General features: G+C 31.3%; 2 protein-coding genes across 2 annotated transcripts; one reads left to right on the forward strand and one right to left on the reverse strand.

Annotated features, from left to right (window-relative positions):
• Positions 1-250: 250 nt before the first annotated feature.
• LOC145327732 (uncharacterized) lies at positions 251-38,200 on the reverse strand. The gene is made up of 12 exons (XM_080171287.1): positions 38,062-38,200; positions 30,708-30,761; positions 23,298-23,377; positions 22,730-22,803; positions 20,293-20,386; positions 19,535-19,591; positions 19,008-19,086; positions 8,182-8,267; positions 7,817-7,864; positions 2,962-3,087; positions 2,123-2,234; positions 251-1,253 (listed from the first exon to the last, which is right to left on the reverse strand). Exons 1-12 carry the CDS (start codon positions 38,129-38,131, stop codon positions 1,177-1,179), a joined length of 957 nt encoding a protein of 318 aa, XP_080027413.1. The 5' UTR covers positions 38,132-38,200; the 3' UTR covers positions 251-1,176.
• Positions 38,201-59,693: 21,493 nt separating this feature from the next.
• Positions 59,694-60,884, forward strand: LOC145328591 (uncharacterized). The gene has a single exon (XM_080172334.1). It carries the CDS (start codon positions 59,694-59,696, stop codon positions 60,882-60,884), a length of 1,191 nt encoding a protein of 396 aa, XP_080028460.1.
• Positions 60,885-72,089: the final 11,205 nt, after the last annotated feature.

Consider the following 72,089-nt stretch of genomic DNA (forward strand, 5'->3'; position numbering starts at 1 on the left):
TATACATCCATTATTATTGCACTTTGGATGCTCAAATCCTCAAGAAAATTGCACAATAAAATCGGCGTTACAATTTCGTGCTTTATTGTTCTTAATGTCAGATACGCGAAATTATATATATATAATGATAGCCTTGGTCCAAAAAAGGTGCAAGTAATTAACTTTCACAGTCAGAACCTTCATTTAGATGCTATCCAGATTAAGGGCTGATTTATGACAATTGAATTATAGACAAAAAAAATAAAACATATTTGTTAAAATATTTATTTATTACAATCAGAATAAAGATATTACATAAATTACTGACAACATTACTTTTTAATATAATGTAATACAAATATATTCAAGTTAAAATGAAAATCCTACCACTTAATTCATATACTCTATAATTTCTAAAAATTTATCTTAAAAAATATAATTTAAAACATTAAAGAAAGTAAACTTACGTTCATAAGCAGCACAGTATTTTGTTAAATTATCTTGATTGTGTTACATAGTAAAAATATATTAGTTAAGTAATTGTTAGGAATAACAGGAGCTTTAAGGGATAAGACAATGGACGATAAATTGGTGTACCTCCTTAATGTTGATAAACGAAATTAAACTTTGAAATTATTGCTAGAACAGTTTGAACGCCACCAGTTTGTAACCAACCAATCACAATTCAATATAAGTTTTTAAGCCAATAAACAATATAAAACGTGATTTTAAAACTTTGGGTACAAGTGCAATTTACAGTCCAATGTCCCCTCCCTCCTTGTAGGGATAGTCAATAAATCACTAAATATTTTTCCCCTAAGAATTGATTGAATTTGAAGCAACTTTTGGTCTTCGTCTTATATTCTTTTAAATAACCATCGTGTTAAAATTTTTTAGGCCGAGGGACGAATATACCATAATTATAAAGTAGCAGAACTACTGAAAAAAATATTTTTTTTGCATTGAGGGGGAAAAATTAAATTTAGAAAATAATGAAATCTTCAAAACTAGAAAAAGGTGATTTTTATTTTCACATTGTATATTATAGATAGCTTTCCACGATTTATAAAAAATTAAAATTATAAGATTAATACCTGTTTTGTTAGACCCTACGGGCCGAATGCTCTTAATTTTATGATTTTTACATTACTATTCGTGGAAAATTGTCTGTAATACGATGCCATACTGGAAAATAACTTAAGTATTAACAATGAAAATTGATAGAAATATTAGATTTAATAAACATAGTCCACTTTTCTTCCATTCTACTCCTCCTGAAAAAAAATATATATATATTATTGAAATGATTTATTTACAATACCTGCTAAAAATGCAAGTTGTCTCTTTATGTTGCAATATAAATAATTTAAACATTGCAATTTAAAATAAACTTTGCTCAAAGTTTTAACACCATTTTTCTGATTTATTGGCTCAATAACTTTGGGTACTTTTATTAAATCTTTGACTGGTAGTGTCCAAACTAGTGTTTACTCTACACAAGTGTTGATTTTGTTTATCATCATATGTACTTAATTTTGTACTTACATTGTCATATCGCTTAAGATGCCAAAAAAAAAACAAATAAAAGGGAGAGACCTTATGCTTTATAGAACACATAGTGTGTGAGTCTTTATTTTTCTTTATTGATGAAGAAGTGAGAAGAAGCATGTTGTAAATTGTTTTTACTCTCCTTTTAATTATTTTTAATTACCCGGCTGCAGTTTTGGAAATGAAGGCTTACTTAGAAATTTACAAGTAACTAGAAAGTACAAATAAACTTTATAAAACATCATCAAAATAAAATCACTGAAAAAAATCCCAAAAGAATTAATTTAAAACTGAAGAAAATATTTTTCAGCTTCAAAACCAATTAATATCCACTGGATTAGCACCGGTCCTCAGCCATACTGAAAATCAGTTTTGTTAGCCAGGACTTTTGGCTCCACGGGGCTAACATTACTGTTTTTTTATCTATTATTTTTCATTGTAATATCAGCGGAAAGCTGTCTTTGATATGATGCGATAAATAACTTATAATACCTTAAAAATATATTTGATTGTTAAAAATAAAGTTTAAAATTTAAATCAATACACTTTGTCTCAATAATAATCATTTGGACTGCACTGAAATTTAAAGTTTTACCTGAATTAATGTGAATGATTGGCTGAGTGTTGAGAGATTGATTAGCTTTCACAGAGGCCATGGCAGGGTCTTGAACTAGCAGCACATAGTCTTTACTTTGGTAGTGATATGTCTAAATAAATATATGATATTCTATAGTAGTGTTCGAAATTACTATAAGCAATGAAAACTAACTGATTTAATCTGCACATAGTCTAAAATATAATTAGTATTACTTTAGTCTACTACTAGCGGCTACGCCCCTAGAAGCCTCTAGTGGCACTAAATGTTTTTGTTTGTTAAAGTTAATTTTTTATGTACGATACCACCTTATTTGACGTTGAAGTCTCCCAGATTTTAAGAAAATTTTCAATTTTTTTGTCATTTCTTTTGGGAGGGTGGTAGTACCCTCCCCCAAAATAGTTAAAAACCTTCCCAGGACATATGAGAAGCTACCCTGTTAAGGAGAACCCGATCGGTTAAGCGGTTAGCGAGATCCTTCGGTACACACAGACAGACAGACAGACAAACATCCTGTTACTTTAGTATGAGGATAAAGCATACTTTGGTAGTGATATGTCTATAAATAAAAGCTCTTTATAGTGCCCATTAGAGAAGGGGATAAATTTAAAAGCTTTTTGCCGAAGCTTTGTCTAAATAAACATATAACTACTTTATATTTTACTTAAACATTCTACAGCCATGGAAATTCTTAGTTTTAATTTCTTGGAAAATATATACACCTGAATTCACCTCTGTTTATTTTAAATTTGTATGCAAATTGGAGCGTCTATTACTGACACAATAACCTTTAAAGTAAGTTATAGAATAACATTTTGTTAACATATTAAACTCCTTACCCATAGTGAAGCCAGGCATTTGACTACAATCAGTTTAGAATTAGTTGTTATCACAGTGTGGAGAGTTGAGACCCGAGTTAGTAATCCAGATTCCTCCGTCTCTATATCCTCAGAGTTTGATGTAGCCTGCAATAGTAATTATCATTAAAAATGGCATTTAAAGCAATATTTTGATTAAAAAGAAAATAAATTGTAATACAGTATGCAAAGCACGTGAATTTGTCTGTGAGCATGAAAAAAACAGTTGTGCCGTCGATTTGATATTAAAAAATGTATCTTTTGAGGGAAAAATAGACTGGAAATAAATTTAAAGTACATAGTGGATGGCTAGTTTGATATCTATTAGCTGATTTAAAATAATGCATAAGTTTTAACTTCATTTATATTGTAAATGTAAAATATCCTTAAAAAATATTTCTGTACACTCCTTATACTATTCATATAACGCAGTTAGAAGGATGAAATTATCTTTATTTACTTCATTTTCTCACAAAATATTTTCTATATGAAAGAGGGAAGAATACTAGCCCTGAATAGCATAAAACCCTTAGAGGAGCTATGTGAAGATGTAAAGAAAATGGAAAACTGAATCAGCCCAGTTAATTTAAAATATCTTAATGGTAGACAAAAAAAAACATATTTTACATCATAACATTAGGTAGATTTTTCTTATCTCAGAGTTAGTTATATTATTAAAGGTGTTATAATTTTCCTTTAAAGCAAAAACAAAAAGTCGCATAAAAATCAATGTGTGTTTCTTATGACCAAATGTTAACCCTATAAAAATATAGTTCTTGGAAGAATATATTATCAAAATTTATTATTATTCCACCACTAAACCTGTATTATGTTGATCTCTGTGTAACACTTCTATAGAAATAGTGATGATAAGCTTCAATTATGATAATCCCCCAGCTACACAAGCTTTTCTATTCAACTGGGAAATTAAATCAAAATATTCTACACCACCTCTACCAGGAACAAGCAAATTTGTTAAAAAACTGGATTGGTGTTTTTTTTATTAGCTATAATGAGTGGGACTTTTAGGAAATAGAAGGAGAATATAGTTTATCGACAAAGACCAAATTGCTGCAAAATTGTGTAAAAAAAAATGAGGGAGATAAGGGGAGAAGTAGGATTGAAATTTGAAAACCCCAAAAAAGAGATGGATAATCTTATTCATGGAAAATCAAATGATTTTGACTAAAAATTCTAATTATAGTTGTTTATTGCATCGAATTATAGACAGCTTTACATAATACAATGCTATACATGATTTTTTAGTTTAGCTAAGAACCAGTTTTAATCCAGTGGATATTAGTTGGGTTCAAAATCATACTGGAATAAAAATTTTACTTCCACACATATTTTCATAAATTAATATCTTAGTCTTTTGTTATTATAATATCTAAAAATCATTGCTTTCATTAATAAAATTTGTAGTCTTTAAATTTTTCCTTTGATCCTACATGTGAGCTAGTGCGTATATGTAAACAAATATCTTTTCATATAATACTATGATGCAGATATTATCTAAAAATTTTCTGTCAAAATGCAACTTTTGACAAACTTTGAATGCAGTTTTATATAAAAAAATTACTAGAATAAAGTTTTAAAGATTAATAAAAAAGAAACAAAGCAAGTTTACGGACTAAAACAATAAAATTGAATTTAATTATAAAATGTTTAAATCCCCCATACCCTTTTATTTTCCAATAAGTTATTGATTTTAATTGTCTCTAATTATAATTTGATTGGTTTTGATTGATTGTAAAAAGAATATGCCAATTGATATGTTTTGCTTAAAGTAAATAGCCTTTTTATTTAAATTTTCCTACTAAAATGTTTTGCTCGACTTTTTATGTCAATAAAAAAATGTATCTAGACCTGCAAAGTTTGAAATTCACAGTTAGCAAAGGGAATGTGTTTTAATTCATGAACAAGAATAACTTATTACCACAAATTATTGACAAATGACATATACAAATGAAAAAAAGGTTCTTTGTCTTATTAGTACCTGGATGTTGCACCAGATTTTCATGTTAAAGTGATGCTTGCAGCAGGCTAAAATAACTATAACCCCTATCAACCCCCTTTACCCAATCCACTCACCTCTATTGGATGAACTAACTAGCCAATAAATGAGGTCCTGACTAACAAGCTAAATTGAAGATTAATTTTCCCAGTCAATAATTCTTGTCTGGTCAAAACGTTGTTGGTTTTGATTAATTGATAAAAGGATAACTCAAGGAGATAAAAAACAACACAACCTCCCAACTATTTATGTTGTTGCTTAGTGTAAATTAACATTCTAGCATCTCGTAAATTTGTGCTTAAACATATAGGGTTCTTTTTAAAACTACCAATATTTCTTTTCCTTTAGATTTTTAAAATTTATTCAAATATATTGGGATAGTTATAATTTTCTATGGCTACTTCTTTTGGAAGTTGATCTAATACCATCCAAGCAACAATATATACTAAAATATACAAAGCATTATAAAAAATTGGTGATCTTTCAGTTTTGCCGTTTATGAGGTCGTGAAAGGAAACAAGTTAATCTAATTCTAACTATTCACTTTTTCTATTTTCTTTATTCATTTATCAATCTATCTATTTTCCTTACAGCAAAGCTTTCCTATTATCTATCGTACTTAATTTATATCCTTTATCTTCCTCCTTCCTTTCTTCTCTTTCCTTCTTTATACTCTGTTGAGTCTTTATTACCTGCAGTCCGATACTTAAAACATTCAAAATTTAGATTATTGACAATTTTTATATTTTGTATTTAATGGTTGATTTGGTTTCATGTGATATCAACATTTTAAAAACCCATGCACATTAGACTTTTTAGTGTCTAACTTTTAACATATTCAGGTCCAAAATTATAACATAAACAAAACCCATCTAAATCTCTTAAACAAATTATAATTTGTTTTGATGTGTATTTTTATAAAATTTAACCAATAAAATGCTTTCATATCATGAAAATTAAAAATAGAGCTTTTCACTGTATAGTGACAGTTTTTAAATATTGGACTAAGGAGTGAAACTGCAAATTGCAAATTTAATCCACAAGAAAGAGAAAGGGAGAGAGAATATGCAAATCTTCCAATTTTCGATGAACTTAGTTGGCAAATATTGTGCAAAATTGTTGCAAATTCGCGTCATTATTGTAAAGATATCATTGTCCCTTAAAGAATGAAATTGCCTTTTATACAGGGTGCCTAGCTTATTTATTTACAATTAGAATGAACAAAAGGTTAAATTACATTTTGCTAAATCTAAGACCTTTTTAATCAAAGAAAACAATCTTGATTACTAATTTGATAAACATGTACCATGATATTGACTTTTTCCCCTTAAAATTGTTTGAATCATACAGAATGTTGGAACAAGCTGTTTATTTTAGCAATTTACCATATCTGCAAAAGTAAGAAACCCGAACTTCACTCATTTGTTCTAATTTATACAATGTACTGTTTATTTCAAATATGTAAATTTGTATACAATGTTCTTTTCATCAATAAGGGAAAAAATGCATTTGTTGATTATGGATTAAAAGCATTGTACACTATTGTATAATTGTATATATTTGATGCTGCTAAACTGCGGTTTAAGGGTGCACTAAATAAATGGTAGTTTGATAAAACAAAATATTCCTTTTTTAAAACTCAATTGGCAAAACTATTAAATGGTTTTCTAACTTTACAGAAGTAAAAGATTTTTTTTAAGTTAGTGGTAGCTTCATAATTATTTGACCTTTTTATCAGAATAATTTTATTATAATTAGTTCAGTAGTTTCAGTTATAAGGCACCCTATTTTGAGTGCATACATTAGTGTTGCAGTGAATCAAATGCCTTAGCCAAATCTAATTACCACAAATGAAATTATTCTTACACAATTGTAGTATTTAACGAGTAATTCTTTGGAACTCTTACTTGTTAGAAGTGAAACTACTCTACAATTAAATGTATGTGTATATTCATATTTCAGATAAAAAAAATGACAAACTTGAAGCAACTGATAGTGCTTAGTAAAAAATGACGTAATACAATACAAATGGCCAATAATAGGCCATTTATATTGAACAATGTCAAAATGTATTCTGGCCATTTGTATTGTATGACGTCATTCCCAGGGGCGTCCAAGCTTTTTATTTTGGGGGGGGGGGTAAAAATTTTTTTCAGGGGGGGGTAATTTGTTTTGGGGGGGGGGGGTAAAATGGCGCGCGAAGTTCGCCGCAAATTTTTTTACCCCATCCAAAATTTTTACCCCGGGGGTAAAATTTACTTGGGGGGTAATTACCCCCCCCTGAAATCTGTTGGCAGGGGTAAATTTAGTTTACCCCCCCAAAATTTTTTGGGGGGGTAATTTAAATTTTATTAAATATATAGTGTTAAAAATGCGCGCGAAGCGCGCAAAAATTTTTTTTATTAGAGATTTTTTATTTTGGGGGGGTATTTACCCCCCCAAAATTGTTTGGGGGGGGTAAATACCCCCTCCTAAATGGTTGGGGGTGCCTACGGCACCCCCATGGTAGGGGTAAATTTTAAATGGGGGGGGTAAAATGAAAAATTTTGTAGGGGTGCCTACGGCACACCCAAAAACCGTTTGGGGGGGGGGGGGGTAATCGCCCCATTACCCCCCCCCCTTGGACGCCTATGGTCATTCCTTATTAGGTACTAAGCTGCTTCGACAAATTCAATTATGAACAAAAAAATACCTTTATTTTTCATTATTTTCTTAAATAAATTAAACGTGTAGAACAGGATCCTTAACATGTCTCTACCAGGGATGACAAAGGATGAAACCTGCAAGTATTCCAAGAAGCCATATTGGAAAAAATCTTACCTTTTTGCCATCAAAATACCAAGTGACATTAGCGGCTGGATATGTATTCTGGAATTGAAATAATAATTATTCAAAGAAATATCAATTAAGAATAGATTAATGAATTAATTGAAAGAGCTTTTTGTAACCAAATTATTTTTTCCTAAAATATTGATAAAATTCTAATATTTGGTATACCCAAGCCAAGGCACCGATTTAAATGACTTCTTGCTCCAAGAAAACAACCAACCATTGCAGACTTTTGTCTTAAAGTTCCAAAAGAGCTTTACAGAAATATGAATTTATAAAGATAAAATTAACATCATGCATATAAGATAAATGTTCAACATCTTTAGTATGACGCTATTGAGAAATATTAACCCTACCTTAACTGTACAGGTGAGCTTCGTATTGTCTCCTATACTATAGATGGGAGATATACCACTAATCACTGGCTGTCCTCCGGGTTCAACTAGATAGATAGATATAGAATGGATGGATGAAAATTGTTATAAAAATAAGAATTTAACAGGGAAACTTGCCAAGAATTAGAAGCATATAAAATAAATATTAAATGTTGTCTGTAATGCCAAATTGTTTAAAGCGAAGCTTTCCTACATATTGACTGTTTCTACAGTCGTATAGGGTTTTCCATTTGATTCAAATTTTTTTAATGTGTAGCTTCTCTTTTTTTGAAACATTATTTTACAAATATATCAGTTCTCATACTGAAAAATTATGTATAGCATCGCATATTTATATCCAGTTTTCATTTTCATATCATAAGATTAAATCCTTTTTAGCCCATGCCTTTGGCATCTGGGGACTAAAAAATATGGTTTTTATTTTATAATTGTTCATTTTTATACCCGTGGAAAGCTGTTATAATACGATGCGATAAATAACTATTATATGATATTAAAATGTTTTTAACATTTTAAGAATTGATATTTGTTGGCAAAGTTTTTTGTTGAGCTTAGCCATAATGGATATGATTCTTGATACAGAGACAATGCCAAAATATTATAAATTTACAACATTGTCGTTTCCCGTATTCTTGATTTATGTTATGACCAGAGGATTTTTTTAGGAATCATGTCTTCTGATCTTATATATGTAACTATATTTTCATTTAAGGCACCATGGTTTCGAATTTGTTTTAAAAGATTTTTTTAGAAACTGTAATCCTAGATACTATACAATTGATTGGTTTGTGCGATTTTTTAGGGCTCTAGGGATGAGGGAAGTCGACTCTCCACTTTTTAGTTATTTCCTGGACCGATAAGAAGCTGTACTTTAAATGAAAGCCAAATCGGGGTTGCGGTTAGTGAGAGCTTATTCTATAGAACCATAAACATATTTGAAATAACTAACGGGGGTGGGTCATTGATTCACTAAAATGTCTCCTCTTTCCTTTTTGATAAGGTAGTTAAGGTTCTTCGTTAAGCTTTTTTACTAGCCTTTATCTACCGAGCCCCAAATACTGGGTACGCAGCCACTAGTAAATATATGTAGATACTGTAATAAAAATTTATTAGAAGAAAGATATTAAACATTATTAATGTTCTTTGAAATTTTTGCACATATTCCAGCCAGACACTTTTTTTTAGCTAAAATTGAAAGTCAGAGTTAAAAGTTTAAATCAAGTCTGAATTACGAAGAAAGCTCTTTTTTCAACAGTTTTAGAAGATGTTAGTTACCTGCAGACAAACTTTTAACAATGGATTGAATATAGATAATACGTTGATATAATGCAAGGGGAAAATTTATCATCAATGTAGGACATCTTTTATTGGTTAGGGGAGGAGGGGATGGGGCAAAGGGGATCATTATTTTAGCCAGCTACAAATTTCACTTTTTCAGTATAGCTGAGAACCATTATTAATATACCGGTTATTAATCGGTTTCGAAGCCATACTGGAATATTATTTCTCGTATTAATTCGAATCCGGTGGATAGGATCCGGTTCTCATCCATGTGAAAAAACTATGTCTAACATCGTATTATATCCAGCTTTCTACGAATATAAAAATGTACAATCATAAGATTAAAACCAGTTTTTTAGCCGGTGCCTTCGGCACCTCGGGGCAAAAAAACTGGTTTTAATCTTATAATTGCACATTCTATATCCGCAGAAAGCTGTTTATAATACGATGCGAGAAATAACTATTCTTTAGTTTTCAAATTGGTAAAATTCATCTTTTGTAAACCCGACATGATTAAAACTTTTGTTGAAGAAATTTCAATGATCAAGTTCAATATGAAAATATATGAAAAATTTCAAAAAGTTACTTTTTATTGTTTCCTGTAAACTTTGAAAAAAGTCCTATAAAACTAGAGTCAGTTCGTACGTCTCTTCTTTCCAAAACTATTTTTCTAATGTATCAAATTTTATATCAAGAATTGCATCATACATTAAAGCAATGCTCGAATAATAGAGTTGATAAACTTTCTAAATTGTACTTAATTGTAATAGAAATCATTTAAAATTAGTTGTTCATTGATTACTACTCTGTTTTAGCACGAATAAAAATTGTACAGTATGGTTTCGAAACCGATTAAAATCCGTTTGATTAAACCTAGTTTTTAGCCATACATAAAATTCAGGTATAACATTGTATTACAGACAATCTTTCACGAAAGTTCGTTGTCATAATTTGAAATTTGCCCAGACAAAGAATATAAAACCTGTCTTTTATATTCATAACCTAAAATGATTTTATAAAATTTTGCCATTAAAAGCACCCATAGATAAAACGTGTCTTTTTAATATGATGTTTTATATTGCCCCCATCCGAAGTATTTCTGTACAAGTTAATAAATTCCACTGTCTAACAGATAGGTCTAACAAAAAAAAACTTTTGGATATTTACCGTTTAAGTCATGTGTTTTTCTGTGCTTTTCCCCTTTTATCTTTGAAAAAAGTTATTCTTTTTAACATCAGTTTTAGGGAGATGTATTGCACCCCTTTCCTTTTCAAGATTTTTTTAGGGGGGGGGGGGAGAAGTTTTCATCCTGGGCTGTGGGTGTTTTACCCTAACCCTCCTCCACACACTAGCCTCCACGTACTAATGTAAAACTTCTATAAAAACATTCTACATACATACAGATAGGCATCCTGCTACTTTTACTATGTAGTATTCAAAAGTATGGACAATCCTCATGAATTATTTTGATCAATTGGGTCTAACTAAAATCCAAATAGTAGAAATGTTGCCAAATGGGTCTGAGATCAAGGATCTAAAGGGAAAAGACAGTGGTAGATAAATTGACGTACAACTCCAATGATGATACACAAAATTAACCCTTATGTAAATTAAAATTTGTGGTTAAAACGTTTAGACACTCATCTTAATGAAGCAACCAATTAAAATTCAATAAAAGTCCCCAAAGTTGTTAAGTAAATGAAAGAGGAAATGCTAATATATATAACATCGGGGACTAATGTAATAAAATGTATCCATTTTTCCTGGATGGAGGAAAATGTTTAATTTTTATTGTCCTATCCTGTATCCGTGGTTTTTGTTGATCATATAAATTTAGCATACATGGTAGATATAATATTATTTTTATATAAAAGAACTGGATGTCCTTATGTGTATGTCTATCTGTCGCGAAGAATCTCGATGCAAGCTGAACCGATATGGTTTTCCTTTACAATGAAGCTATATATATATACAGAACCCTACCAAGAAAAATTTCACTAGAAAAAATTATCCCCATAATTTTTTCTTTCTTTTTAAATCTAAAATTTTAATTGACCAGGGCTGACTAGGGGCGTAGTTGCTAGTATTAAGGTTTAATTGCCTGAAGCTTAAGATTTTAATAAGTATTGACTTTATTAATTGTGAGTTAAAGTTTATATTAATTTTTTATGAACTGATTTTCCATTCTTTTCATTTCTATTGAATAATCGTACACTTTTCAAAACACATAAATCGTATTTTGTACAGTATTCTAAATGGATTTTCATTCATGCAAGGCAAAAATTGTATTGAGTTGAATGTTATTTATCATTTTTGTAGTGTGATGAGCAAAGCTTTTCTATAAATGATTCTTATCAGATAATTCTCTAAAGTAAAAATCACAATTACTTCATACATTACTGGCAGCTAAGCCCCTAGAGGCCTCTAGGTGAAATTAAGGCGGTAGGGTGGTGAAAGTAATTTCCGCCCCCCATTTCCTTACCACAGAAAAAAAGTTATATTATAGATGGCAATTAAAATTTTTCCTCAATTATAAGTTTTTGTTTTTTGACCCGAAAGTTGTAATTGTCTCCTAGTTGACTTTTTACTGAAAAACTTAGAGAATCACCAAATGTCATATCAGATAAATGTTTTGTCCTTGTCAAATGTCATGTTTAAGCCCATAGCTTATCTAGTACAAAGTTCAACCTGGGAGACCTTTGATTTCTAGGGAAAAACAAGGATGAAAACATCCATAAAAGCGAAGCTCTAAAAAAGGACAAAAGAACAATAAATCTTGAAAAGTGTCAGAACTTAATAAGCAGAACTTTAATTTGATTATAGAGATGCCTTGCTTAAAATATTGTACCTTGTTGTTATAAAAATCATTAGTTAAAAAATCAGATAAATAGGATAATTATATCATAAAAAATTTAGTTGTCAAAAGTAAAAAATCTGCATTTTTTATGGATATATGTACTTTCTAATAACGGTTATAGAGTTCCTACGCTTCCTTAATCGTACCTAACTGTTAAAGGGATCATCATGTTTGAAATCAATACGGCAATTTTAACATGTATAAATTGAAATAAACTAACAGTAACCGCCCCTAATTATAAAAAAGTAATGGTTTTAAAAATATTGAAAATACTCAGACTTTTTGCTGTGTACAAACAAAGCTTTTTATTTATAAATATTGCATTGTTAACAATGAATAGTATGGGAAAAGTCATTGGTTATTGTCAGAGCTATTCTATAGTTAAAATTTGCCTGTTCGTCCATCCATCTATGCATTAAATATTAATCAAGCCTAAAGGCATAATTTAGTAAGTGTACAAACTCTATAAACAGTTCTTTTATTCTTTTATTTTTAAAACTTTATTTTTAAAAGGGAAATCGATTTAACTCCTTCCTCATTTTCTTAATTACCCTTAGAGACCTCTGGGGCACATGAAGTGGGGAAAGGGGCGTATGTCATTGTCAATCCCACCTTCTATTTTCAATTTTAGTTTTAAGAAAAAGAAAAAGAATTTTTTTCATTGGGAGGGGACATTTTTTTCTGGGGGCGATTTCTCTTGGTAGGGTTGTGGTACCCTATCTAAAATAATTATAAACCTGCCCAGGACCTATGAGAAGAAGCATTGCAATGGAATTCCTATCTGTTCAGTGGTTTGCGAGATCCTTCGGTACAGACATCCTGTTACTTTATTTAAGACAAGCGACTTCGCCCCTAGCCTCTAGGGGCTTTGCCCAAAGAGGTTTGATCAAACTAATTTTTGTATTTAAGATTTAAAAGAAAAATAAAATTTTTTTTTTGGGGGGTGGAATTTTTTTTTTTTTTTTGGGGGGGGGTTATTCGACCCCATTATTTTAATTTTAGTTTTAAAAAGAAATTTTTTTTTTTGAGGGGGGGTATTTTTCATTTTTTGGGGGGGGTTGAGGGTGTCCCACCCCCCAAGAAAATAGTTATAAACCTTCCCGGGACCTATGAGAAGCTACTCTGTAAAGGAGAACCCGATCGGTTCAGTGGTTAGCGAGATCATTCGCTACAAACAAACAGACACAGACAAACAAACAGATATGAATAAAACACAAAAGATGGCCGTAATTTGTACAGAAAACCAATATTAAGGTCAAATAGTTTTTTTTGTTTGTGTATGTACTTGAGACTATAAAGAATTAATGTGCAACCCATAATGCTTCTAAATGTCCACACTGCCTTACAAATTGTATATAGAGTAGACCAGTTCATTTTTTTATGTTTTATCTGTTTTCCTGACACGCTAGACATAAACACATACACACATGCAATAACTTTTTGCGAGAGGTCTCTAGAGCCATTCAAATGACGAGACAGCATTATTATTTTTATAAAAATGGTGGTAGAAGTAAAAACTATACACCAATAAAAAAATGTGATAAAAAAAAGGTTGAATGGGAGGGGGGGGGGGTTGTTAATTCAGCTACAAGTTTCACTTTATTAGAATACATGATAATCTGGTGTAAAATCCAAAATAATAAATCAATTTATACACCATAAACCATCAAACTAACATAAAACTCTTTAGAAAACGAACAAATTGACATGTCTAACATACTGTTTCCTAGTTTTTTTTAATACTCTATAATGACATTACATCACTACAGGACTAGCTTTATATCGTGTTGTGACACATGCTGGTGTAATAACCCTAGAAATATCCTATAATGTAGAGTATTGCAGACATATTATATTGTAAGTAAGTGTGTTAGGTGTGTTTGTATGTTTATCCAGGGACAAAGGATTAGAGTTTAGATTTGGTCCGTTAAGATCCTGCAAACCACTAAACTGATTCAGTTCTCAAATTATGGGAAGTAAAAACTTGGGGATGGTTTTCGTCTATTTTACTAAGCTCCCTACGCTTAGTGTTAGAGGTACAATCGCTAGCTAAGAGTTAATAAGTTTTATTTTAAAAAATTATTGATTTCGATTGAATGTATTAAAGTTGTTATTATTGACATATAATTAGTATATTATTTCAACGACTATATGCATTTTTAAAGATTGCCATAGGTTATATAATAAATTTATAAATGTATGTTTACGTTTACGTATATATAATCACATACTTTTATGACTATAAGCCACAACAATGGATTTAGTATTACTTGGATCTGGTGCCAGATTTTCATATACTCTAATAAATTGAAACTTAATGCTTGCTTTAATCCCTGGCCACAACCCACCCACACTCTGTTCCTTGTAATTAATGAAGCCTTCGAGCAATATGTCACACTACACAAGAATTTATATTAGTCACTCATGGATAACAGGAATATGTCACACTACACAAGAATTTATATTAGTCACTCAGGGATAACAGGAATATGTCACATTACACAAGAATTTATATTAGTCACTCAGGGATAACAGGAATATGTCACACTACACAAGAATTTATATTAGTCACTCAGGGATAACAGGAATATGTCACACCACACAAGAATTTGTATTAGTCACTCAGGGATAACAGGAATATGTCACATCACACAAGAATTTATATTAGTCACTCAGGGATAACAGGAATATGTCACACTACACAAGAATTATATTAGTCACTCAGGGATAACAGGAATATGTCACACCACACAAGAATTTGTATTAGTCACTCAGGGATAACAGGAATATGTCACACCACACAAGAATTTATATTAGTCACTCAGGGATAACAGGAATATGTCACACTACACAAGAATTTATATTAGTCACTCAGGGATAACAGGAATATGTCACACTACACAAGAATTTATATTAGTCACTCAGGGATAACAGGAATATGTCACACTACACAAGAATTTGTGTTAGTCACTCAGGGATAACAGGAATATGTCACACCACACAAGAATTTATATTAGTAACTCAGGGATAACAGGAATATGTCACACTACACAAGAATTTATATTAGTCACTCAGGGATAACAGGAATATGTCACACCACACAAGAATTTATATTAGTCACTCAGGGATAACAGGAATATGTCACACTACACAAGAATTTATATTAGTCACTCAGGGATAACAGGAATATGTCACACCACACAAGAATTTGTATTAGTCACTCAGGGATAACAGGAATATGTCACACCACACAAGAATTTATATTAGTCACTCAGGGATAACAGGAATATGTCACACTACACAAGAATTTATATTAGTCACTCAGGGATAACAGGAATATGTCACACTACACAAGAATTTATATTAGTCACTCAGGGATAACAGGAATATGTCACACCACACAAGAATTTATATTAGTCACTCAGGGATAACAGGAATATGTCACACTACACAAGAATTTATATTAGTCACTCAGGGATAACAGGAATATGTCACACCACACAAGAATTTGTATTAGTCACTCAGGGATAACAGGAATATGTCAAACCACACAAGAATTTATATTAGTCACTCAGGGATAACAGGAATATGTCACACTACACAAGAATTTGTATTAGTCACTCAGGGATAACAGGAATATGTCACACCACACAAGAATTTATATTAGTCACTCAGGGATAACAGGAATATGTCACACTACACAAGAATTTATATTAGTCACTCAGGGATAACAGGAATATGTCACACCACACAAGAATTTATATTAGTCACTCAGGGATAACAGGAATATGTCACACCACACAAGAATTTATATTAGTCACTCAGGGATAACATGAATATGTTACACTACACAAGAATTTATATTAGTCACTCAGGGATAATAGGAATATGTCACACAACACAAGAATTTATATTTGTCACTCAGGGATAACAGGAATATGTCACACAACACAAGAACACAGTGGGATCTTTTGCCAAAAAACGGGACATTAAGGGTAGACAAAAGTAAACATCAATAAAAAAGCTTGTGTTTGACGAAATGATGTAATTTCTTTTGCTTTAACTCAAAAATAACATAAATTTTGCTCCTGTTAACTTCTAATGTGCATTTGGTATGTACGTCTTGCTGTTTTGGAGGAGCGAAGCTACCCTATTTTTAAAAAATCTATAAAACTTCATAACTTTAGTTAAGATAGGAATATTTTAACAAAATCAACGTCTATGTAAATTTTTCTTCAATGCAAACAATGTTTGTGAACATGAATATAGCGTCAGGTGCACCCAGTTCGAGTCCCGGCATTTTTAGGTAGGTCCAGTATAAGTAAAATAGGACACTTAAGAGGCATGTATTCAAATGTTTTTTTTACAGATATAAACAACAATAACATAATTTTCAAAATACTTTTGATTTTGTGTTAATACCTTTATTCTAAGTCTAGCTATCTTCATTTAAAGTTTGTATAAGAATATAAACATAATTACTAATATTATATTCTCTCTCAAACGTAAATTTCTCTCTCTCTCTCTGATGCATATATAATGTTTTTGCAATATTGTAATTAATTCGCACATTTGAATTTCTGCTGGACCAAAACCAGTTAGAAATACAAATTTTTTTAGAACACATGAAATTTAGCAAATTTAATTGCTAAAATAAAAGTATTTATAAGTCATTTTTATTTAACGACTCCTTTAACCCTTAAATGTCCATTAAAACCGCGAGAACGGCAAAAATCGTTAAAAATCTCGCCAACGGCGGCAAATAACGGGGTAACATTTGGCCGGAGGCAAATAATGCAGAAGTAAAGAAAGTTCCGCCTCAAAAAGTTAGAAAACATTGCAGAGATGACTTTGGGCTCTAAAATGACTCCTTCCCCCTCTAACAGGGGAAAATTTGAAATTAACAAGAACAAAATTGTTCAAACCATGCAATGTAAAATGCTCAATTACTCAAAAACGGACAAGAGGCCCCAGGTTGTGAAAACTGATTAATACACAATACATGTTTTATATTGATATTATTATTGCAAAACCCGGGGCCTCCTGTCCGTTTTTGTGTAAAATGGAGAAAACTGATTTTTTGGGGTTAAAAATCTTAATATTTTTGGTGAAATTTTCTCACAAAATGTCAATTTACACCACCGAAAAAATATTTTTTAAAAATTTTTCTTTAATTAGACATTGGTACAGGTATTTGAAAAGTACCTCAATCAAAAATTATTTTCATAAGATGAACATAAATGTATTTTTTGTTGCTTTGAAAAAATTGTGTAAAAAAATCTGGAAAATCATCAAAACTGAAAAGAAATTTTTCACTACCTTTTTTAAAAATGGCATAAATCCGCCAAAAATGAATATTTTTTAAAAATTTCTTTTCTAGCTGTCTACTTACAGCCTTTATTAATTCCTAGGATAGATAAAAAGTCAATTTTAAATTTTTTGGATGTCCCGATTTTTTTCAAAAGATCCCACTGTGAAGAACTTATATTAGTCACTCAGGGATATAGCCATATCTTAATAAATAATAAAAGCATTATCAAACGGTTATATACACAGAAATAAACACAAAAATTTAACTCATTTTAGAATAAGCAGAATATGTTAAAATGAATAGAGCTATAGTTGGAATAGAAAATTTTATTATAATCTTAATTATTAACAGTTTAATTTTTTGAAAAATCAATTTTTACCATAAAGTTTTTATACTCCTCTCTCTTTATCCCTTCTTAAAAACATATACCTTGTCCCCTTTCCAAACAATTTAAGGTTGCCACATTCATTTGTATTACTTGATGCTTTTTGTTGAAAATAGTTCCCGGATTTTTATAATATTTTTGTCAAACTTATAATTTAATAACTAGGTCTCTAGTCTTAATTACAACCTATGAAAAGGTTTTTTTATTATAAAACAAACAAAATTAAATCTGTTTTTGCCAACCCTTAACAAGTTTTGAACAAAAAGCTTGCTGGCGTTAATCATTCTTGGTGTTTTATTTTTACTTTTAGTTTTACCTCTTCGACAAGATTATAAATTGTACAAAATACAAAATAATATTCAATCAAGTTTGTAAGCTAAAAATTAGAAAGCTACTGAAAAGCAATGCAAAACTAATTTTTAAATTATCATTGATAAAAGATATTGATTTTGATAAATAATAAACGGACATACTACCACAAGCAAACCAAAAATCAGGGCTCGGCAGCCGTGCTTCAGCCGCACATATGCCTCAAATTTAAACCTGCTTGTGTGAAGGAAAAAAAATTCTGAAAATATGGATTGTCTGTTTAGGAAAAGGTTTAGACATCCAGCTGAATTTTAAAGTTATGATTTGACGATTTCAGCTGGGCATACACGCGGCTGAGGTTCAGCTGCCGAGCAATGCCAAGAGTATTTAACAAAACAAGGCAAATAAAAACTTTTTAATTTGTACATTTAATAAATAAAACTTTTAAAGTGTTTGTAAATTTTACACAAAATATTTAAGTACCAAATGGTAACATACCTTTACTTTGGTTTTAACAAAAAACTATTTGATGTAGGAGCTCTGTAGATAAACTTTACTTTTTACTGATAGTCGACTAGTCGGAATGTACGGTAGACTATTATCCAAATTGTAGAGTAAGTGCGCTTCTTATAAAAAATGTATACCTAAAACGTGAAGCTTTTTTCTAACAATTTGAGTGTCCCAGGATGGATAGTCGGCAGATACTTCACACCCATACAGACCCTACAAAAATAGGTTTTAAATGAGGTTAAAGAATCTCGAAGATAAAATCAAAATGTAAATATATTGGTTTCCCCCATGACGAATATGGAACACAAACAAAATAATTTTGAAGGTTAAAACTATTTTTTATAATATTTTCAGGCTTGGTTAGAAAAGTACTGCAGGATAATTATCACAAAAAATTAATGCCCCCCCCCCCCTAAACAGCAATATTATTAAAAATAAGATTGGTGGTTTCAGTGGCCCATTTAAAAGTTTACATGAAAGCCCCCAAAACAAACTGAGAGTAAAAGAAATATAGACCTGTATAGAGTGTATAGATTCTATTTAACAAACCTTTTATAGCTTGAAGTGCTGATAATAAAAGTAGTATGGACATACGAACATACCCAAGTTATAGAGTAGCTACGCTGCTAGCAATCATTTCCTCAAGAAAATAGAAACTTACCTGTGTAAAAAGATCAACATTATACAGTGTAAGACGAATACCTCCACCTCCTTCATCCTATTAAGAAAATATCATTTATATACGATTTACAAAAATTTGGGGGGAGGGGTTAAACAAAATTTTACCCCCTTCAAAAACAAACTACCACTCCCTTAAAAAAATTTCACCCCCCAAATTAAAAACTTGGACGTGGCCACTTCCATCCCCTTTACCCCATCTCCTACTGGATGAACAATAAATGAGTTGCATGTTAGGCTGTTAGCACGCTTAATTGACAACAATTTTCCCCTATAATATAATATCCACGTATATATATACTCTGTTGATGTGCAATGAAAATTCTGCGGATCCAGATTAGTAGAGTAATATAATTTCCTTTTCTTATTCCTATTTTTCCTTTATTATTTTTAAAACATCCCTTTACACAAAAAAAGAGAAGAAAAAAGGAAAGAGATCGACAAATCTTTTTAAAACGTTTAAAGCATAAATACAGTACTTGCTTAAATTTGTGTACATAATCCTATTACAAAGTAGTAAAGGTTTTTCTCTGAAGCTTAATACCAATAACTACTGAACCGTTAGGTTCTCATTATCAGGTATGTTTCACATAAGTCCTCTGATAATTTTAGGTTTTTTTTTAAATTTTATAGTTGGGATGGTTTCTAGCCCTTGTCTAACACTCCGAGAAAAGAGCTCCTTGATGCTAGGCGCGTAGCCGCTAGTATTGTATAGTGTTGCTGCACTTCTAAAATATCTACCTGTTTCTTGGTGGTTAATTTAGTTGGTTCATTATTTGTCAGGTTGGAATTTTCTACCAAGGTCAGGTTCAGACTTCCCAGGGTTATACTCAAACTAAATAAAAAAAAAGTATTAGGATGTCGGTGTGTGTGTGTATTTTTATAGTTCCAGGGAAGTTTATTTACTCTTTCGGGGGAGGGTATCTTCACCCCACAGTCCAAATTTTTTTTTAATCTTTAAAAGTCAAAATAAAAAAAAAGGGGGGGGCGACTTTCCCCTCTTTCACATTATGTGCATCTAGAGACTTATAAAGGCGTAGCCGCTAGTGGATTGATAAATGAATGGACGGCGGGATACTTAATAACCGCCAGGCAAAATCCTCTAGTAATGTCTGGGCTGCTCCCTTGAGCATGCTTTATATCCATTTGATTTTATATACAAAAACTTCGGCAAATAAAAACACTGATAGAAAATATGCCAAATGTTAGAATTCCAATTCCAGTTTGGCTTCCAAACCGATTAATATTCGCTGGATAAAAACTGGTTCTCAGCCATATAGAAAAATCATGTTTAGCATAGTATAACAGACAATTTTTCACGAATATTAAAAAAAAACCACAAGATTGATACCAATTTTATTAGTTTAATTGTTTAGCTTGTTTCCATCTTGTAATTTTTTTTAATAACCGTGGAAAGCTGTCTATGCTTTATACGATAAATAATTATTATATGCTCATTGCTTAAAATTGATCAAATGAAAGAAATATTAAGATTAAAGATTAAAACCAGTTTTTTAAGCCCAGAGGGATAGAAGGCCCAGGCTAACAAAACTGGTATTCAAATTATGATTTTTATTTTAATATTCGTATAAAATTATCTTTAAAATGATGCTATGCATGATTTTTCCAAATAGCTGAGAACCAGTTCTAATCCAGTGGATATTACTCGGTTTCGAAGCCATACTGTAAAGAATCTTTACTTCTAAAGATCTTAATTTTACTACATTTTTTAGAGTGACACAATGAAGAAAAGTCAGCCTGGGAATTTGGAACAAACATTCAATTTCGATTTTCTGTAAATTGTCGAGTTAGGACAAAAGCTTAAAAGCTTTCAAGTAAATGTTTCCAGGGATTAAGAAATAAATAAATGTTATTTCCTAAATATTTTTTAGCTTCTATTTCACAATTAATTTAAATTTGGCCACATCTATTAATGAACTTATTATATGCTTATTGCTCAAAATTGATCAAATGAAAGAAATATTAAAATTAAAGATTAAAACCAGTTTTTTACCCAACGGCTATTCGTTGTAGTGTTTATGTTTTATACTAAAAACTGTTTGAAAAACAAGGAAATTCACTTAAATTTTACAGGGTGATAAAAATGCTGTTTAGATTTATCCCTTCATTAAAGAATCTTTGTCTGAAATACCTAACTCTGCTTGGAAATAAGTTGCACATGTTTATAAAAAAGGCATTAGGCATTATTACTTTTATTATCAAATGCATACCATATAATTTCTATTAATACAAACTTATCCTTTATCTTAGTATTGTTTGTTTTTCGTTATTTATTTTCTTCTCTTAATCTTTCTCTTTTTATAAATTATATTCATTTGTTGTGGACACAATAAGAAGGGCAAGTAACATGAGGCAACATGGTTATTTGTTTTGGTAATCAGGGTTCCCAACTATTTAGTAACATGAGGCAACATGGTTATTTGTTTTGGTAATCAGGGTTCCCAACTATTTAGTAACATGAGGCAACATGGTTATTTGTTTTGGTAATCAGGGTTCCCAACTATTAAGTAACATAAGGCAACATGGTTATTTGTTTTGGTAATCAGGGTTACAAACTATTAAGTATCATGAGGCAACATGGTTATTTGTTTTGGTAATCAGGGTTTCCAACTATTAAGTAACATGAGGCAACATGGTTATTTGTTTTGGTAATCAGGGTTCCCAACTATTAAGTAACATGAGGTAACATGGTTATTTGTTTTGGTAATCAGGGTTTCCAACTACTAAGTAACATGAGGCAACATGGTTATTTGTTTTGGTAATCAGGGTTTCCAACTATTACAGTAATATCAATTTTTGAATGATTTCTTGAACATCACTTTTTAAATTTAAGATATTTAAGAATTATCTGATCGTTTTGAAACTTTAGAAAAATATTTTTACAATCAAGTGACAAAAATGGTCAAATATGTAATATTTATTATTTTTTATTTGGCAAACTCAATAAACGGCGTTTTTTTGTTAAATAAAAAAAATTAAAAATTGATTAATAGTATTGCTGACCAAAAAATTATTATGTTTTGTTCACACAGCAGGCAGATACAAAAAAAATCAGTAAAAAAGGGATATCAAAATTTTAAACCTTGCCAAGCTACTGTTAGAATTTAATGGCTTATATTCTTGTAGAGTAACTATATTATTAAAAATAAATATTCACCTGTAGATATTGATCCCTTTGACTTGGTAATTTGTATATGGAGGTGATAATTCAGGTATATAGTGTAGAAATTCCTAAAAATAGAAAAAAATATCTTAGATATCCCTAAATTTGTTCTGAATGGACCTCTAAAAGGAATTATTATAACATGAAGATAAGACTTCAAAGTAGATATAAATTTGAATGCGATGAACACGATTATTTTTTCCCATCCTCTATCTATTTGGTGCCAACAAAGCAAGAATTGATCCTAAAATTACTCTAATGTAATTTTAACAAGAAACAGAAGAGACATTTAGTATACAAAGTATGCCCTACTGACAGACAGACACAAAGACAAGAATAGAACACGTGGTTTCTCAAAGTGCATATCAAGCAAAATATGAGTTAAAGGAGGGAGGGGGGTTATTTTCCAAGGAATAGCCCTTCCTTTGCAATGCATAAACAATCGAAAAACTAACTTCTTGCATTGTTTTCAATTTTAAAATAAGATTGGGTTATGAGCTCAAAGGGCAATTTGATAAAAATTTCCGAACAAGATTTGCATATACTGACATAATAAGTGTACCTTGCTTCCTTTATAAAGCTTGATGCTGTACAATGTTTCATTTTCCAGCCGATACTTACACTCTAGCTCCACTCTCTGACCTAAACAAAATATGTAATAATCAAAGATTTCATTCTTTCTTCTAAATTGTCTATAAATGGGTTTCAATCTGGTCTCTACAGCGCGTCTTAACTAAAGACATTAATATTTATTTCTACTGCTGCTTTGTCAGATGCGTGAAATTACGGGTTTGTTAAAGTAAGAGGGGGTTATCTGTAGGTTAATAATTCCTTCAGTGTTTAGACTGAAATGGAAAGATTACGAGGAAATTGCCAGGTCCCTTTTTAATTTTATTTTTTTAGTCAATCATAGCCATATTGCTTAATAATATCGGTTTATTAAATTTGAAAGTTTGTATTTACTAACCTATGTCTTTAAGGTTAAAAGTATAGTCCAAGCCCCAAAAATTGTAAATATTTAAACATTAATATTTTGCTAATCATATTATTTCTCCAACTTTGTTTGAATTTCATCCCTGTTTTTGTTTATTTGATCATCAGGTCAATCTAAGTTTAACGAGTTATAAACTTTTTAGCGTTTCATCTGTCTGGAGGAGATTTAAAAAGACATTCAAATATTTCAAAATATGAAAATTAAAAAAATAGACATTTATCTCAAAGTGCCTAGTTTTTTTGGTTTATATTTCTTTATTTGTCAAGTTAGGTTAGGTTATATTGGGTATTCCCTCAGGGTTAGTGCTCCGCAGGTATAAGACCTGCAGGCCTTGGATCCCAGCAGGTTAGGCATAGGCTATCTAATACCCGACCCCTTATTTTTCCATTTTTTTTATAATAAGATTTAAAAACATGAATATTTCCCCCTAAGTAAAAATTTCTCTTCAACTTTTTTACAAATTAGAAAAACAGATACCATAAATATTGATTTTTTTTTGAATTTCTGAATTATTTTTGTACCATAAGACTCTAATTTCCGTTTAATTTAATGTCATCCTGTGGACAAGTCATTATGTTAGCAATTATTGCTTTTATCTAAAACCACGTCTCTTTACTTATAACTTTTACTTTGCAAAAAAAGTTGAAATTTTTTCACAGTATGGCTTCGAAACCGAATAATATCTGCTGGACTAGAGTCGGTTCTCAGCCATGCTGAATAATAAAGTATAGCATCGTATTAAAGATAATTTTCGACGAATTTAAAAAGAAAAATCATATATTTAATACTCCGAGGAGCCGAAGGTCTGGGCTAATTTAATCTTTAAATCATTTTTTATTCTAATATCCGCGGAAAGCTTTCTATAACACGGTGCAATAAATAATTTATTTTAGATAAAAATTAAAACATACTGAAGAAGAGTGTCCATTCAAAGATTAAAACGAAGTTTAGGACGCAAATAAAGGGCAATATCAGTTTTGTAACAGATACGTCATCAGCCGTTTGTTTTTCTTCTCTTTTCTCATGCAGAATTTTAAATGTTGTTTTCTTTGGAAATATTTCAGTTATAAAACCAACGATATTTTGGATATAGTCCCTTTTGTGGCAACGCACCTTAAGGGGCGATTCTTCGTATTTTTCACAGTAGCTTCTCTCCTATTTCTAGCCCCTGCGGGGTGCTTTAACTCTGCGGGGCCAATTACCTAACCCTGTGGGGCAATCACCTAACCCATTATAACCTAACCTAACCTTAAATAACATATAAAAAGCCATTTTAAAAATGCGACGAATCGCCCCTTAAGGGGCGTTTCCACGAAAGGGACTATTTACGATATTTCTGTTTTAGTAGCGCTGCTATTTTATAATTCACAATTGTAGCAATGTAGCAAGCAATAAGTGGGATATAGGATTTATTCGTCCGGTATTTAGGATCAGAGAGGAGGGGGAATTGGTCTATTTAATACACTAGTTCCCAAAGGTTTATAGTATCGTTTTCGTATTCACTGTCTTAACAACTTTGGGAACTTTTAATTTTTTTCAAACGTTTCAATCACTAACTGTAATCTACGGATGAGGTAATTTTGTGTATCACCCCATTGGGGATTAAAATCAATTTATTGACCATTGTCTTATACCTTTAGATCCTCGAATTAGGATAGACTGCTCAAATTTGCGTTCTTCAAGTTGGAGACATTGGAATTTCAAAGAAAAAGATAATTAATCATCTGATATATGAGATTATTCATTATAGACAGCTTTCCGCAATTATTAAAAAGAAAAAAATATAAGTTTTAAACTATTATTAATATTATTATTTTCATTTTAGTATTCGTCAAAAATTTTCTGTAATACAATGCTATACATGATTTTTCAGTATGACTGAGAACCTTTTTTAATCCTGAGAACATTAATCTGTTTCGAAGCCTTACTGGAAAAGTAAAGTAATATCAGAAAATAGTTTGATGAAATACAATATTGTATTTGAAATATTTTACAATTTTAAACTTTTAAAACTTAAAATGTTCATTTCATTGTCAATACAAATTTTGATTTGAAATCTATTGTTGTTTGTAAACTCAGGGATATAAAGGGATAAGACAATTTCCGATAAATTGATGTACATCCCTAAAAATGATACGTAAATTTACCCTATCTGTAGATTACAATTGGTGGTTGAAACATTTGGACACTCAACTTAAAGAACCAACTAATAAAAATAAATAAAAGTCCCCCAAAATTTTTGAGCCAAAGAATAAGAAAACGTTGTTAAAAAGATCTGGGACTAGTGTAATAAATATCCAAATGTTCCTCTCTCTCTCCCTGTAAACACTTTTCTCTCCTCTCTCTCCTATCTATCTACTTTTCCATTTTCATGGTAAAAGATACATAAAATAATATATAAGAATTCAATAAGGGATAAAAGACTATGGATGTTGGTATAATGTGATACCCCAATTACGAGAAACAAAATTACCTGTTGTGTATAATAAAATTCTCTGGAAAAGTTTAGACAACTAAGTTTTTGGTAACAGTTTAATTTACTATAGAATAATGCCTCCATCTATGTACTTTAAAGATGTCTATTTTGAGGTTTACAAAGCAAAAAAGTAAACTATTAGAGGGGGCACGAGCTATATGTAACTCTATAATATCATGGGGACCCTGTGTAATTTTTCAATTGGGTCTTTGAATATTCAATGGCGTCGGAAATATTAACACAGCCAAGTCTCTACTAAAGAGTAGAAAGCAATTGAACCAGGTAGTTATCTGGGTTATACATCTATAATTATACATTTATTGTGTTATTTAATACTTATATTTGCGATTACTTTTATTTAATGAAATCTTCCAATTTTTAACATTTACAAAACAGATCCATGACAGATCTATATAGGAAATAAATGTCTATAAACGAGCTCAAGTTTTCCAAAGATCAGATGTTAAAAACTCATACTGGTTCAATAATCAATAATAAACTCTCAATGACCAGAATGATAAGACACATTATTGTACTCTATGAAGAATAAATTAAATTTTTTATTTCATGTTGCTATTCAAATTATATTGAAGTATTAAATTTCTATTCATAAAATAGAAAATTTAAGTTTATAATATAGTAAATCAAGGAAAACTAAGTTTTAATGTAATATGATACTAGCGACGCGCCCGAATGTGTTCAGATATTAAACTAAAATTTAACATTTAGCTAAATAGTTTAACCCTTTCAGGACGACAATTTTAAACAAAAAAACATTAGGATTCTAAAATATTTTAAAGACAGAGAGACAAAATTATAAATACGGTTTTAAATAAAAATAATGAAATTAAAATAAAGACGGAAGAAAAGGGAAGTGAGAGAGAGTGACATTAAATCTTTAAAAAATGATGAATAAACGAAACTATAAAAGTCGTAGTAATCTTTATGAGTAACTTGATTTGTAGTACGGTTCGGAGAGAGAGATTCAGGGATATGTCAATGGAAAAAATAATATTAATAGTCGGGGATAGGTCAATGGAAGAAATAAGATTAATAGTCGGGGATAGGTCAATGGAAGAAATAAGATTAATAGTCGGGGATAGGTCAATGGAAGAAAAATGATTAATAGTCGGGGATAGCTCAATTGAAGAAAAAAAGTTAATGGTCGGGGATAGGTCAATGGAAGAAAAAAAGTTAATAGTCGGGGATAGGTCAATGGAAGAAAAAAAGGCTAATAGTCGGGGATAGGTCAATGGAAGAAAAAAGTTTAATAGTTGCAGAGGTCTATGGAAGAAAAAAGGTTAATAGTTGGGGATAGGTCAATGGAAGAAAAAAGGTTAATAGTTGGGGATAGGTCAATGGAAGAAAAAAGGTTAATAGTCGGGGATAGGTCAATGGAAGAATAGGGTTAATATTCAGAAGTGAGATAACGTAGAATATATTTTTTTAGGTGGTGCCTGCACCACCGATTCACTAGTATATCCATATAACCCTGGTTTACTCAGTTCTAGAAATATCATCCTCTAAGTAGGAAATATATTTCAAACATAAACAAACAAAAAAACATGGATTCTAGGTTCAGATTTGGGAACATTTTTAATTAACAAAAATTGCATGAGATAATATTTTAGTCAATGTTTTAATTATTTTCTATAATTTCATTTTAAACATTGTGTAATTGTAATCATGACGTATTAATGTTTTTTTAAAAAGTTTTCAGGAGGTTAAGCTGTAACCTTGAGGATTTTTAAAGAAGAGTAAAATTTTATTTGCAACAAGTACATTTTTCTCCAAGTTGCATAATAAAAAAGCTAAAAAAATATAAGTAACCTCGGGTATCTAAAGGGATAAGATAATGGCCGAAAAATTCATCCCTAAAGATGATAAACAACATTACCCTTTCTGTAGATTAATATTATAAACGTCCCCAACTTGAAAAGCAAACGAATAAGAAAACATTACTCAGAAAATTTGGGGACTTGTGTAATAAAAGCCCAATGTCTTCTCCCTCCCTGGTTAAACTGATTTGTGGTAATTACACGGTAGCACTAAAAATTTGTCCTAAAGTGCAATTAAAGGATGATAAGACGTACGGACATAACCTCGTTGTACAACAGCTTCGCTTCTAAAAAGTTTGGACATTTTTTTCAAGTTTAATGGATGACATTATCTTTTTCAAGATTAAGTGTGAAATTTTGTGGGCATAATTTACTTCAGATTAACCTGTTGAAAAGAAACTAATAGTACATAAAGTTTCACTCCCTTCCTCCAAATGTTTTTTTTTTCTGGTGCCAAATTTTTCTTCCCCACGAAGGAAGGGGACATTTGACTTTGAGTTTTACTGGTACTTTAAGTTTTATCAACAGGATGTTTCATTCATTTGGATAACTCTTGATTGGTTCGTTCAAAACTAGAAGAGTCCAAAATTTTCACCTAATTATTCATTTAATATACAGAAAGGGTATTTTTTTTAATTATTGATGATGAACATCAATTTATCGCCCATTGTCTTTTCCTGTTGTCCCCTGGACTTTTACAGATGACCTTTATACTTTAATACATACGTCATTTTCTTTGTTTGGTTTTTTTACCTTAAGAAGAAGGCGAGTACAGTGTAATAATTCGGTGGAAAAAAACGCAGTGAAAGTTTATTTAATGACAGACAAATTTGATTTTTTATGTTTCGTGTTTATACCCAAAAGAAATATTTGTATTTTATGACTTTTATCGACGTATAATTATAAAACTGCGTAAACCAACCTGACAAACTGATAATCCCAGTTCATGTTTATACCTAGTCAAAGAAATGGCAATTAAAGAAAACACTTTTAGATAATATTGATTTATTTCAATGTTTTGAAACGGTTACAGAAAAAACGAAACAGTGATAGGAATATTAATTATTTTTTTAGAAGATTGAAGGGTAAAATCAAGTTTGCACCCCCCTCAACATCTGAGACAGATCGTAATGCATTTTTTTATCTCATTACAATTGATATTGATAGCCCAGCTACACTTTGAATAGTGTATTTCCGCACGTATGTCCGTCTATTTCAGTCACTACTGTGAATAGACTCAGGGTACCAGGTACTTCTGGAGACAGATATACCTGTCAATTTTTGCCTTTTAAAGGTAAAAAACGGCTTTAGTAAGCTTATTATCCAATGTTACTTCGTGTTTGGAACAAAATAAGGCTTAAAGGAACCTTTAAAAATATATCTGGATGGCTCATGTGGCCGCCAGGATTTATGGATAGGTAAAAATGTCCAAGTATAGTTGCATATTTTTTGCTATTTGAAAAGTCAGAAAATTTTATCTTTCACCATTTTAAATATGATAATTAAAACATTAGAAAAGGGTGGTGTTTAACCCCCCAGAAAAGGGTTAAATTGGTTATATTATGCCCAAAAAAATTACACTACTTAATTGGCTACTTGTTGACATAATTGTCCTTGTTTATTATAATGTTAAGGAATGCTCATATGAATGATTAATAATGGGAAGTTTTTTTACTAGGAGAAATACCGAAAAGTACATTAACGATGTCAACTTTTTTATACGGCTTGATAATAAAGATTTGGCCATTCAAAAGAAAAAACAACTTAGATATGTGGTAGTACATGATTAATACACTAAAACCAATTCTGTTAACAACGTAGGGCCAAATCTTAATAGTAGGTCCCAAGGCACTAACTATCCTAATATTTTAGTTATCTGATTGCACGACCTTTTTTTTAGTCCTAACTATGTATGTAACTGTGAGTTGGGCCTGTTTTAGAACAAGGCATTCCAACTACCCGTATTTGTTATAGCGGTACAACTTTTAACGCAAACAAATTTGGCATTTCAAATGATCAGACCGAAATAAAAATCCTACAGAATTTTATCTTTATTAATAGATGTGCTGAATTTTAATTTCCAAATGAATACGCAGTTTGCGCGATTTTCCTAAAAAAGCTTCAAACTTCCAAACTTTCAAAATTTTGAACGTATAAACGATTTTTACATACAAAACTTTAATTTTCAAAATTTTTATTTTGTTTTTGAAATTTGAAGCTTTTTTAGCTAGTAGTAAATATTGAGATAGGATGAGGAAACACCGCGGAAACTGCGAACACATTTGGAAATTAAAATTCAGCACATCTATTAATATACTAAACAACCCTTTATGACATACAAATCATGACACAACCCAATCTGTCCCGATTTTGTATCACTTTGAAAAGCGCGATTCCAGTTACGTCATATACGTTTCGGGAAAGAAAAAGGGAAGGGGGGAAGAAAATCTCTTCAAAAGAGATGGGAGAAAAGAGAAGAGATTTTCTTACCCCCTTCCCTTTTTATATGACGTCACAGGAATCGCACTTTTCAAAAGTGATACAAAATCGGGACAGATTGGGTTGTGTCACAAATCATTATTATAAAAAGTATTTCTATAAAACCGATAATTTACAAATATAAAGTTAGACTAATAAAATACCTTAAACTAAGATAAAGCTTACCTATTGTAACTACAGAGGGGACAGACAGGTTTATATCTGTTATTCCAACAACTCCTAAAATCAGAAATAATTATAAAACAAAAGTTTCAAAGATTTATAGCACAAAATAACAAGGATGATAACAGCCATAAGCAGCAAAGCTCTTGAAAGTAAAAGTAAGAACAACAAAGATAATGAAAACAATTTAGGCTTTTCCGACAGATGAATACTAGAATAGTATATAGTAAAGATACTCAGCGGTAAAACAAATCTTCACACAAAAGTCTTTATTTTGTAACAGCTAAGTACAAATATTTTTAAAGTAAATCAGCCCTTTATCTTTAATAAAAGAATAAGCACATTTACCCTTTATAAATTGAATGTCCTCTAAAGTATTACAGACAGACTTACGAACCAAGTTGGGTATGGAGTAGATGTGCTTTACTAAAATCTTTACAAAAAAAATAGTTGTCCATCTAAAATAGCAGCTGAGAAAATGATATAATTCTTACGGATAAGTAACAAATGACCATCAGAGCATTACCTGACGAACCAAGTAAATATTTTTTTGATGCTCATTAGTAAAGAGAACCTTCACAAAATTCCGACGTCTATCTTGAATAGCAGCTTAGAAAATCATATTTTCCCCGAAACGTAGCTTACAGACGGATATTTCGAATTAAAGAGTAGCTTTGTAATTTAAGTGTAATTTAAACTGAACTTTCTTTTTGTAAAGTCTAGCACGTTAAGAATTAACAGAATGACCCTTAATTTTCGAAAATATCCTTTCACAAGATTAACATGAAATTAGAGAAGGTATAGTGACAGTATTCAACGCAGTGTTTCCATTCCAGTATAAAATAGTGGAATTATAATTTAGATTAAATCTTAAATTAGAGAGTTTAATTTAGGATTATAGAATAGAGGATCAAGACTACGGTAATCTGTTGGGGATGTTGCAGGTTCGAGTCTCATCCAATGCGTGTCACACTAAGGACACTAAAACGCTTCCTTGTTTGGTTAATTCCAGAAAAGTTAATTAAAAGCATTTTAGGCACAATGCCATGTCCTCTAAACAGGCACAACACATTGCACCGAAAGGACTACTTAAACAAAGGACTGTATATGCGTCAATCTAAATTTTGTACCTTGTTGTACTTAAGAATCAATGTTCAAAACATAATATGAATAGGATGATTATATCATAGAAAATATTTTAAATTGACATAATTGTCTTGTAACTACTATAATAATAAATTGTATCTGACTGTTTCATCCAAAGTACGAAATCAATAAGACAATTCTAACAGGCCAAAATTAATATAAAAAAACTTCACTAAACAATAATTATAGAAAAGCTTCTCGTTTAAAAAAGGCCGTAATGATAGCGCCATAAGTGAATATCTATTCTTAAACCTTTTTTGGCTTTAAGCTTAGGAAAAAACTGCATTAAAAGATGCATACAGGAAAGGAAGTTAATACACAGGGATAAATGAAATGTTAATGTGGTTTAAAAAAAGGAAACAGCTCATCTATCTTTTTTAATTGGCTGTAATATGGCCTTTTGTAAATTTTTATTTATGTGAATATTAGACAAAAATGATATATAATGTAAACGAGATTGACAACATCAATAATTAGTCAGTTCCCTAAATCAGATAGTAGGACAAACGTACATCAACAAATTTAGAGTGTCAGAATATATTTTTTTATGTCTGATCAAAATTGAATGCAAAGTTGCTTCAATATCTAAAACATGATCTTGTTTAAGGATATACTTGTGTCTTGTTGTTCTAGGAATCATTATTAAATAAACCAAAAAGGTATTTTTTGTCATATTATTTAAAATTTACATTTTCCTTTCTCCACAGAAAAAAAGAGGATTATAGAAGGGGAAAGTTAAGAGAAAAGGTGAAGCAGCTAGTTCTAAAAGATCGCTAGTGATAGATACTAGAGGTAAGTTTCGCTTTAGAGTAATCATAATGTTTATTTACTATAAAATTTTCCATTGCAAATAATAACATAATTTAATAATAAAAAGGAAAATTAAATGCATTAACGATAGGGATATCTATGTGATAAGAAGGTTTTCATTAAGATTCGTTTTCATTAAAATGTATGCCTCTTTTAATTGCAAAAGATCAAAAGCCACAGAATCTGTTAAGTATATTGTAGCTTGACAAAGTGTCTCAAAATCAAGAGTCATAAAAATGATGGATTATCCATCTCTTTTATATTGGTTTTCTTTCCAAACTCTCCTCTCATCTCTCTCATTTTTATGACGTCAAATGACCTTGTTCAGCTTCTGACACTTTCAGCAAAAAATGTAAAACTGATGTAAAATTTCAAAGAGAGACAAACATTTGTGCACCCTACCACTGAATCAGATAAACACCTAATTACTGCATTCGTAATCGAAGCTAGTAGTGGCTGACTCATATTATGACGTCAAAAAAATTAACCAATGAGAGGCCAGTATACACTGTAATTGACCAATTGTAAAATTTATAGTGGACTCTCATTGGTTATTTTTTTTTGACGTCATAATCTGAGTCAGCCACTTTTACTAGCTTCTTCGTAATCGTAAGGATCCTTCGATAATAAATTTTAACTCAATAATATAAAACTGAACAGTCTGTACTAATATTTCTGATGTTATGACTAAGTATGTTGATTTATAAAATGAATGGTGATATTAAGATTCTACCTTAAACAGGAATTTTGATTATAAAAATTAAAGCAGATTAAATAAACGATTTGATTTAAAATACAGGGAAAAGTATGGGAAGAAAATAGTCTAAAACAATCCAGGGGTCTATATTACTTGAGAACCTAATCGGTTAAAAAAAAACTTATTTTCATGACACTATACACTAAAGGCCCCAGCATCTACGGTATCTTTATACCGAAGGATCACACTAACCGATGAACCGATATGGTTCTTCTTTACCATGCAGCTTTTCATATGTCCTGAGAGGGTTTATAATTATTGTGGGGGAGGGGTAAAAAAACCTCCCAAGAGAAAGAGTCTTAGAAAAAAAACCGCTTAAAAATGTATTATATTTTTCTCAAAAAAAACTATAAAAACAAGGATGACAACATCCAAAAGTAGCGAAGCACAAAAATTATGTATAAGAATTTAAATATTAGTTGTAAAAAATATGTCTATTGGGGAAAAATCACGAAACCTTTTCAACATTTTTAATTTTTTTGATGCTGTGAGTATTGGTGCAAAAAATATGACGTAACAAAAAAAATTAGCCAATGAGAGGCCGTTATTGACCAATGGTAAAATTTATAGTGGACTCTCATTGGCTAATTTTTTTTGTTACGTCATATTTTTTGCACCAATACTCACAGCATCATTTTTTTAATTCTTATATATTAGTACTATGACTAACAGACTGACGGTCAAAGTAAATTACATACTGGATGCTCAAAACAACGGGAAATTCAATTTTGATATTTTTAACTAAAAAAAAATTGAAATCGGACCATAAACACCAAAGATATGAGGAAAAATATAAAAATAGCCAAAAACCTGCAAAAAGGCATCATGACCGCCATTGATGTTTTCTTGAAAAGACAGGAAATTTTATTTTGATATCTATAGCTGAAAAAATTTTGGAAATCGGTCCATAAACACCAAAGGTATCGATAAAAATGTGAAAAATACAAAAATAGCCTAAAACCTGCTTAAAGGCAGTCTGACCGTCATAGTTGTTTTCTTGAAATGACAGAAAATTTTATTTTGAGATCTAATACTGAAAAAAATGGCGTTATCCTCTTAGAAAATTTTTTTTCAATTTTTTTCAATTTTGTACCCCCCCCCCCCCCCCCCCCCTCCGACTACCGACGAACAACTATTTTAGGTTAGGTTAGGTTTTAGGCTAGGGAGCCGAGCGCTGCGGCTAGGCAGGCAAGGGGGCCGAGCACTGCGGCTAGGCAGGCAAGGGGGCCGAGCGCTGCGGCTAGGCAGGCTAGGGAGCCGAGCGCTGCGGCCAGAGTTCATAGTTCGCTGTCGGGGGGAGGGGGGGGGGGGGGGGTACTCAAATTTTCAATATTGAAAAAAAAAATTTCTAAGAGGATAATACCCTCGAGTTAATAGAAAATTGACTAAAAGTATACTTTTTAAAGAAAACTAATCCATGTTCTGCCAAGCTGCGACAAATTGATTCACTCTCAATGCCATAACTTTAGTGCATCAAAGGAAGAAGTGAAAAAACTGAGGAAATTTTTATGTAAACTATTCCTTGGAAATTTTGTAATACTTTCAAATTATTATAAACATTCTTCACTTGTAAAAAGCGAAGCTCATCTAGAATATTAGTTTGTATGTTTTTTTTTATTGAAGATATCTTATCCTTAACTTAGGCATGTTAGAATCGTCCTTTTGATTTTAATCTAATTTAATTTTAGGTATAGAGATTTCATGCACTTTACCAGAAAGTTCTTATTTTGATCTTATACATGTTGATTTTTCTACTTTTTGACTACAAATATCGGATCTACTGCAGTTCACGGTGAAATATTGCTGGTAAGCAATATTTCAAAAAAAAAACAGCTGCCAAACGGCTGAACGTACAGATCATACCCGCACACCATTTTAAGCGGCTTAAGAAGGCCTACAAATAATCTGGAATAGCCAAGATCCAATTATGCACAGGGAAAGCTTCACTGAAGAAAAAACGCGTAAAATAGGTCTTTTTCGCGCATTTCTCTGCACTGCGAGATAATTATGCATTATTGATTTATGGCTATTCCAGATTATTTGTAGGCCTTCTTATGCCGCTTAAAACAGTGTGCGGGCATGATCTGTACGTTCAGCCGTTTAGCAGCAAGCAGCCTTTAAAATTCATAGATTTTTTGAAATATTGTTTACCAGCAATATTTTACAGTAAACTGCAGTAGATCCCAAATATCTATAATTAGGTCTAATCAATTTTGCAACAATTTTACATATAATGTCGTTTAGACAAAAATATTTATATTATGTTTTTGAATTTTAACAAGTGTTGATATTTGTTTGTACTACCGTCTAATTTAGGGATGTTGTCTATGGTCTATGGACAAGTGCGAAGCATGAGTATGGTCCCTGCCTTGGGCGAGATGGTGAATGTGCCCAAGTTTCCGAGGCCTGCTGTAGTATGTATACTGTAGGGATGTTTTCATCATTATTAAATGATATCTTACTTTGGACTAGTGGCTTCAATAAGTAAGAAATCAATTGCACAACATGCTACAGCAATGTTGGTTTTAAATGAAGAATGCAATCTATTCTGTATAGTTTAAATTCTTAAGCTAAAGGCAAAAAACCTTACAATTTTATATGATAGGACAAGGGCTAATGATAGGAAAAGGGCTACATGAGTACAAAATAATTATACCAACCTAACTATCCAATAACAAGGAATAAACTACACATTTTTGCTGTAATAAAATATAAAAAGATGAACATTTATACAATTCTGCTTTTAAATAATTTGGCCTTGCATTACAAAAGGTCGCCAGAAATATACCTGGAATTACATACATACAATTACAGAAATACTTTTTGCTCTTAGTATATCGACTAAACGATAAACTGGAACGTTATGGAATCTTGATAAATCTTATATAAGTCTGTCTGTCTGTTTGTACTGCTGAAACTATTTGTTAAAATGCTCCCCCATTTTTTATTTTCTTTTTAAAACTAAAATTAAAAATGGGGGATAGTCTCTCCCCCATAATCCTAGAGGCCTCTAGGGGCGTCGTCGCTAGTTTATGCTAAATCAATATCTCTATATCAGACATAGAATATGTGTTCCATTATGACAAATATGTCAGCAAATACTATCAAGTTCTACAGGACGATACAAAAGCCTGCACATTGCCAAGTGCAATTTAGATTTTAGTAAGAGATTTCATATTTCTTGGATAATAGTATTACTGTGTTCTAACAGGCTGCAATTGTTAGTAACGCAGCTACTCTATGTATTACCTGGATAACCTGTAAAGGACGAGATACATCACAAGATCTTGTATAGATGTATCTCTGAACCAAATCTTGTTTATTGAGTGTCAATTAAGTTACGGACAAACCTCCTTAAGGTAACAAACTCTTTGATTGCGACCTTTATTTCGAAGTTTTAACTGTCAATGGTCAGCATTGCGCCTTTGTTTGAGCCAGAGTATTTCCACTACTCTAACTAAATTTAAGGCGATGATAGCCTTCAATGATTTGAACATAGTTATAACCGTTTTTTAATACACTAATAGCTCAAAGGACTTAATTATACGACAAAAGGTGTACGTTAGATATATTTTTTCTGTAACTTCCCCTACAAAGGTCTAGCGAGCACCAAAGTCCCCGTCCCCCTATTTAAAAAAGAATAAAAATGATGTAGTTGTAGTTATTTTCTTTATGTCAACCTTTGGAAGGGACCCTAAACCCTGCGAGACTACCCTGTACTCAATTTAACCTAACCAAAAGTAAAATCGAATAATTACAACCACCCTGAATGCTCAATTTACTTCAAAATAAAAAAAATGAAGGGGGGGGGGGTAGGAAGGATTTGGCATTTTGATGGAAACCGCTTATTTATCTTTTTAAATTAACCCTATTCATTGTAGTGGGGGAATGAAATTATATATATTCCCTTGGGTAAAGGGGGAGGGATTAATTGTATCAATAGAGATATTAGGGAATAAATAGCGGATACATTCAGTAGATAAAAACACAATTTAGAGCAAATAAAGATGAAAGGGTTAATGAATGAAAACAAATAAGAAGATAAAAGTAAAATTTTGTTTATGAGTTGTTTAGTTATATCAATCGACATATTATTACTTGGATGTTGCACCAGATTTTCATGTACTCTAATAAAGTGACACTCGCAGCTGGTCCCTTTACATCATCCCTTCCCCTCTTATTGCATTAACAAACTGATCAATAAATGAGGTACATATTAGCAACCTAAATTGACGACAATGTTGACAATTTTTCCCATGTCAATGTATCCACGTATTCTATATTCATTGGTATATCAAATAAATAAGGGGTTTAATAAACAACCTAATTTACTTTATGTTATTTGACAGTCATTGTCAAGAAATTACTAAATTTGATAAATCTTTCAATTTTAATCTGATTTATATTTTTAATTTCTTAAGATTCGTCAAGGAAGAAACTGTTATGTGTAACCTACGGAAGTAAGAGACCTACAGTACTACCTTAGGAATAAATAAACATTGATTTAACTGTCTATATTGTAACATCATTCCTCTAATGCCAAAATTATCTAAAAAAAATCTAAAACTGTTTCACTTTTACTGAAAAAGTTTGTACTTAGTCAAACACTTTGTTAATATCAAACTTATTTTCTATTTGACTCACCTATATAAGTAAGATTACTGAGTAGTATAAAAGCCTGGATAAGACGCTCTATCATATCCAGCTTCTTCATTGCTGCGCTACTAGGGGCTTAGCAACACTTTAATCTCAACAAATCCGCCATTCTCACTTTTAGTTGTATAGATCTGAAATATGCAATATTAGTATTGAGTATCCTTTTTTTTATGGCTAAAATGCATTTTTCATATGCATTTTAAAACTACTAAAAGTAAGAAGCTAAAAAAACTAACTTTTCAATTTTGAACAAGTATAGTCTAAAAGTAATATATCTTTTATATAAAATCTTTATGTATGTGATTCCATTTCCATTACGTACAATATCATCTAGTCATCAGAACTGCAAAGTATTACGAAACAGCTCAAAAAGATTTTGTTTTGTGGTGTATACAGAGTTTTGTAAGGTAAATTTGTTCAGGGGGGTTGGGGAGGTGTAAAATCCAACAAATATTTACCCCTCCTCATGCCCCTTAAGCGGGGGGTAGAGGTTCATGAGGGTAAAAATAGCTAAATAAAATGAACTTATTAACAAAAGTATTCATTGCTGTTTTTAAATATTGGTAGTTTTATTTCTGTACCGCCATTTGCATTTTGGTTTTTGAGTTATATATGCTTTTTATTTCATTTCATCTCATCTTTTATTGATTCTTTTGTATACTTTTTGGCATATTTATTTATCATATAAAGAAAAGTAAAAGAATCTTATAGATAAAAAAGATAAAAAAAGAATAACAACAGCCATCCACCTAATTCATGATAACTGACAGCAACTGAAAAAATATAGTCGTAATAAATTGAAGCTGATCGCTTCTGAAAGTAAAAAATACAACCACTGCACTGTCACCCTTCAGCAAAAGTTATGGATGAGGGTTGTTAACTTTCAAAAAGAATGATTTAATGGTTTAAGCCCATTGTTTTTTATTCTTTTAACAAAGATAACTATTATATAACCAAAATAATTGTTCTTGGAATCTAATAGAGTTAATTTTGTGTATTTTTTTCGTAGCATAAATATCTTAAACAAGTCAGAACTTCAAGACAAAGATTGTGCATTCAGAATGAACAAAACCTAAGGGTCTACTTCAGGGGCGTCCAAGCTTTTTTATTTGGGAGGGGTAAAATTGTTTGAAGGGGGAGGTAATTTTTGTTGGGGGGGGGGGGGGTAAAATTGCGCGAAGCGCGCTGAAATTATTTTTTACCTGCCTGAAATCTGTTGGCAGGGCTAATTGTTTTTACCCCCCACAAAAAAAAATTTACCCCAAGGGTAACAAATTTTTTTTTGGGGGGGGGGGGGGTAGTTTAAATACTATTAAATATTTAGTAGTAAAAATGCGCGCAAAATTTTTTTTGTTAGGGATTATTTATTTTGGGGGGGTAATTCCCCACTTTACCCCCCCCCCCCTTGGATGTCCTTGGTCTACTTATTTGATATTATTTTTTATTTTTATATCTTCTTTGTCCCTTTTCACCATATATTTATAACTGTCCATTCTTAGGACACAAAACATTTTTATTTCTTCTATTGTCCCTTACCCCCTTATGGCTGGGTTTATTGTTCTTATGTAAATAATTACTCTATTATTTACATTAATCTTGTAATATTGGTAATAACTTTTTATAATACAGTAATATACAGGACTTATATAATATATACATATATACGAGGACATTGAGAAACAATATCAAAACAAATTCCAAGATTTTTTAAATTTAGTTTTTGCTTATTTTCTAAGGCATACAAAATGTTTGATTTTTAAACTTTCGATTTTTCTTTACTAAAACACCTGTTCTGAATGGATCTTTAGTAGGATCACTAAAATGTAGTAAAAGGTACAGCAATTAAGTAAAACAATATATGTTGAAAGGGTTTAATATATATGTATGTTCCTAACACTTGGAGATTGATCCGACTTTTAATTGGGTCATTGAATATCATCCAAGTCTCTACAAAAGAGCAAAAAGGTAATTTGATAGCGAAAAAGGTCCCCAACACTGGATCCAGGTTGTAGTCTGGGTTATTCTATACTATTACATTTATTGGTACAGCCGTTAATAAGATTTTACTGGAAATACAAAAGATTTCATACATCAAACAACTTTATATTCCGTAAAATTTTTTTCTGTATTCTTTATTCATATATGTCTTTGTTGACTGAACAAATAAATAAAGAAAGGTCAATCATAATTATTAGGAATTTTGTTTTTCCATATGGAAATAATTTCCTTGGGTTTGAAACTGGTTCTTAACCAGAACATTGTTTTGTAGGAAATATTATAATATATTGAGTTGGTTCGAAAACACAAATAAATGTTATCGATCTCATCAAAATCCTTCTACCTTATGATCAACTTTCAAAAATGAATTTTAATCTATTTGAGAAGCTCTAACCCTGCGTGACCTCTAACCTAATCTAAAATTAGCATCAAGTAATTTAAATTTCTAAACATTTGATAACTTTTATTAATATTTATAATGGATGTGTATAATATACTTCTATACCATCATTATCACAAAGTAAAGTAAGATACAAGGACTCAAACATACAAAGTGTCCTAAATTTTATGTATAAATCACATTTATGACTTACGCCGTACAAAGGGAAAACAAGGATGACAACATCCATAAAAGCGAAGCACTGAAACGGTAGGACAAACGGACATTAACACTTGTATAGTGTTAGAACTTAATTATCATAATATAAATTTATAAGAGTCAAAGCAAAATTGTAAGTAAATTTGTTGTAAAACTGCTTGATACAGGATAATTTTTATGGACATACTTACATTTTTAGGGCTTGATTATAGAGTTGCTTCGCTTATTACATTATACTTTGTTGTCCCAGGAATCAATATACAAAAAATCAGATCAATCCGATGATTTGATCACATAAAAATTTGTTGTTAAAAAGTAAAAAAATCAACATGTTTAAAATGGACGTACGGACATTTTGGTAATGATTATAGAGTTGCTACGCTTTCTAAATCGTACCTAACTACTAAAGGAATCACCATGCAAAATTTGAAATCGATAGGACAATTCTAACATGCCTAAATTAACGGAAAAAGCTATCCGTTACGGACGTACGGACGGACCGACCCTAATTATAGAAAAGCTTCGCTTTTAAAAAGACTGAAGAAACATATAGCTCTAAAAATCGTTTGTACAATTTATAGTAATGTAAACAGTCTGACAATAGTTTTTTTCTTGTTAATCCCCCTTCTCCCAATACCCATAAAAATATGTTTAAAAATGAAACTTACCAACCAATTCGAGGAACTATATGAGAAGCTTTGCTACTAAAAATAATGTTTAGAGTATGTAAAAGTGTTCATTCAAATTTGTAAATTTTTTTAGACTAACAAATATCTCCAAATATCACTTAAGATTAAGAGCAACTTTACCTCTTTCTCGGGGCCATAAAATATAAAACTTTTGATAATAATATTTATTTTAAACCCTGGAATTGAAAATGTGTAAAAAATGCTAGATTTGTATGAACACCATATATTGCAGTTTAGAAGGGCGAATAATTTGTCACACTCCGTCTGAAAGCTTTTCATGGGTAAATCAAGAAAAATGAGCGCAAAGTTTATTTATTATGTTCTACTAATATGGAGGTAAATATCTAGACATAACACTTTTTGTAGCATTGCTTCATTATTACTACTAAATATTGTATGTAAATAATACATATAAACTAACTTCACATCAAAACAAAGAAATTTTTAAACTAATTTTGGAACTCTTATTTTTTTTATCTAGAATATGTTTATCAATATATAGCTCTATTACTGGTAGAGTTTATCTAAATGGATAGTGATCCATTAACCGATTATTTAAGGCATGAATGAAATATTAACCCATTAGTGCCGAACCGGGCATTAAAACCCGGTTCCAGAAAATGTACAAAAAAACGGTTTCCGGCTTCATAATTGCATCATTCTCAGTATGAATCCCCCCTCTACTACCCTGGCTTTCATTTCCCCCTGGAGCAGGCAGTTTAGCTTACTTCCGTTTGCCGGTATAGCTCAACAAAATTGGAAAGTCATGAAAATACAAAATACCCCTTCTAACTTTTTTGTTTTTATAGTAAAGTCGCTGATTTTTTTCGTGAAATCTAATGTTTATTGACAAGTACATCTATTTGTGAATTCGTTTTATTCAAATTATTATTTTTTATATGATTTTTTTATCGTTATTTTATGCTCTATTATGACCCGGTTCGACTTGGCCATAAATACCCCACAGTTTTAAAACCCAGCTCGGTTTTGGTTTTTATTACCCGGTTTTAACTTTTCAACCAATAAAAATAACAGTTTACATCATTAGTAAGGGTTTGAGCCACCCTAATAACCCTAGTAATCTCAATATGTGTCACCCAATAGTTTTATGCTCGTTTTCTGATATGTAACACCCAAATTTTATATGTTCTTTTTTTGTGTATGTCGGGTTTTAAAACTTTGAGCAATGGGTTTTTTACCCGAAACGGTGGCCGAAACCAGCCGAAACACTAAATTTGAAATAAATCGCTTTGTATATTACTTGTAGCCCTATAGATTACATGAGGTTGTGTAGTTTTCAATTTCGGATCGTATCAAAGTTCTAAAAAGTGTTCATCTCACTTTTGGCATTCAAAAATTACATTTTCCAATTTTTGGTTGAAATAACCAAGTTTTTACTACAAAACCGGGTTTTAATGCTGGCGAAAACCGCCCAAAACGGGTAATAATGCCTGATTGGTATTTATGGCCAGGCCAAACTGGGTTTTTTTGCAACTTTCCTGTGCATGCTACTAGAACAAAACAAAAAAATCAAGCTCAATCTTACATCACATGCATTATTAAAGTAAGAATCTATTATAATTCCAATCATAGTTTCATTTGTTTACAATTTTTTTGTTATTGATAACTGATATTGACTTAACAAAAACATTTGATAATAATAAATATGTAAATGCAAGAATGGAGTAACAGACAGCAAATCTACATAAACACATACAGAAAATAATTGAGGGAAAAGGAATTTTTTTACTGTAAGAAATATTATAATCTTTATTTTTTTATATCTTTGAGTATATGTTATATTCTTTTTTTAAATAACCATACATGTTTAATAGCATCTTTTAAAATCATATGATTAGACTTCTAGTTGAAAATATGCTTTTACTAAAGAAGGTATATTATTTCAACTACAAAACTTTTTTGAGATGAGTTTTAGCACTGAAGCACTGGATTTTACTTGAAATATTGAGGATATATTTTTTACAGTTTAGCTTACCAGAGTATTTTCCTCAATGGATAAAGATATTCTCATAATTGACTCAATTTTCTTTTTTATTGTATGTAAAACGGGTGTTAAAAAATAATCATAGACAATGTGTACTTGAATACTGAAATTATGAATAATTACAAAATGAATATATATACAACTAAGAAATAATTAACAAGTTTTTATTTGGCCACTTCATAATATTTTAGAAAATTATTTGGGTGTGTATTAATACACTTTTTGGTTCACCCTTTAAATACAATTACAGAGTGCATATTAGATATGGGACAAGTAGTATAGAGAGATTAAGCTTTTATGTAATAATATTATATAAATGTTGTCAAATATGTAACTTTAGCAAAAATGTAGGACATAATAAAAATTCCCAAAAATTTCTTACAGCTTCATTTATTTTAGAAAATACAATAAACATAAAGAGAAAAAGCTTATAACAATATAACATGTACTGGAGCTTTCATAAAATCAAATACCCTAGTACAGCTTTAGTAGGTATCTAACTTGAAGAGAGAAATCTGTTATTACATGTAAATTTGTGGTAACAAACTTAGGAACCATCTATATTGCATAAAATTTTTTAAAAAGTTACTTTTATAAGTACAGGGTGTCCCACGTAAACTGTTTTTTTTAAACGCTTATTACTCCCTTAATATTTAAGCTATCTTCGTAAAATAAAAAGTATTTGGCAGCAAATTACTGACCATTTAATGATATAGTGATGAAAAATCCGCAAAGTTAACAGAAAAAAATCTACAAGGTAATACATAACAGACTGATTTTAGTGAATATAAGACTAATCCACAAGAAAAATATGCCTTAGTTAACTTTTAACGCAGCTGTTGGTCAAACGGTGGATCTCAAAGACTTACTCTGACATTATAAGAACTGGCATTTAGTCTAATTAAAAAATCTGGTATATTTCAGGTTCTTGTGTGCATTTAAAGCGAGCTCACATGAGAAATTAACAAAGAAGATCAATATTATGCCTATTTTTACATATTGTTCACTTATATTACACTTCAGATTCTTAAATATTGAGAATTTCTAGTATGCCATGTCAAGATTGTTCTATTTTTGTGCTTAGAAAGTCTGTGCGACCAGCAGTTTGGACCCAAACTAATCTTAAAGTCCACAAAGCAAATATTTTCTTGTGGGTTAGTCTAAATTCAATAAAATGAACCTCTTATGTAATACCTCGTGGATTTTTTCCTGTTTATTTTGTGGATTTTTCATCATTATTCTATAAAATGGTCAGTAGTAGGCTGCCAAATACTTTTTATTTTACTAAGATAGCTCAAATATTAAGGGAGTAATAAGCGTTTCAAAAAAAACAGTTTACGTGGGACACCCTGTATATAAAATCCATAGTAAAGATTTAATAAAACATTATTTTTCCCAATGTATTTATATAAAGAAAGAAAATTGTAAGAATATTGTACTACATGACGTTTTGCTTGGTTGTATAAATGCAATTTATCCTTTTACATAAATTATACTTTGGGGAGCTGTTCTGTACTACACCTTTCATCTTACTTTTCTTTACATTCATTTTTAATTTTTCTATGATTACATTTAATTTAACTCTCTTATTAGGTTGGATGTGTAAAACTCAATTAATCTGAGGTCTATTAGAATAACACCAATTTAAAAATTTGATTGCTAAACAATTTAAATCAGTTACTAGTTTTATTTTATCAAACATGTTATCTTTGCGGTAAATACTACCATTAATACTACACAATATGATTCTAAATAAAGTGTGGTAGCACAAGAAGTCAGTTTTCCTTCTTTCTAAAAATTATTTTGGTGAAGAAATAATTTATCACTTTATAGTTGAAGGTACAGATCTTTTCCACATTAACAATTTCTACAGCAGATATACGACATATATTTAATTTTCTAATATTGAATTACTTCAATCTTATTATGTATAAAATTGATAACAAATCACCATAATTAAAAAACATTATCTATAAAAGATAATGACTTTAGCATAAATGTTTCTAATAGAATATTTTAAAAATAAACAAAGTTTTAGAGAAAACAAATTTTTTGATAGTTGTGACAAAGAAATACAGCTTTAGGGAGTTGAATCCATTTTTATAGAAGCAAAAATATAATCTATGATTATGGTTTGGACCCTCTAAAACTGTAATCTACCTTTCCACTTTCCCCTCTCTTGGTGAAGATATCTTCAACGTCGATACGATTTTTGAAATGTAAGATTCTACTTTCCCTTCTCTTGGTGAAGATATCTTCAACGCCGATACGGCGTAAAAGATATCTTCACCAAGAGAGGGGAAAGTGGAAGGGTAGATTACAGTTTTATAGGGTCCAAACCATAATCATAGATTATATTTCTGCTTCTATAAAAATGGATTCAACTCCCTAACTGAAATAGGATTATAAACTTTTGGGTTGTTTGACAGTTGCAATTAGAATTTTAAAAGCATATCAATTAATTATGTTCAAAGAATAGAAATATTCTTTAATACACAAATTTTTAGACTGTAAAAAACTTATCAAAATTAATCTACTATAAATTCAAATTTCCTCTGGACTAGATTTTTCTTCTTCTCTTCTATCAAAACTGATAAACAGAAAATTTGATGAATTGTTTACCTATTTATACTACAATATATATCTTAACAGAGTAAGGGAAATAAGAACACAGTTAAATTAAGTAAGTTTTTTAAGATCATTTATAAGAAAGGAAAAAAAAAATGTTTAACCCATTAGTGCCGAGCGCCACTTTTATGGGCCGATCGAGCTGTAAGTTTCAGGGAAGCTTTATAATGGTCAAAACGGAATTCGTATTTTTTTGTTTTGCTCTAGTGGCGTGCACAGGAAAGTTGCAAAAAAACCCGGTTCGGCTTGGCCATAAATACCAACCAGGCATTAACACCCGTTTTTGGTGCTTTCCCCCAGTTTTAAAACCCGGTTGACCTGTATAAACCCGGTTATTTTGACCAAAAATCGAAAAATGTAATTTTTGAACGCCAAAAGTGAGATGAACACTTTTTAGAACTTTGATACGATCCGTAATTGAAAACTACACAACCTCATGTAATCTAAAGAGCTACAAGTATAATACGAAGCAATTTATTTCAAATTTAGTGTTTCGGCTATAGGTGCCGCCGTTTTCGGGTAAAAAAAACCGTTGCTCGAAGTTTTAAAAGACACACACTACAAAAAAAGAACATATAAAATTTGGGTGTTACATATCAGAAAACGAGCATAAAACTATTGGGTGACACCTATAGAGATTACTAGGGTTATTAGGGTGGCTCAAACCCTTACTAATGACGTAAACTGTTATTTTTATTGGTTGAAAAGTTAAAACCGGGTAATAAAAACCGAAACCGAGCCGGGTTTTAAAATTTTCGGGTATTTATGGCCAAGCCGAACCGGGTCATAATAGGGCGTAAAAAAACGATAAAAAAATCATATAAAAAACTATAATTTGAATAAAACGAATTCACAAATAGATGTACTTGTCAATAAACATTAGATTTCACAAAAAAAATCAGCGACTTTACTATAAAAACAAAAAAGTTAGAAGGTTATTTTGAATTTTCATGATTTTCAAATTTTGTTGAGCTATACCAGCAAACGGAAGTAAGCTAAACTGCCTGCTCCAGGGGGAAATGAAAGTCAGGGTAGTAGAGGGGGGATTCATTCTGAGAATGATGCAATTATGAAGCCGGAAACCGGTTTTTTTTCCATTTTTCGGAACCGGGTTTTGATGCCCGGTTCGGCACTAATGGGTTAATGAAAGGTGCAATGCATGTATGTACAAAATTTGGAAACAGGTAATTATGAAAAAAATTAAAATCAAGAAAGCAAATTACATTTGAATAATAAAGTTCTAAACATTAAGAATTTCTGTACACACAATGATGTTTAGAAAATTTGCTATTTTTAAGATCTCTGAGAATAATTTAGAGAGTTACCCAATTAATAATCATGGACAACATACATTTTTTTCTTATTTTGATTTTAATGATTGAATTTTGTTTAAAAGTCTATAATCAAAGCAAGTAAGCTTGGGAAATATAAATCATTGACTGAGGATTAAAGAATATATGATTTATTTTTTAATCCACTTACACTTTAGTTCAACTGTGTCTGAGCAGGAGGAGTGAACTTAAGATTTGAAAATATTTACTCAGCCGTAATATTGCTCAGTTATATTGAAGTGAATCTCTTATATAATTTGAATCTCTACAAATATACTTATTGCAAATCGAAACGAAGTCATATGTTATGTGTTGGTTAATAATATCGTTTCAAACATGCCAAAATTCTATAATAAAATTCCTTTATAAATCTGAAATTTTATTATATGTTGATCCTTTTCATTAACACTTTATGGTTTTGTAAAATTTACTTTGATGGATATTGTCCTTCTTGTTGCTTGTCAATTTACAATTTATCTTTTAGGAAATCACTTTTCAAAATAGAATGAAGCATCGACGGGTAGGTTGGGAAATATTGAATTATTTATATTTTGTAGACAAGTTTTGAAGAATATCTTTTTAAAAGTGAAGCTTTTTCATAATTAGGGTCGGTCCGTCCGTCCGTCCGTACAAAACAGATACATTTTTTGTTAATTTAGGCATGTTAGAATTGTCCTATCGATTTCAAATTAGGCATGGTGATTTCTGTAGTAGTTAGGTACGATTTACATAGTGTAGCAACTCTATAATCATTACACGATTTTTTACTTTTTTAACAACAAGTTTTTGTATTGTATAATTATCCGATTGATCTGATTTTTGTAATAATGATTCTTAGGACAACAAAGTACAATAAGCATCTCTATAATCAAAATCTAAAAATGTAAGTACGTCCTTAAACAATATCCTGTATTTATTCAGTTTTTCAACAAATTTTTTCAACTTTATACATTTATGTTTCGACACTCAACAGGTGTTAATGTTAGTTTGTCTTACCGTTTCAAAGCTTCGCTTTTATGGATGTTGTCATCCTTGTTAGCATTAAACTAAGGCCTATCTGCAGCTTGTTAGAATGGTCTTTTTAATAAAAACTCTTCATGAAAATCACTTTAATGATGTTGATAAACAATTTCAAAATTAATTACCATAAGATTTTTAAAAGCGAAGCTTTTCTATAATTAGGGTCGGTCCGTCCGTACGTCCGTCCGTCCATCCGTCCGTCCGTCCGTCCGTACGTCCGTAACGGATAGCTTTTTCCGTTAATTTAGGCATGTTATAATTGTCCTATCGATTTCAAATTTTGCATGGTGATTCCTTTAGTAATTAGGTACGATTTAGAAAGCGTAGCAACTCTATAATCATTACCAAAATGTCCGTACGTCCATTTTAAACATGTTGATTTTTTTTACTTTTTTAACAACAAATTTTTATGTGATCTAATCATCGGATTGATCTGATTTTTGGTATATTGATTACTGGGACAACAAAGTATAATGTATTAAGCGAAGCAACTCTATAATCAAGTCCTAAAAATGTAAGTATGTCCATAAAAATTTTCCTGTATCATGCAGTTTTTCAACAAATTTACTTACAATTTTGATTTGACTCTTATAAATTTATATTATGATAATTAAGTTCTAACACTATACAAGTGTTAATGTCCGTTTGTCCTACCGTTTCAGTGCTTCGCTTTTATGGATGTTGTCATCCTTGTTTCTTTAACAAATCGATATAATTACAATTATTGATAAATAGAAGAGAAAAGCAAAAAAATGCTAGTTTTCAATATATATCCTACATATAATGTGACATGAGTTGTTTAACTTTTGAAAACTTTGCACCAACATACACTAGTAAATCACAGGGTATAAGGATAAAGGTAAATAGGGTTTACATTGAAAAGAGACCACTTGGAATTTGACAGAAAGTAAACCAACCATTTTTCATCCTATTAGATAAAGTAGTAAGGATTTTTTGACTATAGCTTAATATCTTAATAACTACTGAACTGATTGAGTTATCTATATTAGGTTAGCTCAACATATGGCTCTTTTAATAGTTTTAGGCCATTCTTATTACACATCTAGATGCAAGGTGTATAGTAAGGCTTTTTGTCTTAAGCTTAAGATCTCAATAACTACTGAACTGAATGAGTATATAGAATACTAGCGGCTGTGCCAATAGCATCTAGAGGCTCTGCATTAAAAGTAATTAGAAAGGGGCAGAAAAAAAGCCTAAATCTATCTTAAGTCCTAAATGTAAAGATTAAATAACATGAAACAATCCCGACACCTATGTAAGGATTCCATAAAATGGAAAAAGCAATCTTTTTAGTAGTTATTAAAATCTTAAGCTACAGATAAAAAAAAACCTAATTTCTTTAAAATTTCAAGGATTTGTTGCATTTAATTTTAAAGTGTTACTTTATCTCTGTTAATAAACCTTACATTGACAAATACACGTGCACAAACCCCAGTTGGTAGCTCTAGTAAACACGCCCATAGTTAGAGTAGTATTTAACATGAAATTATTTTTGGAAAATACAATAATTACAGTTCTTTTGCCTCTGAAAAAATGTATTTTATTTACTTTTTTTTATGGAAAAGGGGAAAAGTTAGATTCAAAATTTTCTTTGGATTTTCATTTAAGACATAACTAAAATTGCTCAAATATGTCTTAAAATCTTTATATTTAAGTAATAAACCTTCATCTATTCGAAACCTTCAATAAAAAAATTTAAACCCGAATTCGCTAGTTTTCTTTAAGGTTTCTTTAACACATACATATTTTTAAAATTATTCTTGTCTAACCCTTTATCTATATGAATTACGAACAAAAAAGTATCTGCTGCACTAAGCATATGAATATTACATATTATAAACACGAATAAAAACATCCATAAGTAGCGAAGCACCAATATCATTGGAGGAAATATTCTCAAAGTGGTTTGAAGAGCATGCAGATATTAAGAATAATATATAAAAATCCCGAAAAATTTCACTTATGTTTAATTTTAGAGTTGATATTAATCTTTCTTTCTAGTACCTAACAATTACAAAAATCAGCATGCAAAGTTTGAAATTGATAGAACAATTCTAACATGCTAAATTAACAAAAAGAGGTAACCCTTATTATTGAAAAACTTCGCCTTTAAAAATTACCACGCAATTTGCAGATAATTTAATCAAATTTAATTGTACTAAAATGAATATAAACTTTCTTTTACTTGAATTAGATTTAATTAAGTTCTTGACAATACAATTTTAATCAAATTAAATAGAGAAATATTAAAGAGATATGTTCTTGATATACTTTAACCCTTAACAGTCGGGCTTCCTTCTGAAACTTTATAGGTCGAGAGATTATGTTCAGATTATAGATTTGCGAGTTAACACAGAAATAGAATACAAATACCATTAACATAAACCCCTGTAATTTTTAAACCTTTCCCGAGAAGTATTTACTGTGCATACCCCCCCCCCCCTTAAATTTTGTTACTTTTTACTTTTTTTGTAGCGAAGATAATCTACAAGTCTCTTTGTCCGTCCGTCCTGAGGAGAAAATGTGAACTACACGGTTCCTAATAGAGATAGATAGCAATTTTTTGTGTAAAAATTCCAATAATATTATGGAGCTTCTTTAAGTATTGATACATCAATGAAAGTCTGAGACTGCTTTTAGACAGCTTTTATAACATGAATCGAACCTATCTACTCTATCTATCATAAAGAAGATTATGCTTAAGCCGCTGGTAAAAACATTTCAAAGTTATTATTTAAAGTACTTATTAAACTACCTAGCTTTTATCTATTTATATCTTTCTATGTTAGTATATAATCAATTAAATCCACTTTTGAAAAGTTGAAAAGTATTAAAATTTTGAATTTTGCAAAATAATGTAAAATACATTAGATTATTAATTCAATAAGAAGCGTGGCTTCTTTACAGTTAGAGAAATTCCGTTTGTCAGTCAGAACGTTTGCAATTGTACAAAGGCGCTTTCATTTGTTCAAAAATCATTGCTTGACTTAGAATGAAAGATTACACATTTTCTTTATGTTTTACAAGTCACTTTATTTACAAGCGGAGCTACTCTACAATGTATTTGTTTGTATGCTTGTATGTTTGTTCATCCGTATCGCTACTGGCAAAATGTGATATTTTCGACTGCTACTTTAGATTTGTTATTTTAGAAAGGTCTCATGATTTTTAAATTTTAATGATCACATATTATCTATCTTTCTTTTTTATCAATAGCTCACTTAATCCGTTTGTCCATCCATGATTTGATGTTTGCTACTTGTGGATGTTGTCATCCATTTTTTTCGTATCATGGTTGTCTTTTCTAATATATTATTATTTAGTTTGCTACTTATTAACATAATTGTCCATGTTTAGGAATATTTTTGACGTCATAGAAAATTGCAAATATCACTTTAAATTTAAATTATGACTTAAAAATTGTAAATTTTCAAAATATTAAATATCAAATGTTTTTTTTTCAATTATTTAATGTTAAATTTAGTAGCGAAGAGTTTCTACAATTATTGTTTGTTAGTATGTATGTTATTCACTAACTGAGTAATTATTTAAGATATAATGACAGTGTCCGCTTTGAAAATCATTACCTACAAAAATTTAAATCAAATCATGTAATTTGAACAAATTTAAAAAAAATTGAATCTATTTTTTTCCTTACGAAATATAATATACTACCGAAACTTGGGATGGGGAGGGGGGGGGGGCGAGGATAATCATCGCCCTCCTTTTAATTTCATTCTTTTTTAGGTTATTTTAGCCTGCGTTTTCCTGTCCCTGTGGGGCTACCCAGTGCTTAATACAACCTAATCTAACCTGACTTAAAGTAGTAAACAAACAAAAAACTACTTAACCAACTTTATTTTTAACTTTAAAAAAAAGCAGGTGGTTTTTTTATGCTCAACAGGACATTTTGAGAGAAAATACCTGTTTACGACTTGTATTTTTTCAACTTTGAAAACAAGTATGTATGTATTCAAGAAGTCTAAGTAAATAATAAAACTAAAAACTTTAGGACATTGTTAATTGTAACTAAATATTATCATAATCATTTCAACGAGTTTCAAACCTATAACGTCATGGTGCAAAAAGACTGAATATTAAAGATAATGTTAATAAAAAGCAAAGGGAACCAAAGTTTTATGTAGCAGGCTAAATTGTTAAAAATTACCTACTTCAACTTTTTCTCCTGGTTTTATAAGCTAATAAATAGTACCAAAAAAGTTATATTACTTCTGACATCTTCATTTTTACTTTCAAATGCTGTTCTAAGGTTAAACTTACATTATATTACTAATATTTTATATTTTTTGTATTTCTTATCAAGCTTTTCCAGCGATGATTTCTCTTGGGAAGGTAAAGATGCCAGCCCCAGAAGAGTTATAAACATTCCCTGAACCTATAGAAGCTTTACTTTAAAGGAGAACCAAATCGGCATAGCTGTTAGCAAGATTCTAAGCTACAAACACACATACAACCTTATAATTATTATAACACAAGGTTTTTAAAAGTATACAGTGCATCTCGGAATACTTTGTCGAAGTAATTTAAGGATATTTCTGAGCCTGTTTTGTTTAACTTTTTTCACACAATTATAAAACTGTCCAAAGTCAAGTGTACATTTTTGGTAAGTTCGTCATTGCAACAGTACTCATAAGTTTTAATAAAGTTTTAGTTAAGACTTCTATGACTTAACTGCCAATTAAATTATGACGTAAAAACACTGATAATAAAAAATCGTCTAAAACGAAAGTATTGTTATGCTACTTATGAAAGCTGTTATTCTTGTTTTAGTTTACTATATAGATGAAAGATAAACAAAACTTGGAAATTCCCAGGGAGCGATGGGATTGGTTTGATTAAACTATAACTCCTCTTTCTTTCGTGGGGTATAGAAATTAAATTTATAGTTAAAAGTTTTTTTGGCCATTTTATTTAAAGTACCAATTTTAGCCCTAAGTAAGTGAGGTGGATAAGTTATTTTTTAACTCAAGGTTAGGTTAGGTTATATTGGGTGCTGGGAAGCCCCGAAAGGTTAAGATAACGCATATATATGACACGCTAAGGTTATGTTTAAGAAAAAAAACTACCCCCAACCCCTACATATTTATTTGAAAACTAAAATGAGAGGGGTATCAATGCTCAATATTTTCTGAAAGCATCATATTTTTTTCTTTCATTGTCTTATCCCTAGATCCCGTAGGAAAACCCAAGTTATTCATAGGAACCAAACTTTATGTACACAAGGGTCACAAAATTCATTTTTATATAAATTTTAACAATCAATTCAATCAATAGCTTAAAATAGTTGAATATTTCCAAAATCAAAATTATAATCTTAGGAAAAAACATCAAATATTAATTGTAGCATTTCCTGCGAAAACAAATTGGTAAAACTTCATTTCATTTTACGGATAGAATTAACTTTTTTTTTTCAAGTATGATCAAAATAAATAAGATTTTAAAGAATCTGGAATAGTCCTTTTCGCTACATCGCCCCAAATAGCTTTTTATAGGTTATTTTAGGTTAGGTTATATTGGGTTAGGTGATTGCCCCACAGGGTTAGGTAATTGGCCCCGCAGGGTTAGAGCCCCCCGCAGGTGCTAGAAATAGAAGAAAAGTTACTGTTAAAAATACGAAGAATCGCCCCATAAGGTGTGATGTTACGAAAGGGACTATACCCAAAGAATCTAATCAATTTCTGAAATAACAAGTTATATTGTTAGCCCCAAGGAGCGGAAGGCACGGGTTAACAAAACTGTTATATAAAACAGGATTATTTTAGGACTTTTATGACATTTTAATATTTTGGAAATTTTTCTTCAATAGGATATTATACATGATTTTTTTTCAGTATAGCTAAGATCTGGTTCTAATCCAACAGCTAATAACTGGTTTCAAGCCATACTGGAAAGTCTTTTCACAATTATATCGTTTCATTTGGCTAATAAAAGAAAATTATTAATCAAATTATACAGCCAAATTTTAATACAAATCTGAATTAAAATACTGAAATTATTTTAATTTTGGTAAAAATAATACAATAAATTTAGTTATTTAATTTCAAAAATCTATTATACACTTTCAAATTCTTATTAATAAAATTTTAAATGAAATAATTAGACTCGATTTGAAAAGAAGCTTATTTGATTGGGTGCTTGAACTATTAAAACTGAGGCTTTTAACCTTAGAAAATAATTCGGATGGTTAGGAGAATTTTCCTCCCCCTATCTCCATATAATCCCCCTCCCCTAATATTTTTTGGGTATGTAACAAGGGTTTGGGGATTCTCGTTGGTTCCACAGTTAAATATAAAGACCGGTATTTTGAGAGCAATTCTCGAATAATTTCCCGTCAACTTTACTCCGTTCTCTTTTCTCTTTTTTTCCCCTCTCTATCAGAATCTCTCTCTTTCTCTTAATGTTATTCATTCCAAGAATCTCTTTTTCTTTATTTGTTTTTCCTTTATATATTATCTAATAACTTTTACTACTTATTAAACTTTCTTTTAAAATTTGTATTGCTTGTTTATCAAATTATTAAAAGAAGCTATTAAAATTGTATACATAAAAATTAAAATTGTAAATTACATTAAAAGAAAGTGAGACTATGGCCTGTTGCTTCCACGAAACTATCCTCGTCTTTCACGTCTTACTATAAAAAAAAATACTCTAATATAGAAGTTTAAACATTCTTTAATGCCAAATTTGACAATGTAATTAATTAGTTTCTAATTAGAAGGGCATTCGAGTCTGGACCACACTGTGCAAAGAAGGTATATGTCTAATGCTACTATATCAAGCGGATGACAAATGATTAAGTGGAGACTGGCTTAACCAATAATCGTGAGTTGAGACTTCTGATTAATATTTGTGATTGAATGAGATGTCTGACGGGGGCTACATTTAAGGTATTTGGGTAATCCATTTTCAATCACTTGTTAGTAAAATCATCAAAACATTGAACAATTCTTCAAGGCATTAGAGTAAAATAATAGAGGGGAAGGGGTTAACTGTGTGTCCTAACCCCGAGGACCATGTACCGACTTTCAATTAATTGTTTAAAAATCAACCTTTAGCGTCAGGAATATTAACATAGCCAAGTCTCTACAAAAAAGCAGAAAGCAATTTTAAAGCAGAAGAAAAAGGTCCCCAGCATTGGGATTCAGGTAGTTGTCTGGTTATACATTTATATTTATAGATTAATTTTCAAGTCAAAGAAATGTAGTAAAAGTAAAAGTAGCTGGTTTTCTTTTAGCATACTCATGTAAACTGTCTGAAAAAGGAGATACGATTTTTAAAATAATTTTCATTTCATTATTTTTTCACTGTGTTTCAATAACGTTACTGTTCCTCTTTTCTTGACCCGCTATCAATGAATTTTGTTGAGCAAATATTATCTTACTTTTCTGTGCCATTGGTTTTCTATAAATGTTCATGTTGCGAAGCTTATGTATAAGTTGGATTTTCATTGGAATTTTTTAGAATCAATTAGTTTAAGGAATTATTATCATGATATCCCATTTATGTTGATGATAGAGGCCCAGTAGGCCGAGAATTTAAGGAGTACAAATCAGGGATCTAAAGGGATAAGACAATGGCCGATAAATTGATGTACATCACTAATGATGATACACGAAATTACCTCTTATATTACAATTACAGTAAGTGGTTGAAACGTTTGGACACTCAACAAAATGGACCAACCAAAGTTCAATAAAAGTCCCCAAGGTTGTAACCTAACAAATACTATTATGCTGTTTCTAAAAGTGTATATAATATTTTTTTTTTGTTTTGTTTTGTACAGAATAATTCAGAAGGAATACAGAAAAATAATTATAGGTCCTTGTTCTCTGTAAAAAAAAATACATTAAAGTTAGAAAAGGTGTTTCGTAATATCTTTTGAAACAATGGCGCATTTTAGAGCATAAAGATTGCAAAAAGTGTGTGTGGTTTTTTTGGCTGTTATTTTGTATTTTTTAAGTAGTTTTATTGCTAGTAAAATATTTCTGCCATCCTAAAAAGATGACCAAACATATTCTTTCATTATACAAGTTTTTATTCAACAGATTCTAAATATTTATCTTAAAAATACAATTTATTTGAATAAAATTATCACAGTATAAATCAGATTATCAGATGATGACCGGATTTAATCTTTTAAATCTCCTCACCCTTTTGACAAATTATCCTTATATTTAATAATCCGTCATAATAACTTAATAATCAAAATAGGGTACAATTTAAAAAAAAACATCTTTAAAAATAATTCAAACTTCAATAACTTTTTTGTCCTTAGAGATTTTTTTGTCAAATAAAAAGGTTTTATTTTCTTCATACTATAAGCTACGTTATTAAAGACAATACTTTTACTACAAATGCATCACAATAAAAAAATGTGAAAAAAGGACAAATTGCAATTTTTTAAAAATTATTTTGTGGGGAGCTAAAAAGCATTTACCCTTTAAAACTCATTAAAGTGCTTTTCTTAGACCTTTTTCTAAATTAATATTGAAGTTTTTAGATATTTTTTGCAAAATGGAAGAGTTATCTTAATTTTTCTTGCACAACATTTTGCACATAAAGCATTATTTGATACATTTTTTACAGAGAACAAGTACATTTAATCATTTTTTCTGTATACCTCCTGGTTGTTTCTGAAAATCGGAAAACTCAGTTTATTTAGAATCACTCTGTACATTTCAGTGAATATAAAGTTAATTTGCAAGGAAAGCGTTATCCTTGTTATTACGTTAGAAACAAGGCGAATTTTGAAAATACTGCAAGAGGTTATTTTTTCACATTACTTAAAGATTGTATAGTACGTACTGAGATTGTTTATTTATATGCATAAATATACAAAAAAAAATCAATAAAAAAAACGACTTGTAATTTTATTATGTTTTTTTACCCCATGAAGCTGGAGATCTTGGAAAATACTGTTTGGAATAGGTTATACTTTTAGGAAAATCTTTATAAATGTCTCTGGTGGTTTTAGGCTATTTTTCTAAATTCTCTTCTACTCTTTAACTCCCATGGTTGGTTGGCTTGAATGTAATGCTTATGAACAATTCAAAGTGTCCTCTTTCTTCTCTAAATTGTATAAAATATTTTTTTTTGGTTATTTTTCTGTTTTCTTAATCTAAATACAATTGGTAGAATTACGCATATTTTTTATTCAGAGATACAGAGGTATGGTAATGGAGAATAATTTACAGGGGAAGAAACCTTTCATATTTTTTTATGTTTTTGTTCCATGACTGATAGACCGACGTAATATTTAAGCCGCATATCTTGAATAGCAGCCGAAAAAATTTTCCCCATAGCTTTATGACCGTCGGAGAGACAGATAAAGTAGCCTCACTTTTTTGTTTGTTTTTCAGATCTATAGGGTGTTTCAAGAGAAATGCATTTTTTAAAAACTTAATTAGACATAGAAAATGAAACAATTATATAAAATACTTTATATATTTGGAAAACCAATTCTAGGACATTTATGTTTCAAATATTTAAAAATGATTTTTTCGACAAATTATGCCTTAAAAACCGGTTTTTCCAAAGGCCTTATTTTTGAAGATTTACAGAATTAAAGGTTGTTGAAAAAATGCCCTCAGTTTAAAAAATTCAAATTGCGCGGCTTGTATTAATAGTAGAAAAACGTTATGCATACCGTTAGAATCGTCATAAACTCTAGTTTTTGATTTGAAAATATAAAAACCATTCCAGTGCTACGTATATTATAGGAGCTACGTGGTAAAATGTCCCAACTTACTTAAAACTTTTCAACATTTCTCACATTTTTCAACGTAACTCCTAAACTACAAATAGCACAAAAATAGTACTTATATTTCCAAAAACTAGAGTTTATGACGATTCTAACGGCATGCATAACCTTTTTCTACTATTAATACAAGCCGCGCAATTTGAATATGAAAAATGTTCACATTTTTTCCACAACCTTTAAATTCGTAAATCTTCAAAATTAAGGTCTTTGGAAAAACCGGTTTTATGGCATAATTTGTCAAAAAAATCATTTTTAAATATTTGAAACATAAATGTCCCAGAATAGGTTTTCCAAATATAAAAAGCATTTTATATAATTGTTACATTTTCTATGCCTAATTAAGTTTTTAAAAAACGCATTTCTCTTGAAACACCCTGTAGTTCTCTATTTTAGGAACCTTCACATAATACCTGGGATGGCTTTAGGCTATTATATTTTAAGTATTTGGATGGTTTAAGGCTAATATTAATGCCCTCCCCTCCCCCCCCCCCCCTCCTAGATGCTAAGGGCACAGCTGCTACTATTGACTATATAACATGACTTTAAATGGTCGTGGCTGAGTTATATTATATTTTTGTAAATTTTTGTATGTTGAAAGTATGGTGTTAAATCAAATAGACCATCACAATGAAAACGCAACCAAAGTCTTTTGATAACAACATAAAAACTGATTAGCATTGTCCTCTGCCTCCCTGGTTTTCTCACATAATCAAATAATATACATAAAACAATGAGGGAAATACAATTTCTAACCGAATAATCTAATTAAGAAAGATTAATAGCTTTACAAAGAAGTAAGAGTAAGAAAAATAGTTAATTCTTTTTTAGAAGCAAAGCTTCTATATAATTACAACGGTCCGTTTGTTCAGTGGGGGATAATTAGAAGTTCTCTATTGTTATATCTTGTCCACTTTTTTGTTAGAAGAAAAACACTTTTTAAGCTTTTTAGTTATTTATGTTGAGAGTTCTCCAGATTTCTACAGTGCAATATTGAATTTCCTTCTGTCTGTTTGCGTGTTTTTGCTAATGTTGTTCTTTTTGAACTTATGTATGTTTTCTTGCTTGTGTTTTGTGCCCCTGAAGTCTGTAAAAGAATGTTTTCTATATCTAATTAGTAATTTAACAAATTTAAAGATTAAATGTCTGACGTAACAAAATAATTGTTGAATGTTTTCCATGTATAACAATGATTAAACCCTACCCCCCTATACTTTTTGTGAAAAAGATTAAAAATTTGGTTATTTTCCTTTGTCAAACCCTTAAGGGCGGGCGCTTAACCTCCCCATTATTACTCTAGTACCCCTAGAGGCCACTAGGTTCGTAGCCGCTAGTGTGCGTAACCTACTTTTTCGTTTTGACAATAAATCAAAGAAAATATTTGCTCTAAATTAGACTTAAACCTAAGGTATGTCGCTGTTTTTATATCAGCCTTATTAGGCCTATATTATCCTATGCAAGTGTTGTATGGCTAAAGGTTGCCATAGAAAAAAGTAAGTTTTGTAAACTTGAAAAAGTCCAAAGACAAGGTTGCCGCCTCACCCTTAGTGCAATGTGCACCACAGGGTCAGAATCAATGGAGACCATCCTAGACATCAGACCCATTGAGATTCATCTCAAGGAAGTGGCCCTAAAAAGCTACATCAGGTTAGTAAGGAATGGAAACTGGAAACATAAACCTGGAGAAACCCATAGTAAGTATAATCATTCAGTTATTGTAACTGAATTAAGCAAAGAAATACAAGATATTTCAATGCCAACAGACAAACTTCTTCTTAAAGAGAGGGAGACCTGTGATTTTAACACCATCATTAAATCCAGGACAGAAATGGAAAGTATTAAAGTTCATTTGAAACCCAGAACCCCAAATACAATAAATGTATTCACCGATGGTTCCAAAACAGGAGCAGGTAGCGGTTATGGTTACATTTGTAAAGGCACAACAGATATCAAGGCACAAAACTTTGATCATCTAGGTAAGCTCGCTACTGTTTTCCAAGCTGAATTATCAGCACTGGAACAAGCTGCGGCAAAACTTATTCAACTCAATATTTCGGACAACACTGTCAACTTTTTTGTTGACAGTCAGGCAGCCATTATGGCAGTAAGTAATTTCACAGTGGTCAACAAGAGTGTTCTTAATGCAAAGAAGGCTCTTAATATTCTTAGCAAAGATAATGTTGTTAATGTAAACTGGATACCAAGTCATGTCGGCCACCTTGGCAACGAGGTGGCGGACACACTTGCCAAGCTAGGTTCCTATGGAGGCGACAGCCATAGGACCAGGCCAGAACCATACTTACCTGTGTCGCTAACGTACATTAATTCTACTATTAAGGAATGGGGACTAAGAGAACATCAGAAAAAATGGCAAACCAGGAAGAAAAAATCAGACAGCAGGCAGACAAAAATGATGCTACCCAGCATACGTAATAAAGCCTGGAATTTTATCCAAAATTGGACAAGAAGAGATGTCATGTACATAACTCAAATTCTAACAGGACATGCATGTGTTAACAAACACCTTAAAGAAATGGGGTTTGCTGACACAAAAGCATGTGAACATTGCAATGACCCCATTGAATCTATTGAACACATCTTAGGAAATTGTCCCAAATACAATCAAATAAGGGTAAACATCTTCGGTAATAACATTATATTAGCTAAACACTTTTGGGAACTCAATCTGAGGGATTTAGTAAAATTCTTCAAGAAAACCAAAAGATTTAGCTATTTTGAATAAGTATTAGCAACCATAATGTAAATATATATACACACTTATTTTTAGGTAAATGCTGTATATACTGTAAGCTCTATTGAGAGAAAAGGATAGAGAGAGAGAGAGCGGGGAAGGTGGAGAAGATGTGGTATGAGGTGACGGACCTAGAGTCTGGCCTTGGTGATCATCAAGTTGGCTGTGCAGCCCAGGAAGATCACCACCTCACCCGAGGTTATCAGGTTTGCTCTAAAAAACTTTTCTTGGTGTAAATCTGGGAGGGAGGGAATATTGGGCTGTTTATTAGACTAGTCCCCAAAGCCATTGTCATATCCCTGTAGATCCCTGAGGTAAATCAGTGTTATTATTTTCTTCATTACGACATGTCACTAAGTTAGAGAGACATTTTTGTTTATACATTTTTAACCAGAAAATAAGCTCTCGACTATTTTTAAACTTATTCCTCAGATTTAAAAGAAAATATAATTTATTCAAAGCAAAGCTTACTTCAACCTACTTAAATAACTCACCAAGTGACGTTTAATTTTAATTTGTGGACTTTTTTAATATTATGACTAAAGACGTTAAGCTTTACCTTAAATTACTTTGAAAGGGGGGGGGGGGGGGGTAGTTTTTTCAGTAGTGTCTTGACAGGGAAGCTTAATGTGTTCCTCAGCCATTATTTCTTTCCTTACTTGATTGATTGACTGATTAGCAAAAACGGCATTATAGATTGTTTATACCGCCATTTTGGATGCTATATGTGTGAAAGTTTGATTTGGCCCATTTTCTCTACAACCTCTATAAGAGTGCTTTAAATAAGGAGCATTTCTTAGCAGTAGTGTGTCAGGGGCTTTATCAGTATACTCTACAGGTACTTTTAAACACTCCTTGGATGATTTTGTGTATGTTATAAGGCCCAATTGAGAAAGTTTTTAATGAATCTAATCTATCCTGTTGATTTCCTGGTCCTGATACTGGCTGCTTGTCTCGAATTATGATCTCTGACTTGAAAAAAGTCTAGCATGACCTCGTAACCACTTTTGGTCATGACAATTAGATTTATCTGACTTGCTAAAGAAGAGCTTTGTTTTATGGGTTTGCGGGCTAATTATTTATTTTTGGTTTTTAGTTTGATAAATATTAGAGTCAAAACAATCAAACAATTAAATTGTAATATTTTCTAACAGATTTTAATAATACCCTTGGCCTTATCTTTTCTAGATTTATTTTTCTGGATTCAACTCTATTATTCTTGTTATTCTCTAGTGTATTCTGATTAGAACTGTATAAACATTACAAAACGAGAAAATTAATGGTCATGGTAACAATGGATTTGAAACACGTGGATATACTGACAGGGGGAAATTTGTTCTCAATTTAGGTTGCTAATATGCACCTTCTCTTTTGATCAGTTTGTTCAGTAGGAGAGGAGTGGAGGGTATAGGGTAAAGGGAGTAGATTGCGAGTATCGTTATGTACATGAGAATCTAGTGCAACAACCAAGTAATAATAAATCGATAATGGTAATTTTTTCCACTTTTTTTAAAAACAAGAACGATATAGTTCAATTGTATCATAACTGATTGAAATTATGAGCAAAATATATGGTCAACCAATGAGAAAGTTAGAAACAACTTAAAGTTAACATCATTACTAAGTTCTTAAAAAAATAAAATACAAACAAAGAAATATATTTTCCATTTACAATACAATGTTTGTGAATTAAGGTCCTGCAGGATTTTGCAAATATGTGGTTGGGGCAGGTAAAAGGATAAAAGCACAGTATCTGTCTAAAACATTTTTACTTTTTTCTTCTAATGACAACAGTTTTCCCCATTCGTCATAAAAATTTAATAGTTTTACAGTGCATGTCTGATTTTGATGTATCTATTATCTATCTATCTATTTTTATGTTTGTGATAGCAGTGCTTCTCTTTGATTCCTTTAACGATTCTGCTTATTTAATTTAAACACAAATTTAAAAATTTGATTGCCATTAAAAAAGTAACAGCCCCTAAACATTCAATTACGAGGCTAAATTAGGTCCAGCAGACTAAGGTCTTGCAATAGAATACATACTTCGTTTCCCTTGAACTCAAATGTATTAGCCCTTAACAGTCGGGCCCCGTGCCACACCTTAATCGGTCGGGGGGGGGGGGGGGGGAGGGGGCGTCCCCCCCCTCTTATCTTATTTCCTATCAGAGCTAAAGGGCTAAAATGAATTGTGCAAGTCTCCTGTTTATTAATGAATTTCCGACCTTAAGTGAGTCAAAGTCAATTTTCGCTTCCTTTACCCTTTTATTTAACAACCTTTGTTTTTAGGTACTTTTTTACTTAAAAATTTCAAATGGCTGTAATTTTTTTATTTTTAAAGCTAGAAGAACAATTATTTTACAGAAAATGTTTATCTTTATGTAAATTTTATATTAGAAATATCAAAACATAAATTTCAGCGGCCGCAGCTGTACTTGGCAGCTGCCAGCCGCCGATGTCTGCAGTCGGCGTGAAAAAGGCGGCGGATCTTTATGAAAATCGCAGCGGGCTAAATTAACGATACTTCACATCCCCTTTTCTCCTATTGGATAAAGAAATTAACCAATAAATGTGGCTATATTGGTAAGCTAAATTGACTATATCCACGTATCCTATATCTATTAATGTAGTTTTGCACTACGCTCCTATTGACGCATTTATCCTTGATTTGTGAATGTGAACTTTATATGAAGGCATTGTAAAGTTTTATTTTTAAAAGTCCATTGTCAAAAACACACAGTTGAAAACACAAGGCAGTTTATTTACATCTATTTCAGGGTGACAGGATAAACATGTTAATATCTGTAAATAAGGGGTCGAAAGCCCGGGCTAATAACACTTGTATTAATTTTGTGACTATATTTCAATATTTGTGGAAAATTGTCTCCAATACGATGTTATACATGATTTTACAGTTTGGCTGAGAACCCGTTTTAATCCAGCGGATATTAATCTGTGTCGAAGTCATACTGGAATAGTTATTTCTCGCATCGTATTATAAACAGCTTTCTGCGGATATAGAATGTACAATTATAAGATTAAAACCATTTTGTTAGCCCCGAGTTGCCGAAGGCTAAAAAAAACTGGTTTTAATCTTATGATTGTACATTTTTATATTGGTAGAAAGATGGATATAAAACGATGCTAGACATAGTTTTTTCGTATGGATGAAAACCGGTTCCTATCCACCGGATTCGAATGAATACGAGAAAATGATTTTTTAAAAACTTTTTTCACCCTTCTGTTGGTTTTAAGTAATCATAAATTTAAATCCCCTAAAACAAAAAAAATATGAAAAAAATAGCAGGTTGACAATTAATAACCAATCCCTAATCCCTGCAATATGATTATGCACTAATACATCAGGGAGAAAAGGGATTTTTATGAGATAATTACCACTGGCAACCTAGTTTCATGGATATAGAATACACATGGAGAAATAGACATGGAAAAATATTGTCTTTAATTTAGGTTGCTAACATGGACCTCAGTCAATTCTCTTATAAGTCAGTTCGTTCATTCAGTAGGAGGGGGTGGGATGGGTTAAAGTGGGCGGAAGGAGGGTATCTTTATTTTAGCCAGCTATGAGTATTCCTTTATTAACCCATTAGTGCCGAGCGCCACTTTTATGGACCGATCGAGCTGAAAATTTCAGGGAAGCTTTGTTATGGTAAAAACGGAATTCCAATTTTTTTGTTTTGCTCTAGTGGCGTGCACAGGAAAGTTGCAGGAAAACCCGGTTCGGCGCGAGTAAAGAAACCGTTCAGCATTGGTAACCGTTTTTGGCGTTTTTTGGTGCTTTCCCCCGGCATTAAAGCCCGTTTTCGACCTAAATACCCGGTTATTTGGCTAAAAAAATTAAAAATGTAATTTTTGAACGTCCAAAGTGAGTTGTAGAGTAGCTAATACTACGATACGATCCGCAATTGAAAACTACATAACCTCATGTAATTGATAGAGCTACAAGTAAGATACAAAACGATTTATATCACATTTAGTGTTTTGGCTATAGGTGCCACCCTTTTCAGTTAAAAAAGCCCGTTTCCTAGAAGTTTTAAAACTTTGATATTATATGTGGACGGGTATCTTTACTCGCGCCGAGCAGGGCAATAAAACTAGCGGATATCTTTACTCGCGCCGAGCCGGAGCTATATAGAACGTAAAAAAACGATAAAAAATCATATAAAAAATAATAATTTGAATAAAACGAATTCACAAATGAATGTAGTTGCCAATAAACTTTAAATTTCACGAAAAAAATCACTAACTTTACTTCATAAACAAAAAAGTTAGGAGTTGTATTTTAAAATCACCTCGTTTTTCTTGGTTTTCAAATTTTGTTGAGCTATACCGGCAAACGGAAGTAAGCAAAACTGCCTGCTCCAGGGGGAAATGAAAACCAGGGTAGTAGAGGGGGGATTCATACTGAGAATATGCAATCCTGAAACTCAGAACCGTTTTTTTCTGGGATTTTTTGGAACCGGGCGTTAAAAGCCGGTTCGTCACTAATGGGTTATAGTACATGAAAATCTGGTACAACATCCAAGTAATAATAGTCCCTTTCGTAACATCGGCCCATGAGGGGCAATTCGTCGTATTTATATTATGGCTTTTTATAGGTTATTTTAGGTTAGGTTATATTGGGTTTGGTGATTGCCCCACAGGGTTAGGTAATTGGCCCTGCAGGGTTAGAGCCCCCAACAGGGGCTAGAAATAGGAGAAAAGCTACTGTGAAAAATACGAAGAATAAGGTGCAATGTTAACCCACAGATATGGCTTAGTGGTTTAACATCCGCTTATCTGTTGGGGAGGTGTCGGGTTCGAGTCCCCAGACCGCATCAATACTAAAGATGTAAAATTAGTACCTACTGCTGCTCTTTCAGGCGTTAGAGATTTGGAGTAAAGGAAGGGGGGAAGCCTTAGTCCTAAATCAGGTATGCATGGGTGGTCCTTGGCATGGTGCACTAGTGATCGAAAAACGCTGTAAGGTCATAGGTTGATTGAAAAGTCCTTGTGGACTAGCATTGTATAGTAGCTCACTAGTGTATTAGTGGCGTTTGTTAGTTCAACGACTAGGAGTCATGCTTGGATCCTAGATTGCATTGAAAAGTCCCTAGGATTTGATGTGGCTTCAGTTATTGCTGATACAGCGTCATGTTCATGCTTGGGTTGCATTAATTGTCGCAATAATACCGTGACCGAAAAATAACGAAACCCTAACTCTCCACCCATAAGGTTGAAGTGTAAATTACCTACAAGTCCTAATTAAAGTGCCAAGGAAATTGATGGAAGGATGCAACTCGAATCCGCGTCATACCAAAGACGTTAAAAATGGTACCTACCTGCTCTGTTCGGCACAGGACATCAAAGAGTTAGAGTAGGGGGAATGCCTTGGCCCCAAACAGGCGCAACTCATTACCATGCACAGTTAGGATCTCCAGACAAAGATCGTGCAATCAAAGGTTGGTTGTCTGTAATGTACTGTACCACGGGTATGAGGTGAAGGACCAAGAGTCTGGCCTTGAGTTGACTGTTCAGTCCAGGTGCAACTCACCCACACGACATTAACATTAACATTAAGGTGCGATGTTACGAAAGGGACTATACCCAAAACTTGCGGATTTTTTTGAAGAGCTTTGTATTACCATTGATCATCTACTCTTTAACTCACTTTGTCCATATGTCTGGAAATAATACTCAAGAGGAGAGTAATTTTTTGCTTCAATAGTAAGTTTGATTCAGAGATTTCTTAAGAAAAACCTCCTGATTAATAAACATGTCCAGTACAATTTATTATTCGATTTTTTTGTGCTTCGCTACATTTTTAATGTTGTCATCCTTGTTGTTTAGAAGTAAGCATGTTCCCTCCCGCCTGGCCTTGAATGAATATGAAATGAAGATGCAAAAATTAGGATAAAACTTTCTCTATCAAACTTAAATCAAAATGTAAAGGCAGAGCATAGAAATAGAATAAGACTGTAGATGATTTGACAGGTAGCTTTTTCACCATTTTTTCAACAGATTTCAAGTTGAAGATAATGTATAGCTTTAAAAGTATGAAAATAATAATAATAAAATTTGTATGTTTGATATTTTTTTAATCTATCCAAAACAAGGATGGCAACATCCATAAAAGCGAAGCACTGAATCGGTAGGCCAAACGGACATTAACACTTATACTGTGTCAGAACTGAATAATCAGAATATAAATGTATAAAAGTTGAAGCAAAATTGTGAGTAAATTTGTTGAAAAACTGTTTGTACAGGACAATGCTTATGGACATACTTACATTTTTAGAACTTGATTATAGAGTTGCTTCGCTTATAACATTATACTTTGTTGTCCAAGGAATCGACATACATAAAAATTTGTTGTTACAAAAGTAAAAAATCAACATGTTAAAAATGGACGTACGGACATTCTTGTAATGATTATAGAGTTGCTACACTTTCTAAATCGTACCTAACTACTACAGGAATCACCATGCAAAGTTTGAAATCGATAGGACAATTATATTATGCCTATATAAACAATTGATCTATTGAAACTTTTGAATAACAACCTATTTTTTATGCCTTTTGTAAGTTAAATTACGTTAAGTAAAGGTTACAAGAGTCCAGCAATGTGATTGTTCATTTCTAAAGTTAAAATAACCTAAGATAGTATCTTCATGCTTCAAAAACATGAGAAATCCATAATTAGCAAAGCACAAAAATTCATTATTTGAAATACCAACAAAGTGATTTAAAGAACAGATGTTCAGAGTTAAAAAATACACATGCACATCATTAAGCACGGGTTTTGGTTAAGAGATAAACTAAAATAAGATCTCGTAAGTCTCGTAGTGTATCCCTTCCTCAAATGCTATCCGAGGCTATACTTACCTAAAAAGCAGGGACAAGGAAATGATATTCTGACACACAACTCTAAAGGAAAATTTTCCCACAGCCCCCTTCCTCTTTTCCTCCCCTTCATTCCCACCCCTCTTCAGCTACATGACAAAAATAAAATATACCACCAGATACTTTATAAGGTTTCATGATTTTTTGTAGAATTGTTGGTTAGAATAGCTACCCCTGCTTAAAAAGAAGTAAGAAAAGTACAAAATGATAAAGCTAGTAAAATGAGATATTAAACAAAAGAGATGAAGACTTTACATAAAAATTACAGAAACATATGGATGACAACATTCATAAAGGCATAGCTCAAAAATTATATTCTTTAGTACAGAAGGGACAGAAAAACGCAATATTTTTGTTTTTGTAAAATTGCTTAAAATGTAAGTCTCTTAAATTTAATTTAATTTGATGCACCAACTAATCAAAATATTATTGTTGACCCAACGAATAAGAAAACGTATTTATAAAAACTTTGGGGACTAGGGCATTAAACAGCCCTATGTACCCTGTACCTGGATTTATAGAGATGTAACTTGCATAACATATCAAAGATGACAAATTGATAGACAGACGTAAAAGTTAAAGAGTAGCTGCGCCACCTAAAATATAAATAAGGCCTACATATTACATATAGGATGAAAGGTATAAATTTTTAATCAAGTTTAAACTGCATAATCTGACTTCAGGACCCAGGAGAAATTTGTGCACTTTTTCTCAACTATTTTTTATATGCAATAAACATGCATAATAAATTAATTTTAAACATATTTATGCCTAGCATTGTGTAATTTAGAGTTAGAGGTATAATTATATCAGAGATCTTAAGTGATAAGGCATTTCACAATAAATTGATGTACATACCCAATTATGATAAACAAAATTACTCTTTATGTAGATGGGAATTAATAGTTAAATAATGTGGACACTAATTAAAATTCAGTAAAGTTACCCTGATTTTTAAGCTAACGAATACAAAACTACTTACAAAACTTTGGGGACCATTTTAATTTACAGTCAAATGTGCAGATTTATATTTTGAAAACAAAACCCCAATCTTTTTGAAATTAGAATTTATTGGCTATTAGGTAAGACAGATGAAAATAAAATTAGCCTAAAGTTTGAAACCAAAACATTTTAGACAAATTTATGGAATGTTGAAAATGTTATAATGGAACTAATGAAAACCTCAGTACACAACGCCCCCAAAAATAAAAATAAATTAACATATTTTTACTTGATACTATAAGGTAAAGCATATTTTGTGATGGTGGAATGTAATTAAACTTGATTTATTAGATTATGAAGGAACTCCTTTGATCATTACACATTTCAATATTGATATTTCACATTAATTAGCTTTCATATTATGAAATAGGTGCTTCCTCTCCAAGTGAGTTTTGAGCCCTTAATGCCCCTTAAAATTAGAATTAAAATTAAGGGAGAGGTTTCCTCCTATGTCTGATTCCTGCGGAACATTTAATTGTTATGCCCTAAACCTGCAGGGCTTCCGAATACCCAATAGAACCTAACCTAACCTTAAGTAAAAAACAAACAAACGAAAAACTATATTGAATTTAAATTTATCGAAAAAAAACAAGGTAGTGGGTCCCAGAGCTCAACTGGCACCATAGACGTCCAAGGGGTTGGGGTATTGGGGCGATTAGAAAACGAATTACCCCCCCCTCTTTAAAAAATTTTACTCCCCCCCCAAGCTTGGACGTCTATGACTGGCACTTTGACACGGAAATCACCACAAATTCTTTAACCTGTACCTTGAATAAATCTTAACATTTAAAAAAAAAATACATTTTTTCAACAGATTCTAAAAATGGTAAAAATTTGCTTTCCATGTGACTTACAGGCGGAGAGATAAGGCCGAGCCCTAATTTTTTCCTTAAGTTAACACAAATTAGTATAATATTATCCTTACATAAAACAAGAGGTAAATTGCAATTTTCAATAATCAAATATTTAGATAGATATTTCTGGCACGGTTAAGCGGAACTGTACTTTCAAATCGATGAAAGTCCAATTCAGGGTCCTAATTTGTACAGAATATATTCAGTACATATGGATTGAAAGTGAGTTTTACAAATATTTATAAACAAAACTTTAAAACTAAAATATAGGAAATTAAATGGATATTGAAAACCAAAGAAGCAGTATTTTGTGATTATGTACTCTTTTACAACTTCCGTACATTCGTGGAATACTGTGTACCTGTAATCTTATAATCACCTCTTCACAGTACAGAACAGGTATATGCACATCTGAAGAACATTTTGGGCAAGCATGCATTTTACATTACACATAATCTTCATGTTGGAATAGCAACTCTAGACTTGGGTTCTGTCTGAACTGTTTGTCAGTCTATTTAATATTTGTTAACTAATGATAACCTAGATAACCTCTAAAGGACTGTTAGCTGTGCTCTCGAGCCCTCAGAGTTAACAAAATTGGCTTTAATCATATAATTTTTCATTTTAATATCTGCGGAAAGCTGTCAATAAAACGATGTGATTAATAATTATTATCGTATTCATTAGTATCGGGTGGATAGGAATCGGTTCTCATCCATACGAAAAAACTATGTCTAGCATCGTATCATATCCAGCTTTCTACGAATATAAAAATGTACAATCATAAGATGAAAACCAGTTTTTTTAGCCCCGAGGTGCCGAAGGCACCGGCTAATCTTATAATTGTACATTCTATATCCGCGGAAAGCTGTTTATTATACAATGCTAGAAATAACTATTATTGTATTTATATAATTTACTTTATTAACCTTGTTGCGATACATATGGAAATTTTATTGTTCTTGTTTACCTATAAAAACCATTTCTAACCACAAATTCTAAACTTAAATCTGTTTTCATCCAATTTTATTATTTTCATGTTGGCAGGGTGTGTGACATCTCAATTGTGGGTGAGACAATTTATGTCTGCCCTACACATACTAGTTGATGACCAATACTTTATTTTAGGTTTTGTACAATTTATGTCTGCCCTACACACACTAGTTGATGACAAATACTTTAGTTTAGGTTTTGTATAATTTATGTCTACCCTACACATACTAGTTGATGACAAATACTTTAGCTTAGGTTATGTACAGTTTCTGTCTGCCCAACACATCTTAGTTGATGACCAATTCTTTGCAATAGGTTTTGTACATTTGATGTCTGTTCTACACACTTGCTGATGACCAATACTTTATCTCAGGTTGTGTACAATTTATGTCTGCTCTACACACACTAGTTGATGACAAATACTTTAGCTTAGGTTATGTACATTTTTTGTCTGCCATACACATCCTAGTTTGCCTTATAGATATCCAATTATACCAAGTTTAGTGGAAGTAAATAATCATTCAAAATGTTAGTACAAATATTGGGTCATCAAGGTATATATCCTGTTTTAAATCTTATAATGGATAGAGCATTGAATTTAAGTTTGACATGATTTCACAATTTTTGAATTACCTTATCGCCCCTAAATATGAAGTTCAAATATTTTTTTTCCATCAAAGTGCCTGTTAGGCACTGAAAGTCTGAAACCCCCACGTCCGTTCTTGAATTGAAATATGGGACAGAGATATTTGTTTCTATGCCACGTCAGAGCCAATCTAACCAGTATAGTATTAAACCTCAAAAATATCTTCTTTTATTTTCATTTTACTTCTTAGAAAGTGTCTGCATAGGTAATGGGGGGGGGGGGAGTTCAGTGCTCAACAGTCTCTTTGATCGATCAAATTTTAGGGTTGCTATGCCTTTTTATTACAGGATAATTTTAGTATGTTTTTGTTTGCTATGTAGACATTTTTCGGAACTCCAACTATACATATATTTAAAACAAGCTTGCTCATATAGTTTGCTCAATGCTTAGTGGCGTGCACAGCAATTCACCAGGAGGATGTAAAAAATGGAGAGGCAATTATTTTCAATACCTTGTTTTAAGAAATGACAATCCAGTTTATAAATACTGTATCCAGTTTTAGAATATCAAATAATAAAATGTTATGTATATAAAAGATAGACAGACACAATTATATTTTCACATGAAAACGCATGTTCAACCAAGGTTTTACAATTTATTACACTCTGGCGGCTACACCCATGCAGGAGGGAGGGGGGGATTTTTCTTACAGGGACTATTATTCTTCAGATGTTGGAGGTATGCCCCCCCACCCAAAAAAAAAAAATTATATAATCCTTTTCCGGGCCTACGAGTATTATCAAGAATATTGGCATTAAACTGAGAACATTTAATATTATCCAACAGAATGAGGTCTTA

This window comes from Acartia tonsa, chromosome 9, assembly GCF_053477335.1.
Source record: "Acartia tonsa isolate MP-2025a chromosome 9, ASM5347733v1, whole genome shotgun sequence".
NCBI classification, from domain to species: domain Eukaryota; kingdom Metazoa; phylum Arthropoda; class Copepoda; order Calanoida; family Acartiidae; genus Acartia; species Acartia tonsa.

Coding starts and splice junctions, on each gene's coding strand:
- LOC145327732 (XM_080171287.1), bottom strand. CDS start 38,131: ATGAAGAAGCTGGATATGATAGAGCGTCTTATCCAGGCTTTTATACTA. Junction 7,865..8,181: donor AGCTCACCTGTACAGTTAAG/GTAGGGTTAATA, acceptor TTTCAATTCCAG/AATACATATCCAGCCGCTAA. Junction 2,235..2,961: donor AATGCCTGGCTTCACTATGG/GTAAGGAGTTTA, acceptor ATATTTATTTAG/ACATATCACTACCAAAGTAA.
- LOC145328591 (XM_080172334.1), top strand. CDS start 59,694: ATGTGCACCACAGGGTCAGAATCAATGGAGACCATCCTAGACATCAGA.